The 72,089-nt window shown below is 30.6% G+C and overlaps 4 protein-coding genes across 6 annotated transcripts; 1 reads left to right on the forward strand and 3 right to left on the reverse strand.

Moving 5' to 3' along the window:
• The first annotated feature begins 30,467 nt into the window (after window positions 1-30,467).
• Window positions 30,468-36,785, forward strand: LOC108340685 (homeobox-leucine zipper protein HDG2). Of its 2 annotated transcripts, none has more exons than XM_017578206.2 (13): window positions 30,468-30,818; window positions 31,242-31,634; window positions 32,043-32,297; window positions 32,557-32,674; window positions 32,766-32,954; window positions 33,180-33,623; window positions 33,755-33,856; window positions 33,951-34,151; window positions 34,355-34,529; window positions 34,613-34,884; window positions 35,702-35,797; window positions 35,887-36,265; window positions 36,447-36,785. In XM_017578206.2, exons 3-12 carry the CDS (start codon window positions 32,086-32,088, stop codon window positions 36,235-36,237), a joined length of 2,160 nt encoding a protein of 719 aa, XP_017433695.1. In that variant the 5' UTR covers window positions 30,468-30,818; window positions 31,242-31,634; window positions 32,043-32,085; the 3' UTR covers window positions 36,238-36,265; window positions 36,447-36,785. The 2 variants fall into 2 exon arrangements, with proteins under 2 accessions (XP_017433695.1, XP_017433694.1); XM_017578205.2 differs by having other exon boundaries at window positions 30,470-30,818; window positions 36,438-36,785.
• A 5,569-nt stretch (window positions 36,786-42,354) lies between these two features.
• LOC108339889 (uncharacterized) lies at window positions 42,355-44,014 on the reverse strand. The gene is made up of 2 exons (XM_017577112.2): window positions 43,550-44,014; window positions 42,355-42,785 (listed from the first exon to the last, which is right to left on the reverse strand). Exons 1-2 carry the CDS (start codon window positions 43,871-43,873, stop codon window positions 42,606-42,608), a joined length of 504 nt encoding a protein of 167 aa, XP_017432601.1. The 5' UTR covers window positions 43,874-44,014; the 3' UTR covers window positions 42,355-42,605.
• Window positions 44,015-48,014: 4,000 nt separating this feature from the next.
• LOC108339766 (septum-promoting GTP-binding protein 1) lies at window positions 48,015-50,626 on the reverse strand. The gene is made up of 6 exons (XM_017576967.2): window positions 49,976-50,626; window positions 49,715-49,835; window positions 49,521-49,617; window positions 49,376-49,415; window positions 49,196-49,279; window positions 48,015-48,651 (listed from the first exon to the last, which is right to left on the reverse strand). Exons 1-6 carry the CDS (start codon window positions 50,306-50,308, stop codon window positions 48,487-48,489), a joined length of 840 nt encoding a protein of 279 aa, XP_017432456.1. The 5' UTR covers window positions 50,309-50,626; the 3' UTR covers window positions 48,015-48,486.
• An 898-nt stretch (window positions 50,627-51,524) lies between these two features.
• On the reverse strand, window positions 51,525-56,742 carry LOC108340763 (glutamate receptor 3.4). 2 transcript variants are annotated; one of them, XM_017578330.2, is made up of 7 exons: window positions 56,574-56,742; window positions 55,761-56,138; window positions 54,255-55,600; window positions 53,466-53,743; window positions 53,229-53,260; window positions 52,727-53,136; window positions 51,525-52,323 (listed from the first exon to the last, which is right to left on the reverse strand). In XM_017578330.2, exons 2-7 carry the CDS (start codon window positions 56,056-56,058, stop codon window positions 51,880-51,882), a joined length of 2,808 nt encoding a protein of 935 aa, XP_017433819.1. In that variant the 5' UTR covers window positions 56,059-56,138; window positions 56,574-56,742; the 3' UTR covers window positions 51,525-51,879. The 2 variants fall into 2 exon arrangements, with proteins under 2 accessions (XP_017433819.1, XP_017433820.1); XM_017578331.2 differs by lacking the exon at window positions 56,574-56,742 and having other exon boundaries at window positions 55,761-56,419.
• Between the last annotated feature and the right edge of the window lie 15,347 nt (window positions 56,743-72,089).

The raw sequence follows: 72,089 nt of genomic DNA on the forward strand, positions 1-72,089 counted from the left end.
CTTGTTCAAGAGTTTCACCTTCTTCTTTATTGTCGGCATTTAAGTGTTTCACTTTGACTTCGCCAATATTCTAAAGACCAGTTTGGTTGCATGCATTATAAAAAAAAAGAACTCAGTTACTGGTTTTGCTTTCCCAGTCAAATTTCAATTATATTAAAGATAACCTTTCTTTTCTTGTCACCGAAATTTTCAGTGTATGGATAGTTAAACATTTCCGAACGAAAATTTAGAAAATTAACGTACAAAAACTCATACTTTACGGTATTATCACACCTAATAGACCAACCTCCATGATGTCAAAAATATATGTATATACCCACATGAATATATAATAAATGATTTTTTAATGTATAATCATAGATGAATATCTATATCCATTTAATGATGTGGTGAATATATATATTATGTATATGGGATGTTCCTATGCACTACTAATTCTTAAAATAATTATTTGAATGTTAAAAAATTAGGTGATCCAAATAAAATTATGAGTGAAAAATATTAATTAGTGTAAAATAGTTAAGAATTTAACTTTTTATATTTACAATTTTTATTTACGTTTATGAAATTTAAGGTACTTTTAAAAACGTTAAATTTTAAAAATTTAAATTTTAGTGCAACTCATTTAATTATTTTAGAGAAACTAAATTTATTTTCAATAACATTTCAGTATGCAAATTTTTTTTAATGGTGCTTTAAAGTTACTTTTTAAAATTATATTTTAAATAATTTTTTAATATATATATATATATATATATATATATATATATATATATATATATATATATATAATATCTATAACTATATATAAAAATAATTCACTGTTATAACATTGTTTTTGTATATATAACTTTTGGACACTTTTACTCTTTAATAATATATTTCATTTTATTATTTTATCTTTTAACTTTTGTATAAATATTTTTTTAATCCACTATTATAATCGTTTTGTAATAATTCATTTAATATATATATATATATATATAATTCTTTTTTACCAATTTTACTATTTATCATTATAATTCATTTTAATATTTTATTTAAGTTTTTGTAAATATTTATGAACTCTGTTAGCTATAAAAATTATGCCATAGCTATAAAAATTATGCCATAATTTTTATTTCATCACGAAAAAAAATGAATACATATGAATATAAAATTTACAAATAATTTTTTAATAAATATCCAATAAATAAAGAAATGAGTAAATAAACATATTCTTTTAATGAGGGTAAAATGTCCAATAAATAAAGAAATGAGTAAATAAACATATTCTTTTAATGAGGGTCAATTTTCATATATGAGTCTTTATATGGTGAATGTAAGAACCTAGAAAATATTGTATTAGAGTTGATAGGTGTATTAAAAAAATAAGATCGCGTATTTTATTATAAAATAATATTATAATATAAATAGAATTTTCTAAACTCGTCTCATTATCTAAATCACCTTCTATCTATCTAAAACAATGTTCTCTTAACCTCTCTACCATTTATGTAAGCATTTTAATTCCTTGATCATCTGTTTGACGATCAGGAGGTACCTAGGCGATCACTAGGTCTACAACTTCAACCGATCAATTCACTGTTTAAAGCAAGTAAGTCAAAAAACCCTTTTATTTGGTATTCTAGGGTTCTTGATCTTGTAAGGTGATTCTGTTTTGCATGGGTCAAGAAGCTTTCTTCTTTGTTTCTTTGTTCCGTTGAGGTTCTAAGGTTGGTTTCTAATCACCAATCAGTGATTTGTAGGTGTTTTCATAAATTCCTTGCGTTGCAAGCAATCTGTGGGGCATTTTGAGTTTGGGCAGTTGAGTTAAAGGTAAGGGAAGCTGGTGTTTTCTTTTAAATTGAGTTACAAAGTATGTGTTGGTATGTGATAGTATGGAAATTCAATGTATGTTAACTTTGATGCTTGATTTGTGTGTTGTTTTGGTATTCATGATTGATTGAATGTAAATGATTATATGAACTTTGGTTAAAGGTGATTATTGACTTGTGTGTGTGGTTGGATTAGTGAAGGATGATTGCTTAAATTGGTTACAACAGAGAGAAATCTGGTTGGAAAGATGGTAGTTGTAGTTTGGTGATGATTGGAAGAGTTTTAGGTGTAAATATGAGAACTTGAGTAGTGAAATTTTAATGGGAGTGTTCTGGGGGAAATCTGAGTGGTTGGGGTCTGCAATGAAGTCAATTGTGACTTGTTCTGACCCTCAAGTTGCACATTTATGAACTAAAAATGATAGAATTCAATTTCGGTCCATAACTTAAGGTTTGGTAGATTTTAAATCTAACCTTGGTAGTAAACACTTTAGAAATGAGTTTAGGATTGTCTAGGTACAATTGGTTAAGTCAAATGGATGGTATAACACAATCTATGAGGGTTGGAAGTTGGAAAAAATATTTCCTTTTGGTCAAGTTTGGTTTGGGGTGAAATTCTACAGAATTCGTGTTGCACAATTATGCAGACTCGTTAAGTGAGTGAAGTCGCTTAGCAAGAAGGTAAAGGTCTATACCTCTGTCTTCTTATTCGCCTAGCAAGTTGGGTCATTGGGCGAGTAGTTGAGGGGTTTTAACCATTGTTTATGATCTCGCCTAGCGAGTAGGGTCACTGAGCGAGAGGTCGAGGTCTAGGGGACATTGTCTGTGTATTCGCACAACGAGCTGATTCCTGAGCGAGAGAACTTTGTGGTCGCTTAGCGACTAGTCCAGGTGTTGTTTTACTTTTTCATTTATTTGTTCTTAATTGATTAGAATTATGCTTTGATTCATTTGGGGATTATGTATGAGTTTATATGAGTATCAAAGTTATGAATTAAGATTTATAAGAGATAGTATGTGGTTTCAAGGTATGGTTTTCAAAGTTGTGGAAGAGTTCCAAGGAGGAATATCTTATTAGTGATTTATGGGAGACTAGTATAAATTGTAAGAAGCCGATATGATGGTTATCATGAACCTCTAATAATCATCTGTGCTCAATTAGAGAGTGATGAATCATGTCGTGAGAGGGGCAGGAGGTCCTAGCCTAGGGTCTTTCTTCACGGTGGCAAAGGGCGTTTTAAGGACTAACCCTGTGTGGTAGCTTTGAGTGGGTCAGTTGTTCCACCACACAGGTACAGAATAATTCATAGCTCAACAGTTATACTAGATGGTAAATCTATGATGTGCTTGAACTTGTATATTGTGTTTACTTTAGTATGAATGATTCTTTTTCAACTAGCTTACCCTTCTTGCATGTTTCTTGGTTGTTTGTTCTATGTGTATTTTCTTTAGTGATGATCATCTAGTGGATGTGAGTAGAGCAAGATGACGTGTTCGTCGAACAAACATTAGGCAGAGAGACTTCTGATGTATAATGTTTTTTTAGACTGTCTCTTTAAAGTACTTATAGTTTCTTGGTGGACTTTTAGATACACCAATATTGTACATAGTTTTGATACTAGTACATGTTGTATATAAAGTTAGAGCTATAGTTTTCTTTGATGATTGTAAGAATGACTTTATACTCCTTATCCATCTTATTAATTAATCTACCATATTAATTATGTGATGACTATTATATAATTATATGCTATATTTTGGGACATTAGCATGAATCCTAATTGAAAAAAATATGATTATTGTTGGATGAATGAAGTTTGAAAAAGAATAAAGATGAAGAGAAGTTATTAATTAGTGTATAATAACTGTTAAGTAGAAGATGTGTTAATTAAAGTAAAAAGTGGGAGAAGAGTTTACTTGGGTTTTATCTGAAGGCAATGATGACAAATATGGGAGTCAATTGTCCTAATCGCTGGGCCATTTACAGCTACAGCTACATCTACATGCCCATCCCCGCTGGACACCAATATGGACTAGCATCACCATACCCTACAAATTATGGACGTCCAATTTTCACAGAACCTGGGAATAAATAAATATATTCAACGTATAAAAAAAAAATTCAGATCATAAATGAAACTCCCAACTACCCAAATAAATATATAAATAAACAAAACTTTCCTATCAAATCATATATATAATTTACTTAATTAAAATGTTGTATAATATTCCGTAAAAAAAAATTTACTTAATTAAATTAGAAAAGTTACAATTATTTATTTTTAAAATATGTGATCAAATTGGATAATAATTAAAATAAAAATAAATTTTAATTTCACTTTAAAAGTTTAAGAATTAAAAATATATTTAACAGGATAAAGTAATGTTATAAAACCAAATAAATAATTTTATCTCTTAAAAAAATTATATATACCAAGGAAAATATTAACAATTCAAATAACATTGACATAATATACTAAAACATATTGGTATTTTAAGAATTTTCTTTTTGTAAGTAAACACATATATAAAATATTCTACTAGTATTATAGAGCCTACTTGAGCAATGCAATAGATGGGAGCTACTATAGTTGTTTAAACATTTACATTGCCACACGAATACTCCTATTATATGTCTTTTTGTTCTTCACTGATTAACGTCATTATAAAAAAATTATAGCAAGATTAACTTAGTGCAATAAATTTCAGAGTAAACAATGGTTGACTGAATTAATGGAAATGGCTTGTCAAATTATATGGGTGGTTTAAACTCAGCCACGTATATATTCATAGGTTGCTTTGTAATAATATATAGTATAATGTATGTGGAAGTAGACATATCCCTAAACCCTATCTCTGTCTTTCCATTAATTACCACACAATAAAATGTGTAATGAAGCTAGATTCCTATTACGCTATGGAATTCGCTCTTTTTTGTTGTCATTTTAAGGAAACTGTTTTATGACATGAAAAATAGTTGCAAAATTGGATTTGTACAACAATCTTAACAAAACCCGACAAGATAACTGCTACATAAGACAAACGAAAATCATTGATTTGGATAATAATGTTTTCGAATTGAACTCTTCTCACTTGTTATAATCATAGGATTGTTTTTTGATGAAAAATACTTAGTAAATAATAATTGAAAAACATGATTTTTTACAATAAGTGATATTTGAAGTGGTGAAGAGATTGACCACGTGTGTGGTGATGAGAATGAATAATGGCGTGGAGAAGAGGGAAGGTGGGGTCCATAATTTGAGTGATGAAGTGCTATCACATGGTAGCTTACCACTTCTTTCTCTTATGTGCCCCTTTTAATCAAACAACATAATCCTTACGGAAAACCATCACAAAACGACAAGGGTATCCACAACTTATATATTCGTTTTTATATAATTCTTTTGGCTATTTCAGACTTAGAAAAATTATTTGAATTTGTTGAAAATTGATTGGTAACTATTGCATTATTGTTTACAAAACTACTTTTATTATATTGAAGCAAAAATAATTGAGTGTGCTATTTGTGAGTACTTAAGGAAAATAGGTTATTTGCCAAATACATTTGGAGTTATGAATAATTTGAAAAATTAATAAAAATGAATTACTGTGTTCAAAGATATCTTTATGAAGTTGAGAAAATAAAAACTTTTGTGCTGATATATCCTAAAAAAATCTTTTGTGTTTGTTTATATTAACTATAAAATATCGAATCCTTAATCGCAAACTTAAATACGTACGTATTTATCAATTTGTATACACCGCCTTTTATGATTAAAATTTTGTTGAGGGATTTTAAGATATATAATTATCAACAAATTTTACGAATCAAAAGTTCATCAATAATAAAAATCTGTCAGTAATATTTGTTGATAAATTTAACAAAGTTATACTAATTATACCTTCTTGATATAAAGAGAATCTTTGCGACCTCCCAGCTTCGAAAGAACATTCATGGTGCATGAACTCTCACATCTTTGCAATCCGTATATGAAAACAAATACTCTCAACAACCTCATGCAAATATGAACTAACAAACTATGGTAATGATGAATCAGAGAATGATTAACGACTAAACACATTATCTTATTACTAAAACTTGATTAAGAACAATTGAGCCTTCACAAAAGTCAAAGGAATGCTTTGGCCCATTATCATCACATTTGGTAAGAGGTAAGAGATTTTTATTGAATTGGCATTAAATACATATAATATATAGTCTAAAAAAATCGAAAGAACAGAAATGAATGAGAAGATAATAAAAAACGATACAAAAGGGAGACTGTCATAGGCAGCCGAGAAGATTACAACGTTAGGTGTTACTCAATCAATAGATCTTTATAAGAACATTTTGGAATATTCTTAGAATAATACCTCTAATTTTGAGAGTGCATATACACTACCAGTTCATCTAAATTGTTGGTTTTATGTATTTTTTTTTTTGTATAAATTATACAGTACTATAGGGGTTAGAGCATCCAGTATTTCTGTATTTATAAATTATTTTTATTGATAAGAGAATAAAACAACATTATTTCACTTTCTTAGTTTGTTACCCATTTCTTGTTTTATTTCACTTTTTTGGCAAATAAACATTCAAAAAATACAACTGTCTTGTGCAATTTAAGATGGTGTTTGCATCATCTCATATTTTTGTGTTGTCTATATATTTTGGTTATTATAATATCAAAAACATAAATCTTACATAATGTTTCTACATGATAATATTAAAACAAAGAACAAAGAGTGGTCAAAACATATATAATATGAGTAAATTATTTTAAGAAAAGATCTCTAATATTCAATAGATTTCTTTTTAAAATTGTGTTGAACATAATAATTCAATGCAGTGAATAATTATTATAAAATATTAAAAGAATTTATAATAATATGAACAAGATGAGAAAGAAAAGAAAAGATATATAAAATTTCTTAGTTGTTTGATTCTATTTTAATCTACATCTAATTAATCCAAACAATTTAGCTAGACCTTTTGTTAAAATTATTGAATTATTCAATTACAAAAACTTCTATGTAACTGGAAAAATAAATACAATCCATTTTTTAAAATACCCTTCAGGAAGATTTACTGATGTAATAAAAACACTTAATTATCTACCTCAAATACACCCACACAAGTGCAAAGTTACCAATCAATACAGAAAAGAAAAATATCTCTTGAAATATGACAGATTTACAAAGAAAAATATATAGTATGAGCATTTCTTTTGATGAATCTTGAACACTTTCTTTTCAAACAAGATGTAATATATAATACTCCAAAAAAAAATATTCTTGAAAGGTGTTCTTATTATAAAATACTACCTTATTGAAATATTTTTATGGTTACTAATTAATCAATTACTTTTAATATAACTAGTTATTATATTCTCAGTGTAACTTAGAACCATTTTAAATAAGTATAATCGTAATAAACTATTTGGAAAGTGTATCTTATTATATTTCCTAACATAATTAATTATTGTTTAAAATAATTGATTATTTTCTATTGAACCACTTTATGTCAGTATAATCAATTATTATTTGAGATATTGATTATATAATCAATTATGAACTTAACATAATTGACTACTATGATAGAAAAATTAATCTTTCAATACAAATTTGGTCAAGGGAGACTGATTTATATTCTACATTAATTATAAATTTAACATAATTAACACTATTGAAAAGATAAAAAATCAATCTTTCAAAGAAAATTTGTTCAAAATTATCTTAGAGAATGATTCATGTTTTATATTTTGATGATACTAAGATAATGAGTGTTGGGTTGGACTCTTATGTATCTAAAAAGTCTAAACTGATAAAACACATTTTGTCTCACTTAACTTAAGTGGAGATAGATTTTCTAGGTCAAAAGCATGTACTGTTTTTGCAACCTTTGAAACAAAGAAAAGGAAGAAAAAATTGGTTGATATATTCATCAAGCTGTCTCAATAAAATTACAATTCTGAATTTGTTCATCGTTGGACCAAGCAAATTTTTTTACAGCAGATTGACAATGAATATAATTCTTCATTTTAACGGTTGGGATCTGGAGGTTGTTGGTTAAAGAAATTAGTTTTACATTACTTTTTTATTTTAGATTTCTCTTTATTTATTCTTCATATTTAAGAACATTATTACTTTGATGTATTAGTGAGTTATAGACATTTGTTTTTATTTTTCATTTGAGTATTTTGTATCCATTTTTAATATTAGTAGAGTTTGATTGGTTGGCTTGAATCTATAAGTTTTTACTTCTCAAGTTAAGAGAGTTTTCAAGTTAAAAACGTTAATGGTTTCTTTCATGATTATTGTTATCATTTTTTGTTGTTCATCTAACTAATTCGCAAATTTAGAGAAATAATTTTCTTTGCATGTTTATGTGTATGTGTTACTATCTTAGTTTTACATTTAATGATAAACCTTGTAATGTATATTACTACCATTTATTTTTGTGTGTCGTACATTTAATTAAGCTGACATCAGTGCTTTAGATTCATTCTAATCTTTAAAATAAAACTATAATTTTTTTTCGAAAAAACTTTTAAAAAATGTTTCAAGAATATTAATTAATTATGATGTTATTATGAAGTCTAAATTATATTCATTCTAAGCTTTAAAATAACACTTTATTTTTTTGCGAAAAAACTTTCAAAAAATGTTTCAAGAATATTAATTAATTATTTGTTATATTATGAATTCCAAAAAAAATGATGGAGTGTTAATTGGTTACTTCATGGCATAACCTGTTATCTTAAATATTTACTTGATTATCGTAGTAATTTGATCGTTTAGAAATTGTTTTAAATAAAAAAAATTGTGGATAGTTGATTATCACTTAAATAATCAATTAGATTTTGATATAATCAATTATATTTTACAAAAATTTATTAGACTTTTTAGAAGAATTATATAAAGAGTTATTTGTGTCAAGAAAAGATCGTCGAAGCAAACCTTGTTTTGAAGTTTAACGAGAGAGTTTAACAAAATAGTTTTTATCAAATAAAACATTTAGGATAAAAACGCTAAGCACTATATATAAAAGATATCCTAAATGTTAAACGTTACTTAAACAGATTATACATACACTGATTCACGTACAATGTCTAAACGCTTAAGAACGTATAATGTTTTTAATGCGTATGCATTAGTACTCCTTTGTCGGGTGTGTTGTGTTGTGCTGTCTATTTCTACGCAGATCAATTCAATACAAAGCTTTATTCAAAAGTTTGCATCGAATCAGAAGAATGTTAAAAGATAGGAAGATATTTTGGGAATGTTTTCTTTATGTCTTTTATTTGTCTCTTTCGTATAAGGACAATTGTTTCTACAAGATGCAACATAGCATCTAACCTCGTACTAAAAGGTTACATCTCTACACGAAAGTCAATGTTTTGAGTAACGGGTCTTTTTAGTGAGGTCTATATAAAAAAGACTACATCAAGAGAAGACAAGAACAATAATTATTATTTGCTTATGCTTATGTTGCTATTTTTCTCTCAAGCACACATCGTCTAAACTTTTTCTTTGAAAAAAACAATTTTTTTCAAGTTTTCAGAACTTGCTTATATTGATTTTCTTTATATTCTCTCTACGAGAGTAATCTTCTATATTTGTATTTCAAAAACACTTTATTTTTTTAATTCAGAAATGAATTAAAACACTTGTTAGTTTAATTTAGTGAAGTTAAACATTTTAATCAGTTGAAATAATGTTATACTAGAGTGGTGAAACTCGTCTAACCAGTTTGGTTAGTTTGTAAAACCATGAGTGATCAAACTCGTTTATAATATTTGAAGGATTAGTGGAATCCCTTAAGAATGCTTAAGGAAGAACTAGATGTAACTCAATTTATACTGAACCTATATAAATATAAGTGTTTTTTCTTGCTTTCGTTTTAAAAAGCTTTCCAAACACCTCTAAAAATACTAAAGTGTTCAACATTATTTGTTCACGGTTTAACCCAACAAAAATGTCTAAATACTTATTTACGAAAAAGTTTTCAAATTCTATTCAAATATTTTCTTTCTAGAGTTTAACTCTCTTTCAATTTGTACTTTTCAAAAGGAATCAATCAAAATCATTTTTAATTTTCAAGAACTTTTCAAAAAACATAGAAATTACATTTAACAAAAAGATTTTGCTTAGAGTTTTAAATCGAAGTCATTTGGTCAAAATATTGTATATATTTTTTACCTTTAATAATTGGAATATTCACCATTTCAAGTGACATCTTTCCTTAATATTTTTATATTTTGGTTTGAATTCTCTTACACCAAAATCTGGTGTTTGATGTAATACATCTCTATTGTTGATATATTTCAAGATTTATTTTGTACATTTTCAGTGATTTCATATTTTACATGTAAATTGTGATCGTAATCAAATATACAAGATAATAGAACGATCTCACAAAACAAGTTGATTGAAACTAAAGGTAGATTTGAGTATAATTGAACAATTGTCAATATTTTTACTTTTATTTTTCTTTAATTTTCAATTACATTACTTTTTTTTTCTAATTATTTCATACTTTCTATTTGTATTTTCTTGATTAAAAATTACAAAAAAAAAAGAATTGAGTCCATTAATTCTAAAAATATATTTGAAACATCAATTTAACCCTGGTCTTGATAGGTGGTGATAATATATATATATATATATTATTTGACTCATGCGTTAAATATGTCAAAGTTATTTTTAACTCAATAAAAAATTCTATATTTTAACCAAATCTAATCCGATCTCATGAACCAAGTTTATTCAAGAATTACAATTTATTTTGAGATATCTCTTATTGAGATTAAGAAAAGTTTGGACAAAAATAAAAAATCTCATATAAATGTACATATACAAATAAAATAAGTTCTATGAAATCCAATAAACCAAATAATCCACTGAAATTTATGTGATTTTAAATAGAAGATGATATTTTAGTCTTTTAAACACGCAATTGAATACCACTGTATTTTCTTTTAAAAGTTGAATTTGTAAATGGGAATTATTCTGCTATATAAGTTATAACTAGGATGTGAGAGCAATATCTCTCACAATGGCTACTAAAAAATATGTGAATTTCGAATAAAAAACGTAAATAATGATATGGACATGTAACGGGTATGATATAAAGATGAGGGTAATAAATGGCATTTGACATGCAGATCCTGCGTGGCCCATAAACATTTAATGGAGAGAAAGGGAAAATGAAAAATTGCAGGAAAAGGTGTGTCCTTGTGGGCGAGAAGGCCATGTTTGGCATGATTTAGGTACACTTCCTTAAAATGTCACTAATAATTTCTCTTTGCTTTTTCATAATTATATTAATTAATTCAATAACAAATCATTTTTTTTTTTAAGTTGATCAAGTTAATATACATAGTTTTTAAAATATTCTTTTATTTTTATGTTAAATTTATATTAATAAACCGTAGTATATTAAGATACAGTAAAAAAAAATTAAACTTAGATTTCCAACTGTAACCTAGGCTACAATTTTTAAAATAAAACTATAGTCATATATGAATTAAAAAAAAATCATTTTAGTAACTTTATACTCTATAAGACCACCTACAAAATTAAAAAAAATCAACAATATCAAATACATTGTTGAACTAGCATTATAAAAATTGATAATATTGAACTAAGGATATTGTCATCGTTAAATATGTTTTTGGTCTCTTAACTTTTAGTTGGAATTAGTCTCTTTTTAAAACTTTGGCATAATTTAGTCCCCAAACTTTAGAAATTTGTAACTTTAGTCTTCTTAACTAAATTTTGTTAGGTTTATTTGATGTTTCAAGTGCGTTTCATGATAGTATCTGAGTTGTTTACATTTTTTGACACATTTTTGTTTCAACGTTAACTGAGAAATGTGTTTGAAACATCAAATAAAATTAACAAAATTTGGTTAAAAGGACTAAATTCACACATTTCTAAAGTTTGGAGACTAAATTAGTCCAAAGCTTTGAAGAGGAACTAATTCCAATTTTCATTGGGACCAAAAACATATTTAACCCTAATATAAAATATACAAATAACATTCTTTGATTAAATGCATATATACTTTTCATCAAGGAAGAAGGATACATTAGTCTTGATGATTTTCTTGTTAATTCTTATTTTTATTTTATTTTTTCTTTGAATTGTAATGGTTATTAGTCTCACATACAATAGAAAAATAATATCTTTTAATGAAAATACACCTATTAATAAAATTTAAATAAAAAAACATAATAAACTTAACATAATTTAACCCCTTGAAAATTAACATGTACTTTCATCACAAAAAAGTATTATATATATATATATATATATATATATATATATATATATATATATATATATATATATATATTAACTTTAAAATAAAGTTTCAACATCATCATTTTTCTTTATTCATGTTTTGGAACAAACACTTGACATATTGTTAATAGATATTTTTTGAACCACTCTTGCCACGATGACTTGTATAAATTTATTGGCGACAACAATCTTTCTTTGTTATTAGTCATAATTGTCTTTTACCTCATACTTACTTCCAATCATTTTCATGTCATTGTTGTTGGATAATCATCGATAGCCAAAGTAGAATATATCACAACACTGACTTTACCAAATCAAACCCTACCACACATACATTAAGAATGTCATTACAAAAAAAATAATCAACGATAACCTCTCTTCAAAGGTGCAACACACAACGTTGATTATATTTATGCCAAATTACTCCACTTCCTTCCTTCTTTAGAACTAGACTCTGATCATGAAACAGGGAAATCATCTCTTCTAGCAAAAGCACAACCACGAACTAAGAGTATAACATTTAAGTCAAAGTACACACTAAATTTAAACTAGTTCGTCATCTCAAGGCTTATATCTATGAATGCTCAACACAATATTATTATTCAACATGCAATTTTTTTTGGAAAAAACGGCAAAACTACTCGTACAATTTTTTTTGGCAAAATGCAAACCTTCTCAAACAACTTTTTTTATAAAAATTGCATACCCTCTCATGATAATAACAATCTAAGTTTCTCATACACCAAAAAAAACTTGTTGAGTTTTGATGACAACTCTTAAATCAACTTTTTCATTTTTATATTAGTTTCCAATATTTTTCCCTTTCTCAGATTACTTAATGTAAACCTTTGATGAATAGCTTGAGAACCAACAATTTTTTATGTCTTTTATAAAGTGTCATTTTGGTTGCTTTTTTGGTAGAATAGTTTATATAAGCATTAAAATGAGTTCAAAAATAAATAGTGGCTAAAAACACAACCAAAAGATGGTGAATGTAACATCCCTTCTCGCTGGGTCACACAAAAAGTTTTCATTTTATTTATTAAGAAAATGGTCGATTTCCATTTATACATTACTCACATGAATTTATAAAAAACATCATTATAAATTTTCATTAAATAAAATTTAAATAAAACTCACATCGTCAATCCCCTCTCTCGTCAATCATGGACTCCAGAATCATATGCATTTTTATCTGAGCTCCCGTATAACAACACAAGTTATACGAAATACAAACAAAAACACAAACACATATAATGATCTAACATGTAATAAATCATTCATAAAACATACATAAATGTGTTTCTACACATAACAATAATCATATTATCATGTAATAATTATACTAGACTTAATCTTCACAACATACATTAATCATACTATACAACCATCTCATCATACAATAATCATGTTAGACACACTCATCTCATCATACAATAATCATGTTAGACACACCCATCTCATCATACAATAATCATCCCAGTCACACCCATCTCATCATACCATAATCATGCTAGACACACTCATTTCATCATACAATAATCATGTCAGACACATTCATCTCATCATACAATAATCATGCCAGACACATTCATCTCATCATACAATAATCATATCAGACACACTCATCTCATCATACAATAATCATGTGAGACATATTCATCTCATCATATAATAATCATGTCAGACACACTCATCTCATCATGTAAGAATCATGTCAGACACACTCATCTCATCATACAAGAATCATGCTAGACACACTCATCACATCATACAATAATCATGCAATATAAATATTTATTATTATTTTTGGTGCTTTGCTACTTCAATCATCGAAAGTCTCTTTGTCCACTTATGATTTTAATTTTTTTTAATTAACTTTTAAAAAAAAGAGTAAAAAAGAGTTTGAACCTGAAATCAACATAATTATCTACCATTTGAGTTACCATAAATTCTTATTTAACTTACCACATTTACTTTTACATAAACTTATTAATTATATTTTCTACTCAAAAAATTTATTACTAATAATAATAAGCGAAAATGATTACTATTTATTAAGATAAAATTTATTACTAATAATAATAAGCGAAAATGATTACTATTTATTAAGGTGAATATTTTGATGGGTCTGAACGGGTTGAAAGATGATCTTTTAACATTTTACATAGATTTTGTCTAAACTTTTAATGATTAGAGAAATTAAGTGCAACTCCAAAAAAAATTCAAAATAATTATAGAAAAATGAAAGATAAAATATAAATTTTTATATTGGTTACATTCCTATATAATCTACGTTAGTTAATCTAGACAATCTGAATTAGATTTTTCACTGAAAAGTCTTGAATTATCCAATTACAATAAATATATTTGAAATTAGAAAAAGTTATACAAACCTTGAAACCCCTTCACAAAAATTCTAATATAATAAAAACACTTAATTATCTATTATATACACGTCAAACAATGGTGCAAAGATTTGAAAATAGAAATTACAAAAGAAAAGAAAAAATGTCGCATATCCTATAACTTGATCACCTTCTTTATGAATCCAAAACACTTCTTTTTCAAACAATATGTAATATATGACACTCTCATAATATCTCTTTTCGAAGATAACAAGACCCTTATTTTTTTTAGAAGTATGAAATAATTGTAATGAAAGAGAACTTTCTTTTTAGAAGAGTTTTATGAATATTTACTAGGATAATCAATTATAACTGAAAATAATTTATTATGATGTTCTTTGTGTAGCCCAAAAAATATTTTGAATTAGGATAATGGATTATTCACTATTTATAATTGATTATTTAGAATAAAAAATTTTATATTTAGTTGACATAATAGATTATTATTTTTTAATAATCGATTATTTGTAAAAAAAAACATTTAAATTAATATAATTTCTAATAGGCTACAATTTCTACAAGAACTATAACCTATTTTTATTAAAATAGATTATGTAAGAGAGGAAACTGATAACTGTTGCAGTAATAATGAAAGGAAAGGTTGGTCACTATACAACTTAGGTCACTTAGAAGCTCCAAATACATCACTATTTTAATCGTTGTACTACAACTTTGACTACCATACATGAGTTATTTATAGGCTTAAAAAGATTAACCATAACTTATGAGTGCTCCGAAACAAAAATCAAGAAGAACAAGGCAATAAAAACTTATCTTTTGCAACAAAGAGGAAAAACCACAGAGTTTTGTAGTGATAGGAGGCAACAAAAGCTTTCGCGGTAAATAAAAAATGAAAAAAATAACCTTATCCAGATAGGTATATGCTATATATCAAATATAACTGTATACTAGACTACGCTATCATAACCTAACAACAATTTATGTAATGACGAGAGACAATAAGAGTTTTCATGAACAAGTAAAAAGTGAGAAAAAAATAATCTTATTGAAAGAGGTGTAAACTGTAGTTTAGATACAATCATAAGATATGGTTACAATTTTCTAGAGGAACTGTAGTCTAAAATGAGACAATGTAACTTTAGGTTATGGTAGTTTATACTACTATATGCAATAATTTTATTTAAACGGTAGCTCATACTTTGACAACATTTTTAAAAATGGCATTGGATTAGCATATGCTACATTTTTTTTGAATAATCGTAACTAATTCATATATTTACACTAGTGATATAACCTATGATAAACTTAGTGAGTAATTAACCATATTGATATAAATTATTATATGTTTAATTGAATAGTTAACTTTGTGTTATATTATGTCATAATTTTACTACAATTTTACAAAATCATGTCAAAGTGAGATTAAACAATCACATGTTTTTATTTTCTTTTAAGTCATATATATTAGAGTAATGTAATGTAAAAATATATTAAATATGCAATTGAGAAAGTATTATATAATTTGTCACTTGATCTCTGCTTCAGGTGACCGATCGGTTTGAGGGGATTGACTTGCAGAAGACACTATGACGCTCAAATCATAATTTCCTGACAAATTAATTTATTTCTTAATGATCATTAATACCAACATTAATCACTCATCAATAGTGGTTACCTTATTGATTGTGTTTTAACTCTGCTCAACTATTGTCGTGACCGATAGGCTGTGAAGTCCTTTTCCGTGTATCTTGGCCGTTCGGTCCATTCGACTCACCACACAATCATTCCCGATCGGTCAGCTCTCACACTATAGTAACACTAATTATTTTTGGATTTTCACTATACTATTCTTCTACCAAATAATTTACATTCTCTCAGTTTTATTATCTTGCTTATTCCTATATTTCCTTTAATCCTTTTATTTCTATTCTATCAAACATATTTTTGAGTTATATTCTTGAAAGAAATTGATATTATATATACAATATCAAACCCAAGTAAGACAGCTTGCAATACTATTCTGATGCTGTCATGATCGAAGACAGAAAATAGATACAATGTCTAGGTTTTGTTTTTATTATTCTTTTAATTATTTAGGATTGGCGTCTCATATTAACTATTTATATTAAGCAAGCACATTACTTTGCACTTATTTCCATCGTTGCTAAAGATAGATTGATATATGGAAAAGGTAAGGAATATGGTCAATGAGGAGTTAATCATATTCACGTAAAAATAACGAAAATACACACACATACACTTCAACGTCTCTAGCACGGAATAAATTGAAAAGCAAAAGTAGGTTCAAATTTTGGAGATGTTGTCACTAATTAACGTCACAGACAGGTATCATGTTTTCCTTCAATATATATTCAATTCCTTTCATCTTTCTTCTTTCTAATGCTAATAAATGCATCATATATTCCTCTGTTCAACAATTATATATACATACCCTAACTCATTCTCTCAAATTCCTTTTTCCCTTTCCTTGTAATAATATTATTAATAATAATAATTGACAATGATATTAGTATATCTCCACATAGTATCCTAATTTAATACACCATATTCATTATTAATGATCCATGTTCTTTCATTCATTTATTTCACCAAATCGCACATTATTCTTCACAAATACCCTCTATTAATTTGTATATATATTTTCCCCCCTTTATAAATACGTCATAACCAGTTATCAGGGCAACAATGAAATTAAGATTTTCTTGCCCTTAAACCATCAATGAGAGAGAATATATGTGATGTCATCACTCTTTCGTCGAATGGGAGCAAAGAATCTATTATCAAAGCATAAGACCAATGTAATACTTGATGCAATTCTCACTTTACCCCTGATAGAAAAGATAAATCAAACATAAATTCACTTTATAATATGGTATAAAAGCATATTCTGATCATATTTATTAAATTTATTGTGTTATTGATTCATAAATATCTAATTTCATGTACATATAAACATATATTTTAATTTTATATAAGTCTTCACTTTATAAGTCAATTATGTAAAAATAATCAAAATTAATCTCACTTCCTGATAAAGAAAAAAGTTATAATTATAAGAATATATTTAAATAAACATAAAGAAAGCATTCATCCATACAAATAATATAATCAATAATTTAACTGATTAAAAATATATAAATATATTTAAGTTTCTAAACATAACACATATTTGTAACTAATTTTTTACAAAATATTAAATAAATTTTCGTGATGTTCATTTTTTGTGATGCCAGTTTTTTATTTATTTATATAAAAACTATGTTGTTTTTTAAATTACTTTTGACATTTTTTTAATGAAAAGACGACGTTAATAACCTGATTGTAAAAAACTTATTATATTAACATATTATAATAATAATTGCTTATGTCATAATTAAAACTTCAATTGGAAGTTGATTCACTTTCTCATTAAATGAATGTAGAAATCTGGAGTTTTTAGTATTAATTAGTAGAATATAAGGAAATGGGATAAAGTTTTTAAATTGTTGTTTTATTATTTTATGATGTAATAAAAACAAGTTTGTTAATTGGAATTTGAACTCCCACCAGTACAAACAAAGTTAAAAACACATAAATTCAAAATATCAAATATTTAAGTAAATAGAAGTCGACAAATAAATATTATCCATAGTAGTGGCAAAACTTGAACAAAAGAAATTAAGATGCCAAATTAGATATTTTATGTATAAATAATTTTTTTAATTAAAAACTGTTGATTTTCTCTACTCAATATAAGCACACATGATAATAGAATTAAAAAAAATTATCATTCACTATCATATCATAAAATAATTATAAAAAAATATCATTATTAAATGTCAAAGATTACATAAAATAAATTGAAATAGTTGAAGTAATTTTTAAATAAGTTATAGATTAGTCTCTTCCTAAATCTAAAATAGCAATTGTTCGCAAATGAATCAAATTTGAAGAACAACTACTTAAATTAAATAACTGACATTATTATATAAATTTAAAATTTATATGAAATTATAATATAAAATTTATCATCAAAATAATATATAAAAAGCAACTATTTTTAGTCAAAGGGTTACTTTATATTTTTTCAATAACTTCAGATCTTTAATAATCATAATTAAAATTTATTACAATATCTCTTTTAATATAAACTATCATATTACTTATTAAAAATTCAGTTTCCATCTTATTTCTTAATCTATTTTTTATTATTTTCATTGTAGAAAATCTTACTTTTTTTTTTTACTTTTGATTGATTAAATACGTAGTAGCTAATGTTCCAATGTTACACAAGAATAATTTTTCAATTCAAATGGACACTATTAAGATGATTTATTGAATGATAATGAGTGTTGAGTTATATATATATATATATATATATATATATATATATATATATATATATATATATATATATATATATATATATATATATATATAAATATATATATAAATATAAATATATGTATGTATAAATATATGTATGTATATATATACTTTGTCAACATTTTTAGATTAGTGTTAAATATGTTTTATCAAACATTAACATATTACTTATGATAAACAAAATTAAAATCCATCTCAACTCTTACAAAGTTGGATGCATGATGATTCTTCATTTTCTTACCATATGATATGTTAAGTTATAATATATCTTTTCTTTAATGGTTCACACACTTGATTACAATAAATCACATACCATACACCTATAACTATTATCATACATTATCTCATTATATATACTCTTGTTGTCTTCAAATCTTATTCCACCATATATATACTTAATTATACGCATTTCAAACCCATTTTAAGAAACATGTAGATACATATAATATCCATCACCAACACATTATGTCACAGTATTGGATGAACATTGTTTAAGTGAGATTATCTTGTTTAAAAGAAGGTTTAAACTCTCGGATGATCCTCGTATTTGTAGAGGAATCTCAAGTGGATCATCTTGTTGAAAACAGTCTTAATTGGACCCTAAATTTTGAAAAATCGTAACAATTAAGTCATTTCCGTTAAGTAGTCAGAAACGGTGTCAAAGTATGTTGATATGGTGATGCTGGTTTGGATGATTTTAGTATGTAGAAATTTTAAATTATGACTTGTAATGATAATTTTAAATTACATCTCCAATTCTAATTAAGTAGTGCAATTAAATCCCTTTAACCTTAATTACCCTAATCAGAAACACCTTTTCCCCAAATTTGGCTTCCTCTTCTTCACCGACAAATCCCAGGATCAAAGGTTGAACGAGGAGAAAATGTAAGTCAATGGCCATGGAAGTTGAATGAGGAGAAAACAAGGCTTGTGGAGGAAGATTTGTGGTTTGGCTTTTGCAATTTGGATTCGCGCAAGTTTGGTTGTGGTTTTGAATTGAAGATGGTCAACAGTGGAGTTGAATAGAGGTTTCGCAGCGGCACGATTTGGGTTTTAGGGTTTCCATGGCGGCTGCACAATTTGGGTTTTGCAAGAGTACGAGGATTATCATTTAAATTAGGGTTCCATCTGGTGAGATTAGTCTCCATTTTTTGACCGAGTTCTTCTGAACCTCAAACGGGCCACTTCCCCATCCTTCCCGTTTATTGTTTTCCAGATGTTGAATATTGAATATGGAAAGATTGTAAGTAATTGGTCAACAACTTTTGAATCTCTTAGTTTGAAACAATGTTTTGTTTCAGTTGATCTGTGTTTGAATACTGTAGGTATACAACTTTTCCTTGTACTTGAGCAAGCTTTGATGAAGAGGCATAGTATGATATCATTGTAATGGCCTGATTTAAATCCGCAAATTCAATAAAAGCTTGATTTCTATTTGCCCCAACATTGCATTTTGTGTTCACAACTTTTCCAAACAGCTTCCCAAGTTTAATTAGTTCTTCCTCTATGTACTCCCATGGCAAGTTTCTCAAATGAAGAACCTTTGAAACTGGTTGCGTGTAACAGAACTGTGGCTGACTAGATACTGATGTCATTTTAGACAATAACCCTAATTTGTAGGAAAGAACTAGACAATTTGCAACCCCTTGGACTAAAAGAATTGAGAGAAGGAGAAGAGCTTTGGTTTGTATGAGTTGAAGGGATTAGAGTTCTCAAACTAAGAGTAAAGGTGAAGAAGGAATTTCCCCATTATCAACTATTGATTCTAGCACCGTGGGCAAAAACAAGACCTTTTTTTTTTAAAAAAAAAAGAAACTACAATCTTGATAACGTACATTCTGAATTGATGGAGATGGGAAGAACCTAGATGAGAAAGGTTCATGCTTTTGAGGAATATGGTGTCCGAGGGACATACCAAGTTTCGAAAAAAGCATTCAAAGGGGTTGAAAATCTTCATGGTGCATATATGATGAAGAAGAAGAATACCCAATGGAGTGACAGATGAAACGTGAAGCAAAAGAAGAAAACAAAATCTCTAATCTATTATTTTAACCTAAACCAATTAAATTTTGTCATGTTAAAATTCCTTAAATAAAAATTTCACATAATAAAACAATGCACATCAACATATTAAATGTGCAACACGTCAGCCTCTATTACTTAACAGAAAGGGCTTAATTGTTACGATTTTTCAAAATTTAGAACCCAATTGAGACTGTTTTCAATAAAAGGACTCATTTGAGATTCCTCTATAAGTATGAGGACCATTCGAGAGTTTAAATCTTAAAAGAATTGTCTTTATTTAATAGGGAAAGAATTTTCGTTTAAGTAATCCCATGTCACTTGAGTGATATGAATTTATTAGAAGAGAAAATGAATTCAATCTTTCTTTCAAGCGGTATCTCGTTACCTAAGTAATAAACTCCAAACACTACAAGTAATTGTTAAATTAATGATAATAAAAAAAACCTTTTACAGTAAAACAAAATTTACCAATGAATTTTATTGTAATTTTTTTTTGGTAATATAAAATTTACCAATAAATTTTAGAATTTTTTTTTATTGACAAAGATATTTGTCAGTAATAGATCTTTCAGTAATATAAAATTATATTACTAACAGTTTGATAATTTGGACATTGAAGTTTTTGTTTTTAGTTTTGACCATTTCGTAATAAAATCCATTCATAATATATGTTGGTAATTGAATTTTCTAAAATTCATAAATCTGATTTTTTTAAGTCGTCAACAATTGAATTTTTTTGAAAATTTGTTGGTAATTAGATTGATAATTAAATTTTTTTAAAATATGTCTGTAATTGATTATTTTTTATCTATGATAAAATGGATGTCAATTTTCTAGTAAAATTTGACAAAATATTTTTTATAAGTTAATTGGAGATGTGCGAGAAGAACAAAAGAAGGAGAGAGGGAGGAGGAGGAGAAAGAAAAGAAGAATGAACTGAAGGAGGCGGTGACGATGACAGTGACAAAGGCAGTGACAAAGGTTGCAACGACATGGATTAAGAGATGAGGAATAATAAAAAGAGAAAGAGGAAGAAGTTGATGTCAAGAGGAATAAGAAGAAGAAAAAAACAAATCACGATATTTACGGAAGAATAATTATCGATGACTAAAATCAACCATTAGTTATCGATGAATATTTGTTAACAAATTTTAGTTTATGGATGGATTTTGGCTATAGTAGTTATTGATAAATTTTTTATATTCATCTAAAATGTTAACTATGAACATTTTACCTATAAATTGTTGTGATTACCAAAGTATTTTATTTATTGGTAATTATATTGTTCTTTTAGAGTGAGTGAAAATTAACATGAACTCTCCCTAGCACATATGTTACTTCGTGATTGAGCAGTGGGGCTTATTGTAGAATCAACCATATTCCAAAATAATACTTAAAACTTTGAATATTCGTTACTTAAAACTTGTTGCTTGGCCAATGGGAGTCATCAAAGCAATTTCTCGATTAGCCTATATAAGCTTATATATAAGCTTATAGAACACACAAAACTTAATGTTACGAAAGTAAAGACTTTACCTCAATAAAGATTTTTCTCGACCTACTTTCTAAGTGCTCATAAATGTCTTCGACAATGTAACTTATCATGAAAATGAAGAATAGTCAGATTATAATTCTAGAAAAAAGTGAAAAAAAAGTCTAGACGAAAAATGCAAAATAAATTAATTTTGTAGACCTATTTTAAAAAAATTAATTCTTCAATCACTGTAAAATTATATCTCTAGTATAAGATTTAACAACTTCAAAGTTAAGAATTATTAGAGAAAAAAAAACAAAGAGGCTTTGTTAAGAGATAAGAAAAAAAATTGTTTTAAGTCTATGACTTAGTTCAAAACAAGAAAATGGGAACACGTAAAGAAAATATATTTTGTTTTAGCTTAACTTTTCACACCTTCACTTGCAATGTACATCAGATTACAACTCTATCATCTAAATATAAATACTTTAATTCAAATAAAATTGTCACGGATACATTAGAAGAAAAAAAATTGATAAAAACAAACACTATGACTTCAATAAGAAAAGAGAAGTAAGAATTGCTCTCTTAACCTTATTCATATATCGAAATTTGTTACAACTAGTTTGACACTTGAATTCCTTAATAAAAAACTAATATTTTCTTCTCATTACATAAATACTAATACACATAATTTATAATAGAGGTAAATAAGCAAAACAAATATAAAGTTTATAAGATTTATGAAATACGTTATAAAAACATAAACAATTTTTTCTAAATTTTGTCTTGTTGTAATAATTGGAGAAAGTAATATTAATGCATTTTATATGTAAAAATATCATTTAATTATTAAACTATGTAATATTTAAATAGGAAAATAAATTTAAAAGACTAACACCAATTGCAATAAGATGACGGTGATATTTGTTGGCGATTAATATCCTTTAATTTTTAAAGTTTTCTTTTGAATATTTTTTAAATATTTTTAAGAAGGAAAAAAAAAAGAACCAGGTGTTTAAGGAGAACTTAACTATATACTTCTAATACTAGTTTATATCTAAGACTAACTTGAATAACTACCTTTATTACAAAAATAGATTTTAAATGTTTACACATTGAAGGCCTAACTAGAAATGTCACTTACAATACCCAAAAAGTACATAACTATCCCTTAATATTAAACTTTGCAAACATTAAACATATCACTATGCATACATACTTATACAAGATTGAAATCAAAACTACCCAACAATGTTTTACAAAACTAAATTAAGTGAAATACATATAAATATAATCTTCTACATTCTTCCAAAAGTAAAGTTCAATATCTATAACTTTATCTACTATAATAACAATTAGTTTTCATATTAATACAGGAAAAAGATACGATAATGGTTACTTTTTACAATCGATAGTGGTTTTACAACCGAGACAAATTAAGATGAGGTAAAAAAAAGAAAACTTTTTTGCTTTGGTTATAAATCGAAGTAAAAAGGTCTACATTTTGCTTCGATTAAAAAAACCAAAGCACCAAACTGAAAAAAATGAGTTTATGACAGTGGTTGTGAGAAGAACCGATGTCATAAACTCTTTTTTGTTTTGGTTCCACAAACAATCGAGACAATAGACTACATCTGATTTGATATAATTATTTAATTTTGTGGGTCTATGACAGTGATTGTGAGAATAACAACTACCATAGACCCTTTTCTGCTTCGGTTATAAAAAATAATTGAGGCCAAAAGTCTTTTTTTAAGAAAATATTTTTTAAAATATTTTTATATTTAATCTCAAATAGAAAGTGTTTTGAACCAAGTTTGCCTTTCTCAGTAGTCGATGGTAGCACAGTCCATAAACGAAGGAGTCAATAGGGAGTGTGTTTTGTTCATCTCCTATTTGCATGTTATTATCCAACACTGTGTAGCTCCCAAAACCTACACTGACTACAACATTTCAAAATATAAACAAAAGTATTAACCTTTATCATCATGTCAAAACATATTGTACTATACCCTGGTGACCAAAAGAGAAACTAGAGCCAAAACAGGCAACTGACCGGCTGTCAGTCAAACACTAGTCAGGAAAGGTAAATATCATTAATGGTCAATTAATACATTTAATGGCCATATTGAATGCGAATATACGCTATTTATGAGTGATTGACAGGTTGTATTATCTAAAAATATATTGCACTAATGGTTAATCAATGGACTTGGTTGTCACAAGTCCTATAAATATAAATATAGGGTTAATGTCGAGGTTGTATTATCTATAGAAAAGGATGTCTTTACCTGGACATTAACCCTATATTTATAGGACTTCTGATAGCCTAGTCCATTGATTAACCATTAGTGTAATATATTTTTAGACAATACCACCTGCCAATCACTCATAAATAGCGTATATTCGCATTCACTATGACCATTAAATGTATTAATTGACCATTAATGATATTTATCTTTCCTAATTCGTGTTTGATTGACAGCCGGTTAGTTGTCTGTTTTGGCTTCAGATTCTCCTTAGTCGATTGGTCACCAGGGTATAGTACATAATCTATTACCTTAACTATAAATTAACATATAAATCTAAGTACTAAATACTATATAATGAAAATTTTCAATATGTTTTTTATGGATATCAAGGAAAAAATTTATTGGAGAGTCACAATACCAATAAGACTTTAAATCAATCTACAAAAAGAATTCACATTACTTCTGATTTAAAATCTTAAAATAATGAATTTATAAGTTTTTTTTCTTATAACATGTTCAACTTTCTCAATTTTAACTAATATGAAACTTAAATTCAAATTTGGATTTTCAATCACTTTTTTAAGAAGACTTTATAAAATATGTTCAATTAGATACTAAATCAAACCCCTTTCAAGAAATTTTAGATTATAAACCTTAACTTCATAAGTCAAGATAAGTTAAAGACATATAATATTTAAAAATGTGATGCATTTTAAATATACAATAAACTTTCCATCAATTTTCGTTAAACATAAATGTTTATATTTGATACATAAGTCAAACAATGGTTCACATGCAATCATCAATTTGTGACCTCACATAAATTAATATCACAAAATATAATTCATAATCATTCTAATAATAATCTCAATCTATACAATATCACAAATTATAACATAACCTTGAGTACTTGAACTAGATTGTATTCTAGAAGTGTTGTTTAAGGAATTTTTTTTTTCAATGTTTGAATGATATAACTAAGTTAAATATGTGCTTTAAGAACCAATAACTTTTTACTTAAGCAATAATATTAATTAAAATAATTTATGGTTTTTGTTTTTCTCCTTACTTGAGCTACCATAGATTTGTTGGATTGAGCAATTTATCATTAGGCTAAAAATTATAGCCAATAGTCAGACACAATTCCTTTTACTTAAGAGTATAGTAGTCTAAGCATCACAATTCAATTGTGACTTGATTCATTTGACCTTTATCAAGTGATGTCACTTAAAACAATATTGCTTTGGTGATATGTATCATCACTTTGAGCATTAAACAATACTTGAATGATATTCACCTATTTTACTTAAGAAGATAAACGAGATAACTAACAACATTTGTGAAACTTAATCACGTGAGCCATGATCTTTCAAGAAAAAAGGATAATTATTGTGTCTCGCTTAAGTTTTGACTCCTAACTTAAACAAAAAAATCTATCACTTAAACACTCAAATAATTACTTAAACAATAATGTTTTGCAATCAAGATTGAAGTTCTTGCTTAGACAACTTACTTAATGCTTAAGTAAAATACATGTAAACAACTCCAAAACACAAAATGACTTCCAAATTAAAATAGAACCAAACCAATTATCCTAACAAGTTTAAAATACATATTTGAGCTCAACAAAAATGAAATCATCCTATTTTGCAATAAACACTCATTTTAACCCTTTTTTAGTCATTAAATAGTACAAAATTAATATACTAATTTAAATAAAATTGATCAAGTCAAATATGTTACTTCTAATTCCACCACACATATAAATAACAATATAATGCAAATACCTTTTCTTATCTAACATTTGTCGTGAGATAATGGTATTGAGCTACATCAAAATCCTATAGACTAAGTAAAATATTTCTAAGTTAAAACTTCAACCGATGCTTAAACTAGTTGAGAGAATTAATTTTTTCAATTGACTTAACAAAAAAAAAAACTTATCATTCACAAAAATAAGCTAAAAAGTAATAGAAATTTAAGAGATCTTAGAGTAAAATTGCACCTATTACAAATTGAAAATTGTTCAAAACGAATTTGTTCTTGAAAAAATAACGAGACTTGATGCAAAAGGTTATATAGATGAAAAAATGTAAAGCAAATCTCACTTTAAATCCAATTTTAAAGAGACAAAGTTTGTATACATTCAGCACATTTTTATTCTACACCTAATAATAAATCGCTGTATGAAAAAAAAAAATAAGACTTAAGTAGTAATTTGGTATTTAATTTTTGGATTATGATTGACTTTGATAATATATTTTAGGTTTATACTTAATATAAAAGATGATATTAACATTAATTTAATATAAAAGACTAAATTGACTCTATTTAATAAATATTAGATAAGTAAAAAATAATATAGATACCAAAGTGAATCACATATCTAAATCAAATTAATAATTAATTAAAAAAATCATAAATTAAAATTTTAAAAAATAGATAGTTTCAATCGCAAATCCTGTAACATTTTTAAAAGACGTTTTAGAACGTTGAAAAAAAAAGTATTTAAATTAGCTTGATCTTATAGCTTACCTTTAATAACGTAAAACTATTAATTATACCGAAACATATAAAAAACACAACTAAAGAAAAGCTTTATTTCATTACACACTTTTAAAAATAAAAGATATTAAACTATTATTTTTAATTCAAAGCTCTATCAATTTTCTGCATGGTATAATAAGCTATTGGATTATAAATTTCTCCGTCTAATTATCGTTACTTAATATTAATCGAGAATATAAATTATTTTTTCTTACTGAAACTACTTAGGACTAAAGACATAAATTAGACATTTAATATATATATATATATATATATATATATATATATATATATATATATATATATATATATATATATATATATATATATATATACTGTTTTTGTTTTGGTTGGGATTATTATGACTGAGGAGTGCATAAGTCTCCGTTAAAAAAAAAAAATTTCTTATATTATTGCGTCATTGGTGATATATAATTTACTTTTAGTGAAGTTTTTTGGTTGACTTTTTTTCATATTTATAATTTTTTTCTGTAGTGCGAAGTTATTATAATTACTTTAACAAGTGTTTGAGATAATTTATTTTTAACTTCTTCTTCCTTGAAAAAAGTTGGTCCAACAACATGATATAAAAAAAAGTCATTTTAAGGAATTTATTTTAGGGTGACGATACATGGACACTTTATCTTTTACTCTTCACCTACTTAATATCAATAAAATTATATTTTTATATTAAAATATAAAATCGTTTAAAGAATTAAATAAAAAAATAATATTTTATTAGATGTTTGATAAATGTAAAATAATTAAAAGATATACATATATAATTTTTCTTTATTTTATACATGGAAAAAGCTTACGCGGAGTTGTTCTTTTAGTCATGACCCCACTTTTATTTTTTTGCTGAGTTATATTTTTTATTATTATTTTTTCTAAATCACGATTTTGGATTAATTTTGTCATTTGCTTTTGCAGTGCGTCCTTTTCTTTATTAATTTATTTCTTTAAAAGAAAAGCACACTTTTTACTTTTTTTTTTCTTTCTAAAACAGAATCTAAATTCACAGTGAAAAACTCCCAACACGGTTTTTTAATTATAAGTAAAATTCCCAACAGTGAATTTTTCTTCACTACTCTTTTTAACCGAACTTTTGCTCCTCTTCTCAGTTATTTATATATCAATTGCAAATTAATAATATTTTTATTTCACTTATATCAGTAATATTTCTTCAGAGTTTGTTAAAAAGTTACTCAACATTTATGTATTAATTACAAATTACTGATTAAGTATTTAAACTTTTATTTTAATATAATTAAATTATAACCAAATAAATTCCTTACTTATTTTAAGATATTATTAGATGACAATATAATTTTTTAAACATTTTTTAATATTTATAATTGTAAATCGTCACTAAAATAAAACTATATATATCAATTAAATTAATTTTTGATTTGTATAAAAAAATAACATTTTTTGTTACTAAAAATATAAACAGGCTAGCACTATCTAACAAACTGGGTCATGCACTTATCATAAATTTTATTCATATATAGGTAAAACCTACGTCATATATAAAATATACTGCATAGAATAAAAAAATTCCACCGCAATTTTTTTATATTGGATAAGTTTGGTTAAGCTTGAAATAAATATTTAAAAAAAAAACACTTGTTTAGTAAGTAGATAGAAAAGGAATGAATCAATTCTCTCATGTCTTATCTTATTATATTAATTATAAATAACCTGATTTCTCTAACTTAAAATTCAATTTTTCCATAAAAGAAGTTAATTTTCAATTGTTTCATATCAAATGCTTCCATAATAATCTACGAGTTCGAGCCATAAATATACAGTTATAATTTCATATCATTTTTATGACATTTAAGATTTTGACACAAATGTTAAGAAATATAATTAATATTTGAATTTCATAAAAAAATATGTTACTTTTTAAGTACTTTTTATTTCTCTAATTAATTATCCATATTATTTTTAATCCATAAAGTATTGATAACGAGTAATGTTAAAAATATTTAATGCATAAATAATTTTATAAAATAAAGACTAATCTAGAATTATGTTTATTCTCTAAAATATTTGTGGAACAAGAAAATGTTTTAAAGAAAAATGTGATTTGAAAGGAGCGTTTTTGTCAAACAGAACAAAAATAATAATAATAACCTAATCATTCCAATATTTTTTTAAAGTAATATTTCATGTATAAATATTATAGACAGAGAAAATATGATTGAAAAGAGAAGATATCACTAAATATGATAAACTAAATTACTAGAAAAAGTTTAAAATTTTACAAACAAAGCTTATATATAAAGAAAAGATTTATGGTTTCCTTATTTTTTTTAACTTCTTGTTTTCTTTCAATAAAATTTCTCAAACAAAGCTTATGAATAAATGCCTATAAAGAAAAGTTTTACTTGTTTCCTTATTTTTTTTAATTCCTTATTTTCTTTCAATAATAATTAAAAATAAAACTCCCAGTTTTCCTTTTAAGGATTGCTATGAATATTTCACCAAAAAGGTTCTCAATGCTAATCACTTCTTGTTGACAAGCGTCTGTGAAAAAAAATACAAATGAAAAATCATTAAAAATGACATTTAAATTTAAAATCACATTAAAAGCATTTAAAAATCCGAGTAAAGAGAATTAATAATATTTTTAATAAAACTATTCTAATTATTTAATCAACTACTCTTCACTGAATGAAATTATTCCACACTTATTTCAGTTGCTTAATTTCTATAACTTAACACAATTATCAACAAAAAAAGGACAACTTCAGGTAAACTAATATAGAATTAATTCAATTAATTAATATTAACCTACATTAACAGAGGAAAAACTTTATACCACCCTCAATAATCTTACTTACTTCCAATCAAGAATGTGTAAGAAAAAAAAAATCCCTATTTCCTTATCATAATCCTTACTTTGAATATTTCATTAACAAAACCTAAATCACGAAGGAAACACCAGAGTCTTTCTGAGCAGGTGAAAAACTTTCATTAAAAAGCATATTAAGAATGGCATTAAAACATATTAAAAACGTCATTAAAGCACATTAATAATATTTTGAAGAAAAAGCTCTTGTAATTCTTGAGCCATTACTCTTATATTAATGAGAAATATATACACTTATGATCGGAATGGTGTAGCATAAGAGAAAGAAAGAAGATGATGTTAATGGAGTTACAGGCAGAAAATTAATTTGAAGATAGCAGCATAACACTTAGCATTTGTTTGGTAGCCGTCATTCGTTGCATTGTTTTGTTTTGTTTTGCATTGCATTGCACCGTCAACTCTCAAAATTTTATACACCAAAAATATGCTGCGTCTCTTTCTCTCTCCCCTCTCTAGCAATTACACCTCTTTTGCCCTCCATTAAATGCAATTGCACCCTCTCTATACGCTCTGCAATTACTCTTCGCTGCCACATTTTCCTCCATCTGTTCCCCACTTCCCTCTCTCTCCCTCCTTCCTTCAATGCCCTTGTCCCTATCTCTTCATCTTCTTCTTCTTCCTCCTTCTTTCTCTCCCTAACAAACCATCTTCTTCTTCTTTTTCTTCTCTTCAAATGGCTCCTCACTTTTCTACTGCTTTTTAGTCCCTAAACAGATCTACTACTACACCTTCATCTTCCACCACCCCTCACTGGTAAGTTAAAGAGTTTGTCAGTCAAACTGTTGTGGCATCCACTGTTACGATGGCTTGTTACAGTTCTGTGAGGTCACTGGTTTTTTGAGTAATGGGGTGTTCGGTACATGTTTTTTGAGTTCTAACAGGTTTTTAGAAAGTAGAAACTAGGGCTGGGTTAGAGTGAAAGGGAACGCTAGGTTTGTAAGAAAGAGAAATATCCTGAAATACGTGAAGCGTGTAGGATTCTCTGAGATCTTCGTGGGAGTTGGATTTTCTTGAAAAAAGTTTTGATCTTGCTCTTTGACAAGGCAAGATCAGAAAAGGGTATCGGTGTTTCTCCGCTTTTTGATTCATATGTGCATTGATGTGTATATCATTCTATAGGGTATGTTTGTTTTTGAGCATTTGATTTTTCTTTTTTAATCTTTTTCTCCCTTGCAGGTCACGTTTGCGGATGTTTGAGTTTTGTAGTAACACACTGACTCGCTTTGACATTGCCATCTGACAGAATCCGAGGACTCGTCGTTTTTAGCTTCTTCTTCTGTATCCAAGGACCTCTGAAAACCCAACCAACCCTTGTGGTAAGAGAGAGAAAGTGATAGGAATATATAGAGAGAGAAAAGGAGAAAAGAGGAGAGAGAGAGAGAGAGAGAGAGAGAGAGAGAGAGAGAGTCAATTCAGAATATAAATGTTGGTGGTGGTGGTTTCTGAGGTGTGTGAAAAACACAAGGCGGTATTATGATTCCAGCGAGAAACATGCCGTCGATGATAGCTAGGAAGAACAAGAACAACCTTGGTGGGTTTGGATCATCTTCAACTTTCACTCTTGCGCAGGTGGGTGTTTTAACTTTTCACCTTCTCTTTCAACGCATTTGACTCGCTTTTTTTATTCTTCACCACTTCAATTCCCCAAACTCGGTTTTAATTAAAATTTTCAAACAAATTTGACTCCTTTCATATTTTCACTTTTTAACTTTGCATCACAGCAACAAAATAAACAAACCCCTTTTTTTGTACCACCAACCAGGCCAAATATCCTTCTCGATATTAGAAAGCCGCGTTTTCCCCAAAACTGCGTTATATTTTCTCAAAAAAAAAAAAGTCAAAAGGAAAAGTTTACAAATAGTTAAAAAAAAAAGAAAGAGAAATTATCTTACAAAGAAATAAAATGTTGATGTCTGTGTCTTTTTCTCTATGAGTGTACCGTACTATACTACATGTTTCTGTGCTGTGTTTTGTTAGATTGAGAAAGCATAAGCCTCTGGAACCTTGAAGATCTGTAACAATGTTCCAGCCGAACCTGATGGAAGCCTTGGAGATGGGTCAGAACACTTCGGAGAGTGAGGTTCCTCGAATCCGTGAAGATGAGTTCGACAGTGCCACCAAGTCTGGTAGTGAAAACCATGAAGGTGCCTCTGGTGAAGACCAAGACCCTCGTCCAAACAAGAAGAAGCGTTACCACCGCCACACCCAACACCAGATCCAGGAGATGGAAGCGTAAGTTACTCCAAATATACTCCATCTTCTTGATTTTTCTTTGGGTAAAATACTACATGTATGCTTCACCAAACACAGGTAATCCCTGTGCAAACCAGATATAACTATGAACAACAAAAGTGACATTTTTTCACAGAAATATTGTACCAGTTAGATATACTAGCTATTTCAAGTCTTGAACACCCAAACTTTTAATTAGTTTTATAAAGAAGCATCGAACATATTCTTTAAAGGAACTGATCAAATTATGTTTGTTCAGATTCTTCAAGGAGTGTCCACACCCAGATGATAAACAAAGGAAAGAACTGAGCAGGGAATTAGGGTTAGAACCATTGCAGGTTAAGTTTTGGTTTCAGAACAAACGTACCCAGATGAAGGTATATATCTGTATAACTGTGGTGCATGTGTTAGGTTTTGCCTTAACTTTTTTGTGAGATGTTCGTTAAAGGGGGTGTTTTGTTTTTGCAGACACAACACGAGCGGCATGAGAATACACAACTTAGAACCGAGAACGAGAAGCTTCGAGCTGATAACATGAGGTATAGGGAAGCTCTCAGCAATGCTTCGTGTCCTAATTGTGGTGGACCAACAGCAATAGGAGAAATGTCATTTGATGAACATCACTTGAGGCTTGAGAATGCAAGGCTTAGAGAAGAGGTACATCAGTTAAATAGCCAACATTTTATGTGACTTTATTAGTTGGTTACTCTAACTACTCCTTGGACCAATTAAGAAGGACCTTAATAAAGTCTCGAGTTATGTTTTACAGTTAGAAAATTAAAATGAATATTAAAAGGGAATTTTTAAGCAATGGACTAACGGTTACAAACCCCAGAGGGGTAGTTGATTATTATAACATTTTGTTTTTGGCTTTTTTGACAGATTGATAGGATTTCAGCAATTGCTGCTAAGTATGTAGGGAAGCCTGTGGTGAATTATTCAAATATTTCTCCTTCCCTCCCTCCTCGTCCTCTAGAACTTGGGGTTGGTGCTGGTTTTGGAGGCCAACCAGCTATTGGTGTGGACATGTATGGAGCTGGAGATCTTCTGAGATCAATTAGTGGACCCACTGAAGCTGATAAACCCATCATAATAGAGCTAGCTGTTGCAGCTATGGAGGAGCTCATTGGAATGGCACAAATGGGTGATCCCCTTTGGTTAACTACTCTTGATGCCTCATCTACTATACTCAATGAGGACGAATACATCAGATCTTTCCCTCGAGGAATTGGCCCAAAACCTTCTGGCTTCAAATGTGAAGCTTCTCGAGAAACTGCTGTTGTTATCATGAACCATGTCAGCCTCGTTGAGATTCTCATGGATGTTGTATGTTTCACTTCCTTTACTCTATTTCAATAATGTTTATTCTATGTTATTCACTGAAGAGAACTAAAGAATGTTATTTCAGGTCTAACTATTTCTCTGGACTTTGCCCTTATTTTCTTTATTGTTTTCAGAACCAATGGTCCACAGTGTTCTCTGGTATAGTCTCAAGAGCCATGACTCTGGAAGTGCTATCCACAGGAGTGGCTGGGAACTACAACGGGGCCTTACAAGTGGTACACATATAGAAATTATCTCTTTTATTTGTTAAAGTACTTTAGTCTTAACAAATCAAACAATACAAAATGAAACTGATGTTTGTTTCTGCAGATGACAGCAGAATTGCAACTACCTACCCCTCTTGTGCCAACTCGTGAGAGTTATTTTGTAAGGTATTGTAAGCAACATTCGGATGGAACTTGGGCAGTGGTGGATGTGTCTCTGGATAATTTGCGCCCTAGTCCTTCAGCCAGATGTAGGAGAAGACCTTCTGGTTGCTTAATTCAGGAAATGCCAAATGGCTATTCAAAGGTATAGTCGAGACACTTATAGGGTAATTTTGTACATGTTGGATTCTTACTTGTATTTACAATATTGTTGAAATTGTAAAGATCAGTTACATTGACTTTTCCCATATACCTACTAAGTAGGAGGCTTTGATTTTTAGACCTAGGCCATACCCTTTATTTCATTTTTTCTCCTCAATGACTTAATCTTTAATATTTATGAATTAGGTCACGTGGGTCGAGCATGTTGAAGTGGATGACAGAGGTGTTCATAATCTTTACAAACAGCTTGTTAGCTCTGGACATGCATTTGGTGCCAAACGTTGGGTTGCAACCTTGGATAGACAGTGCGAAAGACTTGCCAGTGCTATGGCAACAAATATTCCCACAGTTGATGTTGGTGGTAATAATAGATTCTCATTTCCTGTTCTTTCACCATAACCATATCCAAAGTAATTAACTTTTTATTCTGAATATGTTTATCAGTGATAACAAACCAAGAGGGGAGAAAGAGTATGATGAAACTGGCTGAAAGGATGGTGATAAGCTTTTGTGCTGGAGTGAGTGCTTCCACTGCTCACACATGGACAACACTGTCTGGAACAGGTGCCGATGATGTAAGGGTGATGACCCGAAAGAGTGTGGATGATCCTGGAAGACCTCCTGGCATTGTTCTCAGTGCAGCCACTTCTTTTTGGCTTCCAGTTCCACCTAAACGAGTTTTTGACTTTCTCCGTGATGAGAACTCTAGGAATGAGGTATGCCAACCATTCAAAAAGGCTAATTAAGTTAATTAATAACGTTTTAGGCTGCATTATTGTGTTCTCTTAGGTCCCTTATTAATGGATAATTAACCTCCCTTTGGTAATCTTGCTTACTTGGTGGATTTATTGTTATGAATTGCTCCTTCTCTTTCTCTTTCTCATGTTTTGACTGCCTAGATTTTACACCAATTACCTTCTATCAAGTGCTTTGGATTACATATCCTTTTCAGGTTGCCAAACACGGTATGATAGATGCTTTTCAATAAAAGCATAATAAGTTAGATGAAAAATGTTAGGTAGAATAACTATAGATATCTACTTTTACACCCACGTACACTATTTTACAGTTAGCTGATATGTTCATTATCTAATTGGTCCTCATTTCGTTTTCTGAACACCTATTTTCGGATTCTACTGATGTAAAATGACGTTTTCAAATGTATACCAGACATTGTTACATTAGATAAGAACCTTTACTTCATGTCATCCGAATAAAAAGTAACTTTATTTTCTTTTATCCATGAATTTTAACAAAATAATTTCGACAATATAAAAAGTATAAGTATTTTATATGGGTAATTATTCTTAATTTATCATGTAAGTTAAAATTATAATTTAAAAAAAAATTCTAAGTCCTTTTTAATTTGTTAACCGTGCTTGAAATTAAAACTTGTTATTTATATTAAAGCATATAATAAAGAATGTGGTTAGTCCTAATAATATATATATATATATTGATTTTGATTTCTTTTACATGTGTATATTATCTGTATTTCATTTTAATATTTTTAATTGAATTTCCAAACTACAGTGGGACATTCTTTCCAATGGTGGAGTTGTGCAAGAAATGGCACACATTGCAAATGGACGAGATACAGGAAACTGCGTGTCTCTACTTCGAGTAAATGTATGTTTATATCTTAAATTCATTTTTTACTCATTTTTGAATTATTTAATTAGCTAAATCATAATTGATTAACCTATGTCAAATTGTAGAGTGCAAATTCAAGTCAGAGTAACATGTTGATACTGCAAGAGAGTTGCACCGATTCAACAGGGTCTTTTGTGATATATGCTCCAGTAGATATTGTTGCAATGAATGTAGTTCTAAACGGAGGAGATCCAGATTATGTGGCACTTCTTCCTTCAGGGTTTGCAATTCTCCCAGATGGAACTATATCTCACGAAACTGGACCTGGTGGATCTCTTTTAACTGTTGCGTTTCAAATACTGGTTGATTCGGTTCCAACTGCTAAGCTTTCTCTTGGATCTGTTGCCACTGTCAACAATCTCATTGCATGCACTGTTGAGAGAATCAAAGCATCTTTGTCTGGTGAAACTGCTTGATGAGAGCTTCTACACTTTGGATTGTGCAGTAAGTTCATGACATAATCTTGGACAAACACATGCATGCATGTGCACTTTGATTTTTTCCAGTTTGTTTTTAATGATGTTGTAACTTGTGTAACATGTGACATTTTTATTTATGTTTCTAATAACATGTTGTAAAGAGAAGTTAATTATAATTATTTTGATGTTGTTATCAGATGTTGCAGGTTACAAGGATGAGAGAGTGAAGATGGTGTGTTGTGGAAAATGAAAAGGTGGTGAGGAATTTCGGCTGAAAGATGGGGAGAAGTCAAGAGCGCACCTTGCATGGTTCCTTCTCAGTACCCGAAAAGTGCTATGAGAGGATTAAGGTTCGGGAATTGACTTCCCTATATATAGTTAAGGTTAAGAGCTCGTAATATTAAGACCTTGCTACCCTACCATTTACCATTTCCAAGACTAAAATATGTAGCTAGATAGCTAGGATTAACCTTTTGAGTAACTAGGGTTTATCTTTAATGTAAACTCTTATCTTCTTTTCAATTCTGATTTTGTGTGATTTAGAAGTAGTTCCGGCACTAGTTGGTGGAAAGTAGTTTGCATCTAATACACAACCTACCTTCTCACTAAATCATTTATTTTAAAAAAAGTTTTGAAATTAATGCATGAATGTGTTCTTTACGTAGTTAACTCAGGATTTATTTATTATTTTTAAATGGTCTGCTTGTTTGATGAGGGAGAAAATAAGAGTTTTCTATGGAATGGTTTTCTTAAATTACATATAATAATTAATATCGTTATAAATAATTAGATTAATTTTACTTAATATTTTATCAAATTTAAATTTAAATAATTTTCAATTATATCATAATTTGTTTAATTAATAAGTATTGACGTTAAGTTATTATTAAATAAATATATTGTTTATATCAAAAAGTAAAACCATCTCATATTATTAGTAATTTTTAAAATATGTTCAGTTCTGAACATATTTGTACAAATATTTGTAAATCTATACGTGTGTTTTCTTTTTATTTTAGATAAAAATTAATATTTAAATTTTAAATTTTACAATCTTGATATAAGTTTCTCAAAAATTAAATAATGTGATTTTTAAAAGAATATTTTTAATTGTTTTCTTTTTGAAATGGTTTAACTGATATATTATTATTTTGTATGGTGAAGAAAATATATTATTTTGTACAATTATTTTTGTAGAAAATTCATAATTGTAAAAAAAAGTTATGAGAATGATAATTCTTAAAATAAAACTTAAATATAGGAAAAATTATTTCCAAATCTTCTGGAATTATTAATATCATATGAAGATTTTATTAAAAATAGAAAAAGAAAAAATACATGAAATAGGACTACACTAAATTAAAAATAAAAATACATAATAGGCAAAAGAAAAATCACATGATCAAAAAGACGGGAAAAAGTAAACTGATATAATAATAGTAGAAAAGTTAAATGATAAAATTTCACTGGTCATCATTTTTCTTTTATTTTTCTTTTATTAATCATATTAGTCATATAGACTATTTTCATTTTCTCCATAAAATGAAAATATTTAGATATAAAAACAAGAATTAAATATGTTTTTTGTCCCTTAAGTATTATACGATTTTAGTTTTAGTTCCTACTCGTTTTTTAGTCTTTTAGTTTTGAAACTATTATAATTAGTTCTTAAAATTAAACGACATTAAATATTTGTATGAGGTGGTTAACAGTGAGCCAGGTGTGTGTTATGTTTGGAATTTCTTATCTCTTTCACACCCATCACTGTTATCTTTCTGAGTCTCCATTTTCATCCAAGCCAGCAGCTGTATTGGCAACTGCAGAAGCAGTGGTTTCACCAAGACCAAACCTAACAGTGGTCGTCACCAAAAGCGGAATCAGAGACCCTTTTTTATATCCATATTCTCCACCATCCAACAAAAACCCAGATTCAAAATCTGCTCTTTCCTTCAATGGGGAAAAGTAGTTTTAGTCAAAGATTTCGGCGAAGGATTTCCGGCTCCATGTCTGTGAACGCGGCCGAGGCCTCGATGGACAGGTTGACACAGCCGTGCTCCCCAAACTCGTGACACGTGAGGGCCAATACAGTGGCCGGACCCATGTCGCGTGTCGCGTTCTTCCTCTTGGTACCGCCGTCCGAAACTACGTTGGTGTCGCAACGCTTCCTATTGGCCACCACGTTTTCAGCCATGATAATCGGAAACGAACGGGGAAAGAGATAGAGATAAATTAGATTGGGGAAAAGATAGATAGTAGAGAGGACAGGACTTCCCCTCTATTTATTTCTTCCCTGATATCCCTCCTTCACCTTCCTTCGCATTTGCTGAACCTGGACCCCATATTTGTTTGGGAGCAGCGGGGCCAAATATTTCAAGTTAGAACCAGAGGGGAGTATTCCTGCGAAATGGTCATTCTTGCCATTGAATATAATAAAGCTGGCAAGTGTGGATCCAACCAATTAAGCACATCCTGCAAATATAAAAAAGTACAATAAATAAAAAAGAAAACCAACGTGACAGATAGGGGAGAGGACAGCTTGGATAAAACGTGGTCTCGCCGTTTGTCATATCTACTAAAAGTTAACGCCGTCCAATTTTAAGGACTACCAGTAAGAGTTTCAAAACTATGAAGATTAAAAACCATCAAAATTTCGAATAAGGACTAAAACCAAAATCGTATAATACTTAAAGGACGAAAAACATATTTAATCCTAAAAACAATTAAGAATCACCTGAAAATTACAATTACAATTTCAACAGTGAAACTAAATATTGTAAATCGATAAACTAATATCCTTTAAAAAGTTATATTAATTAAATCTACTACACATCACCACTATTAAAAACATTTATATTCTTCGAAAATATTTTCAATTATGAAAACTTTCATTTTTTTTTTAATTTAACACTTTTTTATATTTATTGGAATTTTAAAACAGGAACGTAATAAAATATTTAAATATTTTCAATTACATGTAGTCTTAGGTTAAGGTTTCTGATTTTGTACATTATTTTTATATTAAGATTTCTGATTTTATACATTATTTTTATAAATTGTGAATTGGGATTCTAATTTTGAAAATTATAATTGGGATTTCTGATTTTACACATGATTTTTTTTTACGAACTTTAACCCTTTTCTATTATCTAATAACTTCAATTTTTAACATTTTCACATACATTGTCAAATCAATTCATTTCACATTACCACCAATCAATAAGTGTATTCATTTTTTACCATGGAGACAATTGCATGTTTGTGTTTTTAACGTCGTAAGTCAAAAGATCAACTTCAACCATTTTAATAAAATATGGAACAATAGTGAACGGCTGAAAAAGAGTATCACCACTTTGAACACATTGCCCCAAACTAGAGACCACATGATGTATTAAGCCTAAACAAAATAAAAAATAAAAAAAAGGACTTAGATGCAAAATGATATATTATTTAATCATTCATTTACATAAATTTAATTCTTTATTTAATAATTTTAAATCTAATAACCCTATATAAGTTCTTAGTAAATAAAAAATATGTCATCGTGACATTTAACTGTAAATCTAGATTTATGTTAAATGTATGACTTAAAAATTTCAACTCTCTATTTTACAAAAAAAAAATATGGTTTAAACCCTCGGATGGTCCTCGTATTTGTATAGGAATCTCAAGTGGATCCTCATATGGCCAATCAAGATTTGGGCTTTGGAATCAACTACTTCATACACAAGAAGGTAAGTTTTATGAAATTCTGAATAAAATTCATAGTTTTAAGTGAAATTGAGTGGTTTCTGTTTTTGGGCGTGTAGAAAGGTGCAGGCTTTTGGGGGATTCTGACTATGGGAATATGTGTAATGGTTTGCATTTTGCAAGGTAATTTGACAGTTGCAAGTGTCTATGTTGGGAATGATTCTGTGCAGCTCAAAGGAGATATGATAAGTGCGGAGCTGTACCAAGATATATCATGGAAATTCTGTCGTGGCTTTTGGTGAAAGATCTCCTGCGACTCAAGTGCATTTCAAAAGGATGGCTACAAACCACCGTTTTAATATTTTAGTATAAAATTAAACATTTGCTAAATTGAACTAGCTATCAACTTCTTCACATTATGTTGATCATCGACTTCCTTCCTTTTCCTTTCTCTTTGATATCTTGAGGTAAGATAAGGAATATACATAGGTGATGTTGATTTTTTTAATCAAATTTCAAAATCAAGTAACTTCTTTTGTTCTATTTCAAAATTTAGTAATTTTCCTTATCAAATTGTAAAATATGATGAATTTCAAAACTCAGCAACCTTTTCAATCGAATTTAAAAAATGGATAATTTTTTAAATTGAATTTTGAAATTTAATAATTTATAAACTGGATTACGAAATTCGATTACTTCAGTACATCTAAAACAATAAAAATAAATATATTGAAGAAATAGAAAATTTAAAACCTTAATAAACAAAAACGTGTGAAAAAAAAAATGAAACGTGAAGAATAAAGACTTACTGTGCATGGTACAGTAAATGCGATTTGATAAACAATTATTACTCCTTTTCTAATTTTTTTTAATATATTTTTAATGAAGAGTAAACATATCACCTTGAAGGTGCAGTGTGAAGGTTTGGAGGTGCAGGGAGAAAAATATCCTAAAAAATTTGGGGGTCATCACATAATCGGATTCATTGTTTTGCCCATAAGCACCAAACAACCCAAGAGACATAAAACTGTTAGAAAAGCAATGCTCATTTAAATTTCCATACAAGCCACTCATGTGTTTTAGGAAACTTTAAAATTAATTTATTCATAAAGACAAAAAAAAAGTACGCAGAAGAAAATAAAACTGACTTTTTCACATTAAAAATAAAAAAGTATAGAAATTTTACAAAAAAAATTACTAATTAATTTATAATAAGCCACATTTAATTTATGACAAATCAATTCCATTTACTGTTTTTTTCTTTTCCAAAAATTATTTTGGAGGAGTTTCTTGAATCATATCCTTACTTCCCTAATTCTATATTCAAGAGGGAGGAGAAGGGGCATAAAAATAAATAAAAAAGAATTGTTTTGTACTGTTTTTATTGAATCATGATTTCTTAAAAACCCATAAACTCGTCCATTTTTTTTTCAAGGAGAGGATTGTACAGTGATTTCATCATGTTCTCTTTTACGTTATACCATTTACTGTAGTCCAAGACCATTAAGAATAACGTAAAACCTTACAAACATTTCACCTATGGTCTCTTATAATTTTTCATTATGAAAAGCTCATTGATTGATTATCATATTGATCTTAACAAAAACATTGTTTGTGTCCTCATGCGTGAGTCAAGATATCTCACATTATTATCTCAGTTTTTGAAATAGAAACTTATCTATTGGATAACCAGTTTGGTTTAATTTCAACTGACTTTAAGATGAAACATTTGAGTTCTTTGGCAGTTTACTAATCATTTAATTTCTTATATTCTGATTTCATTAAAGAATAGATTAAGATTACAAGTATGAATTTGAATTCCTGATATATATATATATATATATATATATATATATATATATATATATATATATATATATATATATATATATATATATAAGACTCACAAATTCATTGATGTGTTAACTCTTATTTAAAATTAACTTTGCTACAGAATCTTATTTTATAGGTATGAAATTCAAAATATTTTTGTTCTGTATATTATTTTGATCCTTTCATGTCCCAGTTATTATTCAAGCTCAGAGAAGATTCTCATGGTGTGAGAACATGACATCATGTCAACTGGGTTATCCAGGTAAATTATTACATACGCAGAACATATCTCAGTAACTGTTATGCAAAGAGACAAAGCATATCCATCTTGGTATTTTAAGTTTTCATTTAACCGGCTTAATGGAATCCACAAAATTTCTATTCATTTTAACTTAATATCTTAACATTTTCTTCAAGTTCATTTGATCTGTCCATGCTTTAGCTTTCATTTGACATGATTATGAATATATTCTGCATTAAAAATTCTCAGAATAGCAATATTCAAGAAGGGGGTCTAACTAAACAGTCATATATATCAAGTAGAAACTGGTCCTCTACCAGTGATGATCATTTTTGTGTATTAAGAGCTAAAAACAACAAATCCAAGTAGATAGAATTTTATTTCTTTTCATGGCAAAGATGTCAGCAAATATGCAACATGATGGAATTTGATGTTCACCTGATACAAAATCTTTTTCTCAGATATTAAGTCTAAGGGGACTCAGTTAAATAAAAAACATACGAAAATTTGCTTTCATGAGGGGTCCTTGGCATGCTTCTTCATCCCCTCAAACCTACGGTTATGCTCTTTCCATTTTCTCACGTTTGATTCATTCCTGAAAATTTCAAGCTCTCTTTTTCCTCATCAATGCAGGTCTTTTGCCTAGAGCTGAAGTTGATTTGGATGAACATGTGAGCAATCCTCGCAGCAGAGCCAGAGCACCCAAACCCATGAAAGAGGCATACAGTGTTAATAGCTTATCAGATGCCCTATTCGAATTCATCATTTCTGATAATATAGCGACCTGCAACCCACAAACAACCAATGTCTCATTGTTACTCACATCTATGGCTGGATCAAAGACTAATATTACACCTCCATCTTCAGTGAAACAAGTATCCTTGTGAAAAGTCAAATGATTGTATATTTTCTCATTCTCAGAGTTTCAACTTAACAATAATTCTAACCAAAGTGTAATTAACACCTAAGCAAGTAACCTATAAAGCCACTCAATACATCTTGACCATAGTTTCCGATTAAAATCAAAATCGAACCTATACAATTGCATTGCCTAAATTTTGCTTTCATTATATTTAGACAGCAACCTATGTAATCAATTCAACATGATCTAACAGCTGCAAAAAGACATTTTTTCGTGCTAGAACAAAGTAATAATAACCAACAATAATAGCAGATCCCTGTAAACAAAGAGTGCATTGGTTCTAATTGAATGGTCGCTAGTAACTCCAAAAGGTTAGAGCTTTTCTAGATCCAAAGATCCAAACATCAGAAAAGAGAATAATATCCATTTTCTGTCTTCCCCCAGAAGCATAATCGTTCACATTAACACATGATCCATACAAACATGCAACCATATTAATCAAAATACAAAAAATAAAAAAGAGGGGCCATTAAAAAGGTAGAAACTTTTTCCCTGTAAGAAAAATAAGTATTCTCTGCAGTCCTGCTCATAGGATTATAAAAAATGGGAAAAAATTTGAAGAAGTAAAATATGAATTTAAAGTTGACAGACATATAGATAGATAGAAAGAAAGATGATAGGGTTACCATGGAGGTAGAGGTAGAGACACCATACATCAAGCAAGTGGTGTTGAACCAAGGCTTGGAAGTGAGAATGGCATAGAGGTTGAGGAGTGCAAGGGGCCATTGGAATAGAAGCTCAAGCCACACAAGACCTACAAAAAAGTGTGGCTTTTCAGCCACAAGGTAATCACCATAGTCGTGGGTGTAGTGGTCCTTGAGTTGGACAAGAATTTCAGGGAAATAACTCAGAGGAAGACATGTTTGAGCATCAATGAGAGGAGCAGCTACTGCTATCACGAGGAAGAACAGGAACAGAATGGCGTCTACTAGCTTTAACACAACACCCATTTGTTGATTCGCGGATTTGAAGCCTCTAAAGGGCAAAGAATGAAGATTGGAGGATCAAGGAGAAAAGGGTTCTTACGAAAAGAGGGATCTTGGAGCCTGCAAATTCCCCAACACTCTTTTCGTTATGTTCTATGATCTTCTATTTCATTAGAAAAAAATAAAGATTGCAATTTCTTTCCATTTTTAGAAATATTTGTAATTTTCTTAAAATAGAGTGATGGGTTTTTTATTTGTTAAGGGGTTGTTTTAAGTTTCCATGCTACGTATGTATAAAGTAATAAAAATGTAAATTTTTGTATATTTTCAAGAAAAAATAGAATAAAAAGTAAGTAAAAATAGTATTAAATGAATGTAAAAATTTTAGGTACGTGAAAACAATCATTATTTATGTATATATTTTCTACTTAGTTATCAAAATTATAGTTAATTTTTTTAATAAAGTAGATTATTTTCAATAATATCTCATAGTGTTAAAAATACAATTTTATAAACAATAAAAGATACAATGAGAACAATATTTTTTATAATAAGCAAAATGTTAACAAAATTATTATAAGAAACACATTTTATGATTAATTGCAATTTAAAATTATCAAAGTTTCATTACATTGATATATTGTATGTGAATGAAGCTCCAAGGTGAATAAGTTTTTCTCAAGCAATACCATTAATGGTATTATGAAAATGACTCATGGTAAAAAAAGTAAAAAAAGAAATTATATATATGTGTGCTAAAGTTAAATATCATAGGCTGTTCTTCTCTTTAACTCTGTGACACATAGGTAATTAGTGTACTAAACAGATTAACATCAACAACTCTTGAGAAGAAAAAGAAAGGTTTTCTCTTCCTACACCTTGTCATTTTTAAAGTAATCATTTTACTATCATTATCAATTTTAAAAAAAAAATTAAACTAATTTCTCTAAAACTTTTGGAATATGATTTCTAAATCAGGATTTTCAGAATAAAAGTTTTAGAACAAGACTTTGAAAATATGTTTTTCAATAGGCATAAAATACATTCTAATTTTTAGAATAAATTTACCGAAATATACGATAGCTTTCTAAATAAGTATTTTTTTTAATGAGTTAAATATTTTCTTATTGTTTTTAACGGAGAATAACCATTAATGATAATGTAATAATGATAACAATAATAGGATTAATAATAACAATATAATAATAATATGGTATAATAAAAGAAAAGATAATTTAGTATTTGTCTATTGGTAGGAAAATATAGAAATTAATAATAATTGAGATAAAAGAAAAATCAACAACACATTATAAAATATCACGAAATATTTCATCCAAACACCTTTTATATAATGGGGGAAAAAAGAAAAATCAACAAAACACATTATAAAATGTCACGAAATATTTCATCCAAATACCTTTTATGAACAATAGAATTTTATTTCTTGAATAATTTTCGCGCTTTCTTAATAGTATTTCTTCATCGTTATTAATTTACAGAATATAGAAAAAATAGTTTAGCACATACGTATGAAATGACATTTTTAATAATTTTACAGAATTTTGAGTATAGTGTAAAGATACAAAAAGAGGACTTGTGGAAAAATGGGTGACGGTCTTATTTTGTAATTGGATTTCATCCTCTGCTTCGTTTCATTTAATTTTCATATTCCTTCTTTTTTTTTTTGAGTCAAGTTTTCTTCTTTTGAGTTAGGTTTTGAGTGGGTGTTTATTTTTATTTACTTCGACATTGTGATTAATTTTTCTGGAGTTCCATTAACCTTTAACTTATCATATTGATTCAATTTTTGATTCGGATTTTGGATGATGTTGATATTTATTTATTGTTTTGTTGTGCTTGTTTGTTGTTATTGTTGCATGTATTGGTGTTCTTGTAACACTTTGTTAATATTTTTTGGTCTTCTATCTCTTACATAATGAGGATTGTGTGGTAGGACATTATGGGTAATGTGTGAAAAGTGAAAGTCTGTTTATTGCTTCTTCGAGTGGACAGTAGTCACTAGTGTTGATTTGAGACAATAACAACGTCCACCATAATTATAGCTTATAGACCCAATAAAAGTAAGAGATTATTCGTTTCACAACTTTTATATGCTTGATTTAGTGGTTTAAATTTGATTTTCAAATAAATATGTTGTTTGTATTAAATGAAAGTATTTATATTTTAAAATTATATATATATATATATATATATATATATATATATATTCTTAAACTCTAAAATATGAACACGTTCATTTAATACAAGCAAAATATTTATTACGGGATCAAATCAACACATAAGCCACTTAATTAAACCTATAAAAGTTGTAGAGTCACTAATCTCTTACTTGAGATTGAACATACTATATATGAGAACTAAAAATTGTGATTGTAGAGGAAGTTGTTGTTGCTGCTCATGTTGTTAATGTTGGTAGTGATATTGTTGCTGCAAATGAAAACTAGTAACTACTACCACAAACACACGAAGAAGCAATAGAGAGATAAGGCTTATAGTTTTCACGTACCACGCACAAAGCCTTGCCATAGAACTGTCATCGCGCTGAAGACAGAGGGTCAAAAATCATTAATAATGTGTCGCAAAAACACCATAGACATGCAACAATAACAAATAAGCATATAAAACCAGAAACGACCACCAACATCACCAAAAAGCACGAACCAACAATGGAAACAAACACATGAAGTTAGAGGTTAATGGACCCAAAAAAAATTAATCGCAATGTTAAGGTAGAAAAAAAATAAACATACACCGAAAACCTAATTTAGAAGAAGAAAATCTAACTTAAAAGAAGAGAAATAAAGGAATGTGAAACAAAAGGAAGATGAAATCCAATTACAAAATAAAATAATCACTGTTTTTCCACAATTATCTTTCTCTTTATGACTCACAAGATTATAAAAAATTATTAAAAGAATAATAATAAAATGACAGATCTATATTTATTTGAGACACATTACAAAAATAAAATTATCATAAAAATAAATTTTTATATTTTTTTTTAAAAAATAAATAAAAATAATATCAAATAAATATAAAAAATTTGTGTAAAAATATATATATATATATATATATATATTAAAAGGGTCACATAATCTCGTATCAAATGAATCTCATCCCATACTCCAATGTCAAACTAACATTTTTCAAAAAAATAAACCCTATCCAACATCATCATCGTTGCATGCCACACAAATTATTATGGCGAAATCGTGTAACATTGCACTTTCTTTGATGATGGTGAAGAGGAAATACAAAGAGAAGAATACGTAAGGAAGAAAAGAAAAAAGATAAACATGATAAAATTGATGATGGTTTGGTTTACGAGAAGTAAGAAATGAAAGAACGTCATTTTACCTTTTATAATATATACTCTTTCACATTATTTTCATCCTTCTTATTTTTCTAATCTAGTTATTTAAATTATATTTATAACATAATTCAAAGTGTACACAACAACTATCGACTGTCTTTCTTTGAAATTTAAACTTTTGTCACAGTTTTTTTTTAAACTATCTTAAAAATTTAAAGAAAAACATATTTAGATTATCTTTTATTTCAATTTTTAAACAATGTAAGATTTTTAAACATGTTAAAATGATACGAGAAAATGAGAGATAGAGATACTGCCTTTGGAAAGGTCCAGGAGAAATTATCATCCCAAATTTTATTAACTTTGTGTTTGAGCTTATCAACATGACTTATAGACTTTTTTGTATAGAAGTGTTTCTCTGTGAACTTTTTCTTTTACAAGTTTGTACTTACATGAATGTAACTAGTAAGAGCTTATGCTGAATTAAAATGCAAAAAGTGAAAGAACACTAAAGTAAACACATCATAGTTAGCTGAATCAATTGCCACTTGTCAGGTAAAATTTTAAAAAATTTAGTTATCTAGAGACAGAACTATCAAGGTAGTAAGAAAAGTGCAAAAAAAAAATAATAATAATGAAAGAAGTATTTTTTTGATCAAGATCTTTATAGGTCAACAACACCATGAGTAGTAATTTGAAGTTGCTTTCTCCAGTTCATGAACAATCTTCTTGAAAATCTATTCATCACAGTGTGATCTTTCAAATCACATCATTAATGTTAATTAGGACTTATGTGATAAAGACCCCCATGACTTGAGTGAGAGAAAGAAATGAACCACATGAAATGGTTTTATTTATTTAAAAGAACTTTGGATTACCAGAATTCAAACCAGGTGAGAAATAAAAAAGAAACAAAAAGAAAATTAGGTACATCTCTGTCTCATCATCTATGCTCTTGACAGCAACTCAAATGACACCTTAATATCAAGACAAAAGCACCACTGACTAATCTGTACTCAACAATTAATGCATTAGTTTCTCTTTTCTTGTTATGCTGCTACTACTCAACCTTATACTTCTCTCCTTTGTTTTCACTTTTCCCCTTATTCTTCTCCTTGTAAAACCTTATTGCTGGTGATGGTGATTGAAGAGAGCCTTGTTTGTTTCCATGGAAATTGACATGTGTGTAAACCTAACAACTCAATTGCCCCAAGAGTGAGATATTCTCATCACACCCCCCAAGTTGGCACGGTTGACTTTGAAGTATGCTCACTTAACTTCACAACTCTATGTAATGTACAGTTCAGAAGTCAATGATGGGCTCCCCAACATTCAAATTTCTTTCCACTTTCCATGGTAGGTCGAAAAGTTTAGCAGTGATGAACTTGAAGATCTTATTCACGTTGATGTTGTAAGTTGCACTGGAAAAGAACAAGGCAGCATTCAGGGCCTTTGCATATTTTCTTGCCTGTTCAATGTCACAACATCACCAACATCAAATCTTATCTTCAAAACAAGACATTTTTTTTCTATTTTGGAGAGGCTCACACAGCATTCCAACATAACATGCTTGCAAATAAATAGGTATGGAACATGGTTGGTCTTGTCTTCCCTAAGACTCAACGAATCATCAAACATGAGGTGCCTTATAATGTAAGATGGGGTCCATGATCATTAACCTGACCATGCTTTATGCAGGTGACTCTACTTGGTTTTGATGATAAAAACTATCTTTAACATGCCTATACCCTATTGAAAAATTAGTGGTGTCTGCAAAGTTAAGTGTTTGGAAAAAATGAGGCTATTCCATCAATCTCTTTTGTTTTTATTCCACGTTGCAATTGAAAACAACAATCATCAAAACTATCAATTTTTCTGATTTTGTAGTGATATTGTGTCACAAAAGAATGCATAATACTTCTTCAGATCTGGAGGTTCTGTTTTAGTAGATCTAAGAACATGCAGAGATCGTACATAAACTGCATTTTTATTGTTGAAATAGGAACTCTTACCTCATTAGCAACAGTCCATTGGATATCAATAGGCAGCTGGATAAAATCATCAAACTTGGTTCCTATCAACACTGGTATTGCTGTCTACAAAAGTCAAGGATAAAGCACGATAAAATCCCACTCCTCTGTATCCACATGCATACAAGTTTATGCTTTCTGGGACAAAAGAAAAAAATATACCTGATTCCATTTCCTGGCTTCTTTGTACCAACCGAGAACACTGAAATCATTCACCCAAAAAAAAATGGTGAGAATTCATCTGATATTAGCAATCTGAAAAGGCTTTAGCCAAAATTAATCCAAAACAACACAACAAAGAAGGTACCTGTTTAATGTGCATCGACTTGTTAGATCAAACATAATCAAAATCGCCACAGAATCCGTGCAAGCCATCGGAATTCGATCTTCTGTTTTTCCATCACCTGCATGGAAAACAACCAATTATTAAAATATAAATAATTAACCATCATTGATCTTTCTTTTTTGCCATATCCATATCCAACACATGTATATATCTACCTTGTACTTCCCAGATACAGTACGAGATGCGAACCCCTTTAACGACCAGTGTTTTGTCCATCTGATTTAACCCTTCCATCTGGCTACCATGCTTCTCCTTTTCATCCCCAACATATTTCACCTGAAAACCACATTCAAACAAAAGGAAAAACGAACAGTAAATAAAAGCAATTTTTTGACTCAACCCGTTTCAGGTTAAACGCAATAGAACCAAAAAATAAAAAGAAAAATATCCATGCTGGCTCAAATACTAATACAAACCAAAAAGCTGGTTTTTCCAATTTGGCAATCTCCCAACAAGCTGATCTTCAAGGAGACCAAGTCAGAATCCAAATCATGGGTTTGAAACATCGCCGGCGGCGCGACATCCATCTCTTCACGAGCAATTTCGCCGGGTGATTCTGCGGTCGGGGGCAGCGGCGGAGAGGGTAATGCTGGAGGCAGCATGCTGTAGGTGCTGTTGGTCTTCCTCCCGGAACAGAGCAGGATGCGGTGGAGGACACGGAGGATGCAGCGGCGTAGCAGGGAAACGCGGTGGTGAAAGCGTCGCCTTATGGTGGTTGAGTTGTTGAGTTTGGTGCCAAACTGGGGCATGTTTTGTTTTGATCTCCTTCCTTGTTTTTTTTTTTTTGTTTTCTTTTGTTGTTTTCGGAGGAAATAAAGGAAAATTTGAAGATGTGTTTTTGTGTCGTGTTTGGAATGGAATGTTGATGACGACGACGACGAACTACGACGGATGGCCTCAAGTGCAACCACTGAGCCTCTCAGCCATGAAAATGAAAAGTGAGGTTGTGTGTTGTCTCATATTTTTGAATGCTGAGGGTACTTTCGGGTTTTCCGCCCTCACCTCTCCCTATGTTCTTGATTTTGTGAAGGGTTTTCACTTTTTCAGTTACATCTTTCAACGACTTTTGTGCTATCAGCAGCACTACTTTAAGGCCACGGTTGACCGTTAATATATGAACACTGTCCTTTCATTCCACAATTTTAAATGTGGCTACAGTTTTCCTCATTTTAAGACACCCTCAGATAAATCTAGATTTTGCTCCAATAATTTTGGTTATACATCAGAAAATTATATTTTTATTTATTACTATTTCTTATTTATTTATGTATAATACCACTACTTTTTATCTATCTTTCTATTAATACCTCTAATGTTTGTATGAAATTTTTTAATTTATTAATAAAAAAATTATTATTTATGATCTTTCCGTGTGTGTGTGTGTATAGTGATTTAATAATAATTTAATATTTTATTGAAGAATCTTTTTGCCTTAGCCTTGTTTCAATTCTTATTACTATTAACTTCGATTAACTAAGAATATTGATTGGTGAATAGTGTGGGTTCTATAAAAATCTTCTCTGCCTTTTGTGTGTGTTTGAAGTTTGGTGAATAAAAAGGGGCTTTTGAGAAACAAGACAACATTATCGACCACGTGTTGCTCTGGAAAACATGTGTTCAATGGTCCCATTTGATGAATCATTTTCAAATGTGTACCTCACCAGCGACAAACCCATGTAGTGAAATCACCAAATCATTCAATGCAGTATTTGGAGATTTCATACTCGGAGATTCGTGTCATAAGAATTATGGTGACAGACAAAATAAAAACTTTGCGTATTTTTCATACTAAACCAAAATCTTGGATGAGAAGGATGAAGGGCAACTAAGAATACTTGTAGTGATTGCGTAAGATCATATGAAGCTTGAACCTAATTTCTACTTTCTTTTTATTTCTTCAAGACAACCTTGCAAAAGGGTCTGTATAAAACATGTTATTCCCAGTAAAAATATCAACAACTTGCATGAATGAACTCTTGAAGCCCTTGCTGGATTTTGCTTATAAACAAACTCACTTTTAATAGGACCACCAAAAGCTTGGAAAATGAAAGCATGTTCTATGATGAGAATTGTGTCAGGGTATTCCTTTTCTTCACAAGCTTTTTCTAAACAAAGGTACAACAAACTAAAGCATGATTTTTGTTCTTTCTTTAAACAATGTTGTGGTGGTGACAGTCTTGCTGTCGCAATTTCCTAGCTAGGAAGGAAGGATTTACCTTCAGTGGTGTAGACTAATTTGTGCCAACGCTATATGACTAGGTAGCCTAAAAGAGAAAAAATCAAAAAGATAAACAAAGCAAAATGAGAGAGGGTAGGTTAACTAGATGGCTGATGAAACAGAAGGATCATCCAAGCTTTGGCTGTGTCTCCTTTTCTTGTTTTCCCTAAGTATCTCTTTGACTTCTGCTTCCCTTTTATCTACAAATACCATCAACTTCTTCAGGCTAGGAGTTCTGCTTGGACGTCTAGACCTCCTCACTGGTTGGAGTTCCTCATCAGTTTTCTCAGATTCTGGGCTGAATTTGTTATATTGACAGAAGATTCTGGCAAAGAAAATTATGAGGGTAATGAAACATGCAATGCCACATATAAGAAAGAGGCCCCAGAAGCTTGTCAGAGCTAGTTTGTTTGAATCAACATCTACGGTTGTGCACTCCTTTTTGTTAAGCCATTTGTCATGAATCCTTTGCAGGTCACCACTCTCAGAGAGTTGAAGAATGGCGGTTGACAAGTCAACAGCAAGGGGAGAGTCCCTCTGGAATGCCTGTTATCAGGGAAACAAGTCAACCATGATTGGAAAATCATCCCTAGATATTACATCAAAGATATGAACACAACAAGCACATCACAGTAGAAGAACATTGATGTGTAAAATTAGATATAACTTGGCTTATTTATGTATTTTTCATAGCAAGTGTTGCCATAAAATTATGTAACAAAGTAACTCAAGATATTTTCTTTTAGAAGAAAATGGAATACTCAATGCAATAGGGTATGTTTGATTTCTATTTTCAAAATACTTATTAGCCCTATAGATACTATATAAACAAACCTGAGGTTGGAACGCTTATCTATTTTCTAAACTACAAAAGTAGTGTGCAGTAGAGTTAAATAATGGATGAACATATGGAATCCTTTACTTTAGACATGCAAGAAGAGATACTCACAAATCCCCAGCCACTCTTAGTGAACTCCCGGCCAACAGTTCTGAATTTACACTGACTGCTGGACATCAAGAGCTCAATGTAAGGAAGCTCGTCAACAACTGCCACAACTCCTCCAGCTTGAGGTCCTCGCTGAAGGGCATCAATATAATCCTCCATGTTTTTCAGCGTAACTATTCTAGATTCAGCTATATTGAGGTCATCTACAAGATACTTGCGTGCAAATGAACCATCTTGAATTCCAATCGGTAGTGTACTTGAGATCAAGCTATCAATTCCTTCAATTTGAGATGACAGTTGCCGCACAGTGAGGATAGAGGTCAAGCTAGCTGTGTAGCTTGAATTTATGATCAACACCACAAAGAGCCATATGATTAGCACCAATCGTCCAAGTCCACTCACAGTGTTCTCCCCTTTTTGTCAAGTCAACGAATTTCATCATGAACAATACAAAACAAGGACAGTTGCAGGTAAAAATTGAAAAGGGTGTGAAAGAAAAACATACTGTGTGAGAAAAACATGGTTGAGAAACTAAACCTGCAATAGAGGAAGGAATTGATCTTAGTAAAAATATTTTACTGTATGTTAAAGTAATGCAATTACCTCTAATCTGACTAATACACTACAATGATATAGCAAGGGATGCAATGTCACATACCCTTGCAATGATCATCACAAAGGGACTTTTGTGATCCACGAAAAGATTGAGAAAAAGGGTTTCAAATGGGCAGAGCATACTCACCAAAACACTGTTATAAGTTGTTTCCTCGGTGAGCCCCGGAACTCAGGATTGAGCCTGTGCTCAAGAATCCATACAACACTTCCAACAAAAAGAAAGAAAGCACCAGTGACACACCACATTTCAGTAGTGAATGGCTGAAGGAAAGACCAAGGGCTTGACTTCTGCTCTTTAAAAGGAACAACAACAACAAGCCCTGAGGGCATGAAAGGTTGAGTAAAATCCACTATCCTTGTCCTATTTGTGACAATTGTAACATCTCCAACAGCTGCATCAAAGTTCTAGACAAGTAAAGGACACCAAATTAGCAAAACTATCAGAATTTGAAAACCATATCAAGGAAAGGATCAATTTCCCACATTATCGCTACTCATAGTCTTAAATATAAGTAAATTATCAAGGATTAAATATTTTTGTAGTCTTTAAACTTAGATGCCAAATTGAAATTCGGTCCGGTCTCAAAGTTTAATACATATTAGTCCCCAAACTTTACAAAAAATGGATATAACTCTCTTAGCTCTAGGATGTTTTGTGTTAAATGACGTTCCAAGCTAATATTTTAGTTGAAACGTGTCAAAACAACTCAAATGTGTTAACCTGAAACTTTGTTTGACACAAAATTTAATGCAGTTGGATTATGAAGACTATATATATTTATTTTTAAAGTTTAAGGATCAAAATATATCAAAGTTTGGGCAGAGACGGACTCCAATTTTGCAAGCTTAAGGACTGAAAATATATATATATATAACCCAATTATCAATGGTAACAATGTATGATTTAGATACTCACATTTTGTGCAACTTGTTCCACAAGCTCGTTGTAGCTAGGATTCCTTACACCATTTCCAAATAACATGTATTTTCGTGGGACGGGGTAAGGCAACAATTTCAAGGCTGCTTCAAAAACGTCAATGCAATAGCCTTGTACCCCTGGCGGGTTGTTGTCCTTAGAAACAAAGTCCTTGTAGCTCACTCTGTTAGGAACTGCTATCCTAAGTGGTTGTCCATTGTTGGGAAACACCCACCCTCTTGGTGTAGTTGTAATCTCTCCAGGCCATATCACACTGTAAAGTTGTTGATTTCTCAGTAAAGGTGTGTTTGATGATTTTTTCAGATATAAAGTTTCAGGAGCTAGAACTGTCAGACCAGAATGATTAGACCAGTAACCAATTCTACGGGATCCACTACCACCAATATTGAGAATTTCATATGCTGGATGAACTAGATTCTTGTCCATATCAAACTCAATTTGACCACTCACACCAGTGAAGTTCATTCCCAAAATTGTCTGGAGAAACTGTGGACCACCATCAAATGTACGAAGTGAAGCTAAATGCAACATGCTTCCATTTGTGTCTTGCAACTTAGGGTCACTAGAGAAAGAAACGTTTCCCCCTTCATTGAGATAAGCATCAAGAGCACGAGCTGCTAACCAAACAGAATCATAAGCATAAAATGCATAAGAATTGAAGCTTACAGTCTCTTTGGCCCTTTGGCTTTTCAAGGTGGAGAGAAGATTCTTCTTGAGATCAGTGTCAGGAATGTGATGACGAAAAGCCACAATCCCTTGTAAGAGATTCATTGTGTCAGGGTCAGGTGACTCTGAGGAATCCAGCACTGAAGGAAGCCAATCTGTTGCAATCCAAACGTAGCCACTGCCCATCATTCCGAGCTTCTTGGCAATGGAGAAAATTGCTAAACCAGTATCAGGATTCACATGCAGAACATAGACCCGCGATTCCATCAAGTTCACTTCATTCAACAAGTCACTGATATCACTTTCTGAGGCCCCAGGAGAAAAAGCAGCCTTGTAAGAGATCTTGGAACGTTTCTTCGACAGTGCATCACCCAATACAGAAATTCCATTCCTGCCATTGTCATCATCTACATATATGGCAATTACCTCCCTCCATCTGTGATAATTAATAAAGGCTGAAACTGCATACATCTGAAAATAGTCGTTCTGAGTAGTGCGGATAAAATATGGGTACTGTAGAGAAGAAAGAGTGGGGTCAGTAGCCCCAAACGACAGAAGAGGTACATGGAGTTCATTAACAACATGAGAGATTATATGAGCTGTTCCAGATGACAGTGGACCAACAACAGCAACCACATCATTCTCCATCAATTGCAGAGCTACATCATCAACAAGATTAATCAAGCCTATTTACTCACACCCCTTCCCCAAAGAGAGGATTTCATGAACAAACAAAAAAGTGTTGAGGTTAAATTTAAGTAAAACCAATCGGTGAAAGAGATAGCTGCTGAAATTTCAAGCTTTGGCAATGGCAAATACCTTCCATTGTTGCAAGAAACGCACTGCAATTTGTGCTGTGCAAAATGACTTGCAGGTCAATGCCAGGGAGAATGCTCGTGCTAGAATTAACATCTTTAACAGCAGCCAAAATTGCAGGTAAAGCAGATCTTCCAATGACAGAATCCATAGGGAATAGGGCTCCAAATTTCACAGCCTTCGGTCTTGAAGAAACAGAGGAATCCACACTGGTAGGTGAAGAAGGTTCTTTCCTCCCCACCACTTCCAGGGGAATCCACAAGCACAAAACAAAGATGAACAGTGTTCTCCCCATACCCATGCTTCCAAGAGGATCTTCCTTCAAAGTAAGCAACTTTCGGCTTCAGTTCTTCAGTTTATACCACCATTCTGCTCAGAGAACTAAGCACACCAGCCATGTGCCAAAACCATTTCAGGAACAGCACAAAAAGTAAATATAAGTAAGCACCATCGTAGTTGGAACAACAAGGAAGAACAGCTCATGCTCCATGAACACAAAGATTCTATCTATATCTTGGGTGCTTGAACCTAGAAGACTAGGATTCCGCACTCAAAAATAAAAATTCCATGTTCATACTTTTGGTGATTCTAAATATGCATGAGTGAACCACACAAATCACAGTAATCCAATCATACCCAGAAATTCCAAAAGATAAGCCACTGAAAGCATATAATAAAGGTTGGTGCTTTGGAGAAGTTAAACCCACATGTTTAATTTATTCATTAATAAATGATAATGATATAAAATAAAAACCAATATAATATGTCTGAGAAACCTAGATAACACGTTAAGAAGAAGAGAATATCTGAGGTTACCTCAAAACCAGACTTGATGAGATAAAAAACCTTAGAACAGTGCTGTTCTGAAACATTGGAACATGAACAGCTGAAGAGGGGAAGTTACTGTGTCTTGGGTTCAAGAAAAGAATCATTCATTCGCTTTCAAGCATATTCATTTTCAAATGTCGTGGTGCTTAAAGAGATTTTTTTAAGATTCATGGAACCAACGTGTTCATTTATTTTCCAGTTCTTGTAATTAATGAAAAATAATATATAAGACAAATTTCTTTTTAAGTATTAAGACTTGGATAATAGCATGAATAGTACGTTGTCTCTCCTTTTTTTGGTTGATATTTTGCATCAACAATTCCTACCAAACAATACTGATGGGACTTTTACGTACGTTAATAAGGAAAAATAAAAATACTCAGAAAGAATTAAATATATTAAAAGTTTTAAAAAGTAATATTTAAAAATAATTAAAAGGGTTTAACAAAATACAATAATGGAGCTGTGAATGCAGACAAAGCAATAGCCATAGCCATCATGAGAGGACGAAAGACAGAGAAAGACTGGGTTGGTTGGAAATACAGTTAAAAAAAGTAGGTTTATAAATGAAAATATTACTTAAAAAAATAATAATATTTCTGGTACCTAATTAAAACTATAAATTCAAATTAACACAATACATTTTACTAATTATGTATTTTATTAAATATTTTACTATAACTTCATCTGTTACAAACCATGTGACGCAAAACATATTAATCTGCTAATTATTTAATTACAATCTGAGTATAACATTTATTCTCTTACATTGATATAATAATTTGTTTAAAAGTAATATCTGTTTCCTAATTTCTTAATGGCGTCTGATAATGACAGTTTAGACTTTAAAACTATCTAAATATAAGAAAGTGAGTTGAGAATGCGGAAAAATACATCATACGGTTAACACATTAACTAATACTTTCAACGTTCATTACTACTAATAAATAATAGATATAAACTTTATGATGGTTATTTACTATAATGCAATTATTAACGATTAAATTTTGTTCTCATTGAATTCTATAGCTCTCTCTTGGTTATTTAATTAACTGTTAAATTAGCATAATTTTTTTTAATGCGTTTAGTTATCTCCGCCGACAGCCGTCATACTCATACATCATTTTCGGAGGAAACACAGTTTTCTTCTATTTTTTTTTTCATAAAATTGTCGCTAATTTAATTTTTTTTTTCTTAATTGCGTAATCATTAATCGAATTCATTTAATTTAATCTTGATGCAATAGATTAACACAAACCCTTAAATGGAATAAAAAGTAAACAAAAAATCAAAAATTCGCAATTAAAAAAGAAAGAGTAAAGGCTGAAAATGAAAACTCTGAATCAAATTTGAACGTGAAAGCTTTGAATGGTAGTAAAGTTACATAATAAAGTTGAAATGGTGACATGAAAGAGATATGTGAAATGCATTAACAAGTGGGGAACCAGAAACTCCGAAAAAGAGAAAAAATAAATAAATACGAAAAGGGTTTATATGCTTTTCTTTCACATTTCTCATTCTTTTTATTTGAATTGGTGACATCCCAAAAATACAGTATAAAATTTATATAAAGAAATAATCACATATTAATAATATTTCAGATCAGTCTTACAAAAGATGAGACGTACGCTTATGGTCGAACGACCTTACAAGATAACGAGAAAATTAAAATTGTACAAATATGCAATCTAGACCGAACGGTTTACAGAAGATGTACCGAACGGTCATACAAAAGAAGAAAACAACAGATAATCGAACGGTTATCACACAAAGAAACTAACTACTGACCGAACGGCTCTACTGTTTGGTCTTAACTTCTACCTCGACCAAACTTTCTTCTTCCCGCGCCTCTTCCAGCAAAGCTTCTCCTTCTGCTCACATCCACACGGATGATCATTGCAACAGAAGGACAACCACCGAACGTACAAAACGGACAAGACATGAAATAGGGTAAGCTTATGTAATTTAATTCAATTATCAACATATATCTCACTCAATCAATTTAAACAAGATAACTCATTAACTCTTTCATGCAAAGCCTAATACTAGACTCTGACTGTCCGGACTATATGAATTCTGTGTAGCTACGACTTTCGTGCACCCAGGTGATGTAATAACTGGGATACCCTCAACAGCTGCCACCCGAGGTTAGTCCGTTCCGTCCAAATTAACCATAAGGACGAGGACCTCCTGTCATTCCCACACATGACTTACCCTTCTTTACGTGAGAAACGAGTAATCACGGAATATCAGGATGAACCGCCAGCTTAGCGTGCCCACATTCATACTTTACCATTCCAATATCAAATCATGAGATATTCCTCCCGGAACACTCTTCCATAACCAAAGTCATTTCATCCATATCGTATTATATCATCTTTCATTATTAAAACCTCAACTGAACCAATTTGAATAATGATCCCTTAGGATACCAAATACCGGACGTTAGTTTTTAATCCAGAACAAGACCGAACACTTGGAGTGAGACCGAGATGTCTCCAACTCAAACATAATCAAATTGAGAGAGTTACTCACTAGTTGTGAAATAGACCGAATATAATAATACTTCTCAGAGACTAATATAATCGAATGTTGTTTACCAAGTGAGCCAATTTAATGAACTGACTCTTGAGAGTTCAAACCGAACACCGTAAAGCCTAGGCCGAGTACTAGGACTCTAGGCCGAAACCAATTGAGACAGGTACTGTAGGACACCAAATAATAGTACTTGACAGAATCATATGAAGAAACCGATCGCCAATAAATACTTAGCTTCTTAATGAGCTAAACCTCAAGGAAACCGAATGTCAGTTGAAGACTAAGCACGGTAGAGAGCGAACTCTATGGAGTTTGGACGAACGCTCTTATTATAAAGATAGATTACGGAAACGAGAACGAGCGCCTGGTGTAAGACCGAATACTTACTTAGTACGAGTGCTTGGTGTAAGACCGAGCACTACTTAGTACGAGCGCTTGGTGTAAGACCGAGCACTACTAAACTTATAGAAAAAAGGCTTGATAAATATAATAAGATACCATTTAAATAGTGTTCACGAACGAACAAAATATACAAATACATGTAGATATACTTAAGTTTACCATCAAACACCAAGGAACGAATATCCTTGGTTGAACGCCTATATACAGATATTACAGAACGAAGACGCTCAGTCCTCAACTGGAATTCTTTCCAAATGAAAGAATCCAGTTCCAACCGAGTCCACAAGAAAACCCAACGGTCAAAGATCTTCAATGATGAACATCAATTTTCACATAAAACTCTAGACTTAGAATTCATAATTTTATCAATACATTTCTCAACATCTATCTTCATACATTCATACATCCATATCATAGTAAATATTCACACTTCATACAGTCAAAACATATCAACAATCATACTTTATATTCATTCAGAAATCAACGAACGTACATCCATTCAAAACAAGAATCTTAATCAAATTATATAAGCTTCCCTTACCTCTAAGCGTGACCGAACGTTCACAGTTCAGAATACGGGTTCACCTTTACAAGAGACCTTAGCATTCTACAGTCACGCCTTAAGAAACTAAACCAAACAGAAATCCAGAAACTCTCAGAACAAGATGATTGACTCATGCAACCTAGGTTTGCATGTACCAGGAAACCAACCGGCTGAATGAAGAGAGAACTTACCAACTTAGAACCCGGAACTGATAGGTTCAAACGAACGTCCTCAACGCCGAAAATGCTCAGGTGTGGTCTGTTTGATGATCGGAAGAAGAAAAGAGTGATATTTTGTAGCTAGAAGTAAGAGTTTTTTAGAGAGAAGGAGGAGAAAAATGGAGTTTCAGAAAATTGAAGAAGATGGTTATATGCAGAGAGTGGCGTGAGTTTTGAAAAACTAAGTTTTACTTCTACCCTCCAAAATCGAACGGTCACTCGACTGCTTATACATGTCTTCTACTTTCTGATTTCCAGCTCCCCTTGCTTGACATTTATCTTCCATCAAATAGGATTTTTAGTGTGTTTTTAATGGTTCTCACAGTACGAAAATATAAAAAGATTTTGAACATGAATTTAACATTTCCTGACTTTATTTATCTCTTTTAATATTACAGAGAAAAGTTTGTATATTAATTTTTTGACCTATGGACAGTGTAATTGAATAAATGAATCGTACTGGACAATATTAAAACCCACGTGATTGGTCCTGTTCTATTTTTCTCTCTCCTTCTCATCAAGTCAAAGCCTTATCCTAATTGGCCAATATTATCTTTTTTTTATTTGTTCTCTTTGGTTTTTTTATCTTCGCTCCCTCTATTTCCAATTTATCACATACAGCATAAAAAGCTTTGAAATGTGTTTGATATCTCGTTGTAAACGTGGAAAAAGTGGTAAGAAGAAGAAGAAAAACTAGTTGACCACTAAAAAAGAAAAAGATTTGTTAAGAATAGTTTAGTGGGTTGAAAAGTGAAAAAAAATTATAAAATTCACGTTATTTTTTTTTCTAAAACATGTGAATAAAAATATGGTGATAATAATATATAGTTTCATGTAAATAATTGATTATATTATACAGTTTTTAGTTGTAAAATATATTTATTGTTATGAGACTAGATTATAAAGAAATAAACAATAAATAAAATAATATTATAATAAAAATAATTTTACAATAAAAAATAATAAAATATAAAAAGTAAAATAATATGATATTATAATAAAAAAATCTTATTTTTTTCGTAAAAATATTTTGTATCTTATTTCTAAATAAATTTACCCTAGACATTATTATGTTCATAATTCAAAGTCTATCACTACATGAAATTTTCTTAAAACAAAGAAATAATAAATGAAATAAAAAACATGAAAAATATACTAAATTCATGATAAAAAGAATTATATTTCATGAAACATAGATAAATTATATATATTCTGAAAAATAATCTAAATCATTATATCACTTGTTCTGATTTTTATGAATAAAAGTTAAATTTGTTAATGTCACGCCCCATTAATTATTCTGCTGATTCACCTCTCTACTTTCATAAATGCACCTTGCCACGCATACACCTCCATTGAGACGCACACCCTTCATTTAAAACGCACTCACGTTCACAATGCATGCATGCTGACAAGTGTCATTTTGGAACGTTCTAAAAACGTTAATGGAATCCAAGTGGCAACCGGCGGTTGGACGATCGTCCTGCGTGGGGAAAGAAATAATTTTCTGGAAAACTCCTTCCCTTTCTCTGTGCATTTCATCTTCTTCCTCAAATTTCTGATCTCCTAAATTCTCCATTCTCTCTCTAAAAACCTTTCTTTTTCTCTCTTTTGTAACTCACCCTCCTTTGCTCCGTTCACGATTCAGCACCGTGAGAAGCGTCCCTGCACCGTGAGCTTTCCATCAAACCGATTGGTTTTGGATTCTGAAACGGGTAAGTTTCACGTCCTCAACCACTCTTCATTTTCAACATGCAAGCTTCGTTTTAATCTGCATGCACCTTCTCTGAACCAGTATTGGTTTTTCTGTAATTTTAGTTTGAGGAGTTTTGGGGTTTTGAACGTTAAGGGTAGAGGAGTATACTGGAATCTGTTTTCTCTCTCTCTGAAGAACGAACGCACGTTGCTTAATCCGGGTAAGGGAAGCTTATTGTGATTTAATTTATACTGTGTGTTGTATGCATGTTCGGTATGGATTGTATGCATGAATTGTATGCTGATGTATTGGTTATGAACGATCGCTGTTACACTGAATGAATGTGGTATGTATTGGTTGATTCGTATGCTGATGGTTGCTTGGTATGAATGATTAATGAGAATCGTATAAAGTATGTAATTTGATATGTTGATACGATGTATAAAGTATGAACTGAAATATGATAATATGAATTTTGTAATGTATGAGATTTATGGTGGAGAGAAATTATAAGTTATGAATCGTATGAAACCTGTAAAGTTATTGAAAACTGAAAAATCTGGAAAATATCATATTCTCTGATTGATAAAATACGCTCGTCCTTGTACGGTCATATACCGTTCGGTTTCTCTAAAATTGATTTAGAGTGAAATTCTTTCATTTGGAAAGGATTCTGTCTTAGAACGAGCATCCCCATTTGAAATGCTAATTGAGCGTTCGTCCTAAGTGGCGTTCGGTCTTAGACCGAACGCTCGTTCAAAAAGGTAAACGATAAGTAGCGCTCGTTCTTTTGTCGAGCGTTCGTATTTAATAGCGTTCGACATTATGTCGAGCGTTCGTCCTTGATAGCGCTCGTTCTTTTGTCGAGCGTTCGTCCTTAATAGCGTTCGGCCTCATGTCGAACGTTCGTCCTGATTTCTAAATAGCGTTCGTCCTTGATAGCGCTCGTTCTTTTGTCGAGCGTTCGTATTTAATAGCGTTCGACATTATGTCGAGCGTTCGTCCTTGATAGCGCTCGTTCTTTTGTCGAGCGTTCGTCCTTAATAGCGTTCGGCCTCATGTCGAACGTTCGTCCTGATTTCTAAATAGCGTTCGTCCTGATCTTTAAATAGCGTTCGTCCTGATCTCAAATAGCGTTCGTCCATACCGTTACTTAACGTTCGTCTTTTTATGGAAATGAAACTAAGAATGAAAATGCGATGTTGAGGGAAGTATAAAATGTGCGAACCATATATGAAATGATATTATGATTTTGGAAATTGAACGAGCGTTCCAGGGTGGAACGACTCTTGACTGGATATTGATATTTGTAGTATGAACGTGGTAAGCTTAGATGGTGATCCATCCTGATATTCCGTGAGTGCTCGTTCTCAAGTAGAGATGAGTATGTCATGCGGGGGAATGGCAGGAGGTCTAGTCCATAACTGTAACTTGGACATAAAAGACTAACCTCAGGTGGCTACTGATGAGTATTCCAGTCACTCACCTGGGTGCACGGATGCCTTAGCTACACAGGTTTCATACAGTCCGGACGGTCGGTCTAGTATCAGGATTTTGGTTGAATTAATGTATGTTTTGAATGCATGTGGTATGAATAAATTTATATGTTTGAGATGTATGAACTGTATGTTTGACTTAAATTAAATTCAATAAGCTTACCCTTGCATTTCCATTGTGTTGTCTGTATATGTATATCCGTCTTGTCAAATGCAATGATCATCCGTGTGGATGTGAGCAGAGGGAGATGCTTCTCTGGAGCAAGCGCTTGAAGAGGAAGCTATTGCTGAAGATAACTTAGTTGAAGCTGAAGTGAAGGCCGAACAGTAACGGCGTTCGGTTTAGTGTAGTTTGATAGCGAGCGGCTGTGAGCGAGCGCTCTTTTGTTGTAAATATTTGGACGAGCGGTCATTATTTTGTACACCGTTCGTCCTTACTTCTTTTCTAACGCTCGTTAGTTTATCTATGAAGGGCCGTTCAACCATTTGTTTAGTCTATTTCCTTTTCTTTTAAAACTGTTTTGGATTATTGATACGTGTAATTATTCTAAATATATAGTTGTTGACTGTATAAATTTTGGGATGTTACAGTTAACTTGTCAATGATTTTATTTATGTAAAAACATAAGCAACTTTGAGTTGCACCTGCTTACAAAAATGTAACCACCAATGTCATTTCCCTCCAAAACTCAAATGAATCATTTAAGAAACTATTATAAGTTATTGTAGAATAATTTTTCCAATCAAAACTTTTGAAAGTGTTCCCTTCAAACATGCTTCAAAGCATAAATGATTCCCATAAATTCAACATAAATACACTACTACAAAAACAGTGTATAACATCATGCGTTCAACATCCAACCACCGAATAGCCAAAGTTAAAAATAACTGATGACATTTTTGTAAATAAATGTAATTATTAAAAGTCGTTTATAATTGTAATTCGACATAAAATGATATAAAATGTCGAATGTCCCTCATAGTGAATTTAATAAAAATTTGAGCGGGAGATTGAAAATTTATTCACTTTATCTTAGCGCGTAAGACCCTCTCCTCTTCTCAAACTTTTCTCGAACGAAGTTTGACGACCATCACATGTAATCTTCCTTTCATTTGATGCAAATGCATGTTAATTAACTACTTTATGTATGATTTTTGTTTGTTTTAACCGATTATTTTTGTGCTCTTATTCTTCATAGGCGCATTATGTTTTCTCTGTCATTGGTGACGACACTTTATTCCGACGAACTCACCTTTTGAAGGTTAGTTTTCATTTTCGTTTTGAAGAACTTATTTGTTGAACTTGTTTGTTGTTTTTTTGTCGAACTTGTTTGTTGTTGTTTAGTTCAACTTGTTTATTGTTGTTTGATTCAACTTATTTGTTGTTGGTTATTGTTGTTTGTTTCTTATACTACATTATACGTTCATAGTTCTTGCTTTATAAAATACCAAAAACTGAAATTTGTTGCTTTTATGCTTTTGAAGTCTCGTAAAGTTATAAAAAGGATCACAATTAATAAAAAAAATAAAAGAAAATGGATTAACGTCGTATATTGACAAAATTCGACCTTAAGTTAACGTCGTATATTGACAAAATTCGACGTTAATTTAACGTTGAATTTTTTAAATTCGACGTCAATTTAACGTCTCTTTATATGATGTCGTTCACGAATTCACCGTTAAAAGCCCAAAATATTGACGTTGTACGCAATTTTTGTATTAGTGATAAAAATTTGCATCTTTAAAAAAGTTGAAAAACTACAAACATATTTACTACGACTTCCTCTAAATATACTAATGTAGCTAAACTAGGACAACCTTTATCCTCTGTTTGCATTATTAGTATTCACCTTAGGCCAATTAGCATATAAAGTTTGTCATATAATATTTGTGAATGAAATCATCCTACCCTCCCTAATTTAAGTATTGAAAAGTTTTAGCACAAAAAAATCGGAAACAATATTAGTCATATACCTATTAGATTTATTCATAACCATATGCAATAATTTTTAATTTGAAAAACTGCATAAGTAAAAGTAATTGAAACTTGAAATCTATGGTTTCTCATCCTCCAAATAATCCAGATAACAATAGTAATGACAATCCCTTTAATAATTTTAAATAGAAGACTATAAGTAAACTTTATAAATTAAACAACCAAATCCAAAGAGAAAAACTACAAATCTTGAAAAACCTCCTTCAGTCATTCTCACAACCGCACAACAATAGAATAATGAAAGAAAAAATGAGAGGAAGATTCAACATTATTCTTACACAAAGACACATATAGCATAAAACCACACCCCTTTTCTGAAACATATCATTCAGACACATAACATAAACGTTTTAACTGGTGGTACAACATCCAACCAAATCAAATTTCCTCAATCCACACATTTCACACCAGAAGAGTAAAATTGTTTAGAAACTTTATGAGAAAGTACACCAATATCATTCAAAATCTAATTAGACACATCCTCATACTCATCAACCATCAAAGAAGAAAAATCATATAAATTGAAAACAAAAGAATAAAAGTTTCAGTAAATACTTCTCAAAGTCAAGCTCATAACAGAATATAACATTACTTTATCAAAAATAAAAATTATAACCAATTTAAATATCCAAAAATCAGAGCACCAAGCTCATTTCAAATATTAGTACAATCATCCCTACCTAACATTCAAAAAGTATTTTCAAGAATAACATCATATGCATTGTATTATGCCAAATTGATGACAAGTTAAAGAATATATATTTTTACTTACATTTAAAAAATCAAACACGCATAATTTTAACCCAATTCATTTTTCCATAAGCAAACTCTCAAGCTAAATGTAGTATATGAACTTTATTTTTCAACTAAATATTAGTAATATACAAACCATCGTTTATCTTAGAACCACACAAGAAACATCATCTAATATGGAACAGTCCTCATTTTTGTGAATCCCCAATCCAAACAAAATTTTGAATTCATTTTTCCACCTTTAATAAGAAGCTTAATAGGTCTCTTATAAACCTTGAAGCTATAATATAACAAACCAATAACAATGAATTCACTAGCTGAATTCTCTCCATCACACTAGCTGAATTCTCTCCATCATACTATTCAACTTTCCTTTCCAAGGAGAAAGCTTATTAAAAATCTTATTATCAACCAAAGACCGAAAAAATCGTGTCTTAGATGCACCCATAAAAATTGGCACACTCAAATAAATAAAAGGAAAATACCCTTTATTACAAGAGAGAAATCTCGTAAGATGTTTAACAAAAGAAGAAATAATACTCTAAAATAAGCTTTCTACGAGACTTACCCACTGAATGTCATACTCATGCAAAAAGGATGTCAAATGCTATAAGGTTCTAGTATTTTTTTTTTCTACAAAAGATAAATATATCATCATTAAAGAAAGTATGAAAAAAAAATTATACCCATAGAACCAACCATGGGAAGCATAAACTTCTTAAAAATAAGATTTGAAATGTCATTGCTCAAAACCTTTTTAAAAAAAGTAAAGAAAACAGAGGACCTTCTTGTCTAACCTCTCTATTACAAATGAAAAATCAAGCAAAAAATTTTGAAAACTAACATAGTACAACACCTTAATTCTATTTCTTACATTTTTTTTCCTCTATATATTTTTCCACCTTAACAAACATAACATTGTAGCATAATTCATGTACAAAACATAGGTAAAAAATTATTTTTTAAATACTTATTTATAAGTTTTAATTAAAAATAATAATAATTGTGTATATAAAAACAAAGTCTATTATTTTTATTTCATTAATTATGTTTATATCAAAGCATTCTTAACTTGACAAGAATTATTATGATAAACAATCAAAACTAAATATCATTGACAACAATGCTTTATAATATATATATATATATATATATATATATATATATATATATATATATATATATATATATATATATATATATATATATATATATATATATATATATATATATATATATATATATATATATATATATATATGGCCAAAACTATTATTCTTATTTAAATAAATTACTTTGTTAATTTTAATAAATTAGATAACTTAGTTTTATAAATATAAAATAAAGATTTACAATCTCTTTTGTACTGTTTAAAAAGAAATAAAGTAAACTATATTTTTAATAATTAAACTAAACTGTAAAAATAATCTCTCTTTTAAATTGTAAAATAGTCTAGACAAGATGAATTGAACACTTTGTTTTCTTTTAACCGATTAAATTGAACGTTCTATGAACTATATCAAACTGTTTTAAAAAAAGAAATAGTTGCTTTTATTAGAAATGGAATGTTTTGTGTCGAATTCTTAATAAAATTAAATATTTAATACGTTGATATATAAGTAGAAGGCTTAATAGTTTACTCGGCCCATATGTTAAATGGATTTTTTTTTTCAGTTTAATACCTGGTTTTAAAAGTGCATACATTGGATCCCAAAGTTGTCATGAATCAAGTCTCTTCCGTTAAATTGACAGAAACGGAATTAACTTCCAATTGATGTGGCGAAGGAATCTGTACATCTTCTTCTTTCTTCTTTGCTTTTCTTGCAACGCCCCAGCTTTTTTTCTCTTTTCTATATCTTTATTAAATAATTTTTTTTCTCTCTCTCCTGAAGCATGCATTAAACAAGCGCACTCTACGTTGATGCACAAAACAGTTTTAATATTCACTCACACCGTTCGGTCATTGGATTACACCATTCGGTCACTCACACCATTTGATCATTTACACCATTCGGGCACTCACACCATTCGGTCACTCACACCATTCGGTCACTCACACCTCTTGGCAGACACCATTCGGTCACTCACACCATTTGGTCACTTACACCATTCGGTCATTCACACCATTCGACCACTCATACTGTTTGGTCACTCACACCATTTGGCCACTCACACCATTTGGTCACTCACACCATTCGGTCACTCACACCATTCGGTCACTCACACCATTTGGTCATGATAATGACCAATTTTACTTCATTATCCAACATCAAATTGATGGAATTTGTCAACTCTTCCTTTACTTTTAATCTTGTTTAACTCAATTTCTTGTTATTTGTATGTGATTACATTATAAGTTGTAATTAGCCCATTTGATGGCTAATCCCCATTCAAAGAAGCTGGGAGAAGCTACTCACCAATGAACATTGCCAAAATCCAAGAAAAGAGAGAAGAGGAGCTGAAAAGATGAAGAACCCAGGCTGCTGCAGAGAGTCACGCCGGGCGCCTACTGACCTAGGCGGCGCCGGGCGTGATATTGTTGACCGAGGTTGCGCCAGGCGCCTGTCTGTCGGGCCGCCGGGCGCGACTTTTGCTGATGTGGCAGAAACGGCTTATTTAGTTCTGGAACGCGAAGGGGTTGGCATCTTTGGCATCCCAGACACAAATTCTCTCAATTGGAGCGTCCAGAGGCGAGCTAGGAGCTGTGGGAACAGCCCTTCTTCATCCTTGGGTCCTCCTCCTTCTTCCATTTCCACCTTTGTTGTAAGATCAAGCTCTCCATTCATGGAGAGCTAGTTTCATTATTGTTGGGGATTGATGTAACCACGGATCTCTTATGTAAATTACAGTTGTTTTGAATGATTATATGCCTCTTTGATTAATTGTTAGTGTTTAATTCCTTTGCTTAAAGCTTGTATGATTGATTCAACCATTTCATGATTTTAGGGTTTGCTTGATATTGGGAAATATTGGGTGAATCTAGAACTGGATTAAACACCTAAAGAAAAGTGTATCTAGGGATAGAACATGGACCTTTGGTTGTCTTGAATCTCAATTCTTAAAGCGGATGAACTTGTTAGATTTTCCAAGGGATTGGAGTTTAAGAAGTAAGTCTAGGCTCTTTCTACCAAGGGATTGGGTTTGAGTAATTTAGTAGATTGACATTGGCATTTTAATAAAGAGGAAGTGTTTATCTATGCATAAGAGTGAAGTAGGTGAAATCATAACCCCAACAATATCATTCCATATCATTTCTAATCTTTCATTTTCTAAGTGTTTTCATTATCAAAGATCATTTTTACCATTTATGTTACCATTTATGTTTTATCTTTAATTCAATTGCATGAAAACCACAAAAACATGGAATCATTCTTTAGTCTAAATTAGTTAGTTATTATACGATTGTCTAGGACACGAGTCTCTTGGGAAACGATACCCGGTCTTACCGGTTTTATTACTTGAACGATTCGGTACACTTGCCGAAGTCTCAACAAGTTTTTGGCGCCGCTGCCGGGGACGCGTGTTAAACTAGACTTTTGTGTGATTTTCAACCGATTTAGACTTTATCTTTTTGTGTATAATTTTCTATTTTGTTGTATTTTTTATCTTCATTTTTTGGGCTGACTTGTGGCACGAGTTTGGTTGTTTTCTAGTGTATGCAGGGAAACATCCGTACAAGGAGGACTGTGTCATCTGAACCACTCCTTGTGGATCCTGAGATCGAGAAAACAGCTCGTAGAAACAATAGTGACACCAGGAGACAGCGAGCTCTAAGTCAACAAGCTGCCCCGCAATCTTCATTTCCTTTCAACAATCAAGACATAGAATCTTTTGATTCTTCTTCTGTGAACGAGATGGCTGGCGCAGGACCACCTCCAAGGAGAACCATAGGGGACTCAATCACTTACACAAGCCCGAGGAATTTCTCAAGCATTGTGAGGCCCACTATGAGTGACAAGCTGGCAGAAATGAAGCCTGCTCTACTCCAGCTCATCAGTTCAAACCAATTTTCTGGCCTGGACAATGAAGACCCTCATGCGCATTTGGTCACCTTCTATGAGTTGTGTGGCACTATGGGTGTACAAGGGGAGGATGAAGAAGCATTGTACATGAGACTCTTCCCATTTTCTCTGAATGGCAAAGCAAAGGCTTGGCTCCAGTCACAGCCTAATCAAAGTCTTACGAGTTGGGAGGATGTGGAATACAAATTTCTAGCACACTTCTTTCCACCATCAAAGAGCACAGAGGTGAAGGCTGCCATTGCTACTTTCGTACAAGGAGTAGAGGAACCACTATGTGAAGCCTGGGAAAGATTCAAGTCTTTATTGAGAAAGTGTCCCAGTCATGGATTTAGTCTAGAGATGCAAGTGCAGACCTTCTGTAATGGTTTGCAACCTCATACAAAGATGATACTAGACGCATCTTTTGGTGGTTCAGTACTTTTCAAGACTGCTGATGAAGCCATTGCTGTGATAGAAAATATGGCTTCTACTGACATGAGAAGCCAACATGGGAGGATTCCAGCACAGAGGAGAGGGGTGTATGAACTTAGTGCTCAAGATGCACTACTTGCACAAAATAAGATTCTGGCCCAACAGATGGAACTCCTAACTCAACATATGGCTGATGTGGCCCAAATTTAACTTGTTAGCCGTTGCTAGGAATCGGGTTCAATCCCCAAATCCTTGGCAACGGCGCTAAAAACTTGTTAGTCCAAAAACTTGTTGGGCTCGATTTCGGCAAGTGCACCGAATCGTTCAAGTAATAAACCGGTAAGACCGGGTATCGTTTTCCCAAGAGACTCGTAATACTAGAGAATTGTGCGATTAACAACTCATATAGACTCAATAACATAACATCAATATACAGAACAAGTGCAGGAATGTAAATTCATACATAATTACAAGGTTGGACTTTGGTATTGAAGACACTTGGAAATGGAAAAGACTAGAAATGGAATGAAATGACATTGTTAAGGTTAGTTTTCACCAAAGCACTCTTGTGTATAACCAATTTCGTCTCCTCTCTATCAATTTACTAAAGTCAATCCACTAAAACACTCTAGCCCTAATTCCTTAGGTGAAAGAGCCTAGGTTTTCCTTATCAAATCCCAATTCCTTGGCAATCTAACAAGCAAAACCCGCATTAAAGAGCTGGGATCTAAGACAACATGTGAATCATCTTCCATTCCTAGAATCAATGACCCACAAGGACTCCTATTTCAGTTCCGGGTTTCATCTTACGTTCCCATAATCCATAAAACCCCAAAATCAAGTCATGAACGTTCCCATTACATGCAAGCTTTAAGATCGGAAACAAGAATACTAGCAATTGATAGAAAAGGCATATATATATTCAAATCATTCAACAATTACACAAGAATTCAAAGGCTACAACTAATCCCAACAAGATGGGTTTGGTTCTCCATTTCCATGGAGAACCCTAAAGCTTACAAAATGGAAGATGGAAGAAGAAGGAGACCCAACGGAAGAGGAGGAGATGTTCCCACACGCTCCTCGCGCCCTCCATGAGCTCCAGCCGTGAAATCGCGCCTCCAAATGACCAAAGACCGTTAACCCTTCGCGTTTCTGGGTTAAATAAGCTGTCTGCCTCATCAGTAAAAGTCGCGCCCGGGCGCCCCATTTTCTCACGCCGGGGCGCGAGACTCACTGGAAATATTCAAGTCTGGCGAAAAGTCGCGCCCGGGCGCCCCATTTCTCACGCCCGGGTGTGAAACTCTCTGGACGCTGAAAGTGGACGAACGTCCACTTCTGCTGGACGAACGTCCTCCTGCATGGACGAGCGTCCTCTTGCATGGACGAGCGTCCTCTCCTGGACGAGCGTTCTGGACGAGCGTCCTC

This window comes from Vigna angularis, chromosome 5, assembly GCF_016808095.1.
Source record: "Vigna angularis cultivar LongXiaoDou No.4 chromosome 5, ASM1680809v1, whole genome shotgun sequence".
In the NCBI taxonomy this organism is placed as follows: domain Eukaryota; kingdom Viridiplantae; phylum Streptophyta; class Magnoliopsida; order Fabales; family Fabaceae; genus Vigna; species Vigna angularis.

Excerpts from the sequence above, each read along its gene's own strand:
- LOC108339889 (XM_017577112.2), bottom strand. The coding sequence starts at position 43,873 with ATGGGTGTTGTGTTAAAGCTAGTAGACGCCATTCTGTTCCTGTTCTTC. Across the intron at positions 42,786-43,549 it reads TCTCTACCTCTACCTCCATG|GTCGCTATATTATCAGAAAT; the intron begins GTAACCCTATCA and ends TGTGGGTTGCAG.
- LOC108340685 (XM_017578206.2), top strand. The coding sequence starts at position 32,086 with ATGTTCCAGCCGAACCTGATGGAAGCCTTGGAGATGGGTCAGAACACT. Across the intron at positions 32,298-32,556 it reads CAGATCCAGGAGATGGAAGC|ATTCTTCAAGGAGTGTCCAC; the intron begins GTAAGTTACTCC and ends ATGTTTGTTCAG. Across the intron at positions 33,624-33,754 it reads TTGAGATTCTCATGGATGTT|AACCAATGGTCCACAGTGTT; the intron begins GTATGTTTCACT and ends TATTGTTTTCAG.
- LOC108340763 (XM_017578330.2), bottom strand. The coding sequence starts at position 56,058 with ATGGGTATGGGGAGAACACTGTTCATCTTTGTTTTGTGCTTGTGGATT. Across the intron at positions 53,744-54,254 it reads TGGAACAAGTTGCACAAAAT|AACTTTGATGCAGCTGTTGG; the intron begins GTGAGTATCTAA and ends TTACTTGTCTAG. Across the intron at positions 53,137-53,228 it reads AACCATGTTTTTCTCACACA|GGGAGAACACTGTGAGTGGA; the intron begins GTATGTTTTTCT and ends CTTGACAAAAAG.
- LOC108339766 (XM_017576967.2), bottom strand. The coding sequence starts at position 50,308 with ATGCCCCAGTTTGGCACCAAACTCAACAACTCAACCACCATAAGGCGA. Across the intron at positions 49,836-49,975 it reads TTGGAAAAACCAGCTTTTTG|GTGAAATATGTTGGGGATGA; the intron begins GTTTGTATTAGT and ends TGTGGTTTTCAG. Across the intron at positions 49,618-49,714 it reads CTGTATCTGGGAAGTACAAG|GTGATGGAAAAACAGAAGAT; the intron begins GTAGATATATAC and ends TTTTCCATGCAG.